The sequence below is a fragment of the Cydia strobilella genome, chromosome 15, assembly GCF_947568885.1.
Source record: "Cydia strobilella chromosome 15, ilCydStro3.1, whole genome shotgun sequence".
NCBI classification, from domain to species: domain Eukaryota; kingdom Metazoa; phylum Arthropoda; class Insecta; order Lepidoptera; family Tortricidae; genus Cydia; species Cydia strobilella.
In genome coordinates, this window is record NC_086055.1 from 434,608 (window position 1) to 487,215 (window position 52,608).

Genomic DNA, 52,608 nt, shown 5'->3' on the forward strand with positions numbered 1-52,608 from the left:
AAGTGTGTCGACAGATGGCAGTGAATTTACTGGGGTTACAAAATTTACTATGACAGTACCGCTCTAGTATAAGTTACTCTATGGCTAAGGCTAAGCTTTATTCGCTAACCGTATGTTACAAGACTTAGAGGATCTACTTCATAGTTTCTGGTAACACTTTTTGTTTAAAGTTACATGCACATTTATAAACAATAAGCTCTCAGTTTCAAATTCTCAGTAGAAGCTATTGTGGCGTCCCCACTAGCTGCCACTGTCGACGTCATCTAACAGATGGCGTTAGGGAGCTAGAACGCAATTAGCTAGAAGCCTACATCGCGGTTACGAAGTTTCAAATGTCACTTACTATATATACTCCTTCTGACTAACTCTCAGTGGACTTCGGTCCCCAGGCATAACACCCGCCTGGAGAGAGTACTCTCTATTGGCCCTCTCTCTACACCTACCACACTATTATTGCGTTACTTCATACGTACCGGATGGCGAGGTAATGCCCCTCAGAAGCTTCTAGGTCAAAAACATTTTAGAAAACAATCACTTCTGTGTAAAATATATTTAAAAGTTAACGAGACGGGTACATACAATACATCACTCATGAGTCATGGACAAATTTAGAGGAACGCAGAAAAAAAGTTTAATTACTAATTTTGAAATTACTTTAGGTGCTGTAAGTAATTAAACCTTGTTAAATTCTAGCGTTCCTCTTAATTTGTACATGAGTATTTAATAATATCACGTATTTCTTATTTGAGTCTTAAGTACTGAAAAACTGTATCACGCTTGTACAGTCGAAGGCAAAAATATCGATAAAGATAAATGGCTCAAAAATATGTGAACACGACTTTATTGTCTAAGGTGTAAGAGCGTAAGTACAGATCATTTTGAAACTTTGGGAATGTATATATATTTATGCCCTTGACTGTAAGTAAGGGTGCAAGGGTGTAACATAAAAAAATAGCTTATTATTTTATGTTACACCCTAATCTTAGTTAGCTTAATCTCTTAACTTTGCGATGTAAAAGACGCAAACGACGAGTTATTAATTAAGCATACTATAGGTATTTATAAAATGTAATGTGATGTGTGTGGCGATAAGACCGCCCGTTGTTTATATCTGTAGGCCGAGCACATGATTGACGCGACAGTATCTCGCCGCGAGATAGACTACCCGTCTTTTACTAACTGTATGAATTAAAGGGGGACGGGTAGTCTATGTCGCGGCGAGATACTCTCGCGCCAATCAATGTGCTAGCCCAGCTGCTCGTGTTTCTGTTTTCTTTTGTATTGTTTAGGCGTGCAATAATAATTATTTGTGCAACAAGAGAGGAAAGTTGGTTTTTCTTGCGAGTGTTGAATTTGATTGTTAGAATCTTGAGCGTAGCGAGGGACTTAAAAATACGAGATGCAAAATAACTTTGCTCTCGTGTGACATATATAATTTTTCACCTCAGTAGTGAGAACATAATTAAAGGTTAAAATGTATTTCGAATTTGTAATAGACCCCGAACTATGAAGTGGCAGTTCATGGCCTTCACTAAATTAAAAATCTACTTTGTTTTACTCCGTGGAGTGACGAAAGTAGGCTTGTTCGAACTGCTGAGGTGAAAAGAGTATTTGTATACGTAGGTAGTGTAGGTACATACTATTAAATTGTTTTAAAGATGTAGAGGTAAGTGACCTACGACACCTAAGTGTTTGAAAGAAGCGTCGGCAACCCTATTAGCGTTGTGTCGGCGCGCGCGGTGCGGGGAGCGGCGCGTTGAAGGTCACTCCATTGTATTTTTGTGTAGGTATCAAAACGGTAGGTATTTGCGTTTTCTTTGAGACATAAGTATCTGTTCGTGAGAACTATTATATAATCTGTAATAGTACGATTAGTACGGTTTATCGACTTATACGCGCCAACATAATTTCAACTTTAGCATTGCGATTTAAGGTTCAAATTAGATTGCACTTTCGAGAAATGTGACTTTTCTTCAAATTAATCATCAGAGCTGGATTATATGGAATATATTTGGATTTTTTGGGAAAACCTTGTAGATTGGTGCGGCCTGGAAAAGGGTTAACTGTACATAGCCAATATGGCGTTGTGGAAAGTTATCGGAGCGGCCGAGTTGCTCAAAAATATCTGAACACGCACTTTAGCGCCTTGACAATAGAGGGGTGTTCAGATATTTGTGAGCACCCTTTTTTTGTTTTCAGAGTGGGAAATGCATTTACGGACCGTCCCCCCGGCCGCGGGAAGGCCAATGGATGGGGGGGTGTGTGGGACTCGCCGCTCCTGTCCCCTCTCATCTGGCGAGAGGGGAGGGGAACTTTGGCCCTTCCCACTAAACCCACTCCGGCGTTTCACCCTCTTTGCCGTTTGCGAGAGCGCCATGGACACCCTGCCTGCTCCGATATAACTGATGGCGACTATACCTACAGTGACTAGGAATTATTTTACGACGATTATAAATAAAACCAGAATATACTTCATTGTATCATGTATTTTCCTTTTGCGACTGGACATAAAGAAATATCACTTAAACGTTAGGTACACTCTTTAAAACTCATACATTTGTTTCACACTGTTTTTCTGCTACAGACAGATTTATAATGTCAACATTTGCATTGTACGTGTAAAAATATTCTTAATAGCAATCGATTTCATAGGATAGGTCTTTCTATTAGCGTCGTCCTAATAATTGGCATTATTCATATGAAATCTGGGTGCCAATGAATGGCATTTTCGATGACGATCAATGGGTATTTACCCTACTATTACATCACTAAATACGTCGCAGATTACATAATACCACAATAGAAGATACGCCACACTCAACTCCCCTTCGACCCCAGAGTTGAGCATACACAACCTCAACACAACAGTCAACCATCTTTTCTCTTAGATACGTCCTTATAAATGTGACGTTTTCAACCAAAAGGTACCACATTGTCGCTTGTTGATAAAGTTGGTTTCTATTTGAAGCTATATGGAAATAGCGCCTTACTGACAAGCGACAATAAGTACCCTTTTGGTTGAAAATGGCACAAATAATATCTGAATATGACGATGTACAATTATCTACTACAAATAAAATATATTCTAATCTATTCTATTTTTACTTCGCATGTTAAATCCAGCTCTCCGGATATGTAAATAATGTTAATTTTTGTTTGCGAGGAACGTTGGAGTACTAATAAATGACGAATAACATCGGTTTACGTTTTAAAATCGGGGTATTTACGAAGTTACCATACAAGCACAATATCGTGAACTCACGAGATTCATTTTACATGCAAAATGTCACGTTATTATCTATTGCTATACATAATATACAAACGGTTACACACATGATAATAAGATTGTCGCAAATGAGCCAAAATAAATCTTACATGAACAGAAAAACAATAACGTCCATAACACAAGCTTTTTTCATGACTACTACCCGTTTACTTCGAGTTGGCCGTTGCATAATGACGTCACAGTCATGTCACAGTGCTAAGGGTCGCCGCGAGGTGCGGGGGGAGGTAACGGCCAAAATTAAGCAAACAGCTAGTATTTGCGACGATTTTAGATATTCTTGGCGTTTAATGGTTAATCGCAGTCACCATTTAAATGATCATGGTCAATTGATATTCCCTTATGGTTGCCCGTTCGAATGAGAGTGGCGTATCTGTTCTTTTATTATGTAATCTGGTATCGCACATAATGGTACCTTTATTCGACGCACAAAAAAGGGATAGTAATCAAGGAACTGACTGTACAGTTCTTTTTAATTATGGAAGTTTTAATTAAAACTTATGCACAGTCGCCATTAGATATATCGGAGCGGCCGAGGTGTTCACAATATCTGAACACAAGAGGCGTGTTCAGATATTTGTGAGCGCTTTGGCCGCTCCGATATATCTTATGGCGACTGTACAACCGATACCTAGGTGTAAATAACATTTTTGTGCCAAGAAAGAGTGTAATATATAATTAAAAGAATAGCCAGGATTAAGATATCTAAATAGTTCATAATAGTTGTTTTAATTCGTGAAATTCATTACCACGATTGATTTCAAGTGTCTTGTATCACTGGTATGTCTTACATGTCTAAATTGCTGTTCAATAAAGGTAGCCAAATGTATAAAATTACGTGTAGTCCCCATGAGATACATCGGGGCGGCTGTGGTGCACAAAAATATCTAAACACGCACTCTAACGCCTTGACAATAGGGGTTTTTTTTTATATAAACTGATCGGCGATTGGCCCTAGTCACACCTGATGAAAAGTGAAGACAGGGCCTAAGATGGAGCTCACCGGTTCAGTAACAGCCTATTCACTCTTGTTCTTGTTGAGAGTTCTTGTTGTGTTGTTGGAGTGTTCAGATATTTGTGAGCACCACGGCCGCTCCGATATATCTGAAGGGACTATACCAGTTGAGACAATGCCAACGTAAATTCTATTTAGTTGGACAATTACTAATTGTATTATAAAATAAAATAAACAATAAAAGGTTTATATAAGATTGGCGATCGGGGTTTAACTTTTATTGAACAACATTTTACAAAATAACACGAAATTTTTAAAGTTTTTCAGATTTCATTAATAATAAATAGAACATACGCAATGCACAAATATTTTTGAATATAACTTTTTATTTTTGAAACTTGGTGATAAAATGGTAGTGAGATTTGATAAGTGACAGATGTGATTTTTTTTATGTAATAGGAAGCAAACGAGCAGGCGAGCCGCCTGATGGGAAGCAGTCATCGCCGCCCATGGACATAAGCAACACCAGAGGAGCCACTTATGCGTTGCCCACCTTTGAGAACCCTAAATACCTGCTTCTTGTAGAACCCCATGTCATAGCGCAAGGGAAACACCTCAGAAGGTAGCTAATTCCACAACTTGCACGTCCTGGGCAAAAACGAGCGAGATGCCCGCTTGTTTTTGGTTTTGATTTGATTTGGAAACAGTTCAAATTTTTTACGTTTTGTAACCTTCCCATAGTCAAAAAAATACACCAGATATCTCACTTTTTACCGTAAAATACATATTTCAACTGTTTCGTATGATGTACTATTACCACAAATTAAAAAAATGTTTGTATATTGAAAAATATCTGTGCAACTGTATTTAAAAACAATTTTAGTTTTGACGAATTTAAATATAACAAAAAGGTAATGGACAATAGAAATGAGGAACTAACGAATAATGGAATTTGGGTGAAGTTAGTCCAAATAATTAAATGCAAACCCTGTCTATTGCAGGAAAACTACTTCTATAGCCATTTATATTATATCACATAAATTACATTTATTATAAATATAATAATAATAACATCCTCTGGTCGTACGCTCGGGGTCGCCGCTTAAATATATGATAGACAAGACAGAGGAGCCGCGCTCAATAAAAAAATAAAAAGTTTTTTTTTTTAATAACCAAAGACAACAATAAATAAAGGATATTTTTGAAGAAACAAAGGCGGCTAAATATAGTTTTGAGATTTATTTAAAATAATTGAGCTCGCTTTTCGCATTAAATCTTGAAACACGCAAAAATAAAACTGGTGTAATCATGTTTTTTTTATACTACGTCGGTGGCAAACAAGCATACGGCCCGCCTGATGTTAAGCAGTCTCCGTAGCCTATGTACGCCTGCAACTCCAGAGGAGTTACATGCGCGTTGCCGACCCTAACACTCCTCTCCCTCGTTGAGCTCTGGCTGTTGGTTTTGGATCGCACAGTAAATACTAAGTGGTATAATAATGCCTCATTAAGAAGGTGCAAGAACTAGCAAGCAAGGCCGTATTGAAATAAGATAAGAAAATTATAATGATAATAACGATACAAATGTTTTAAATCGATCGATACTGCAAGGAAATGAAACTACTCTAAGAACAAATTAAATTATTTTCTATGAAAATATTTTAATTTGTGTTTTTTAAAGTAGACACACTACTATTTATACTATAAACTGAAATAAATGTCATATAAAACTATACGTAAACTACAAACTACATGTAATGAAACTAATAAAATACGCATGCTCTCATACCTTCTAAATGGGAGTTTTCAGAAGAACGTGTACCATTGAAATGTTTTCGAAAAACTAACAACTTTAGTAACTAAAAACATGATAGTTTTACGAACTTTTTTCTGAAAATGCCTTGGGCATACGGGTCTCAATTTTAGGTCGATTTCTTCCTCAATATCAGCCCATCCCACTTACCTTACGTAACCGAATGTGATGGATTGAAATCGCAAATATTGTAGTTAAAGGTGTAATACGAAAAGCGAACAAGTCGCATGGACTTTTGGAAGGTAAAAAATAAATAAGCCTAAATTAAAACCTCACTATTATAACTCGGAATGTTCGTCTTTGCCATCACCTAACTGCGGCGTTTCCGTCGCTTCTACCTCTTCTTTAATCTCCTCTTCTTGATTCTCCTCTACCACTGGCTTTTCAACACTTTCCTCTACTTTCCCTTCTTTTATTTCGTCTGTAACTTCTATGGTTTCCTCAGTTTTGTTCTCCTTCTTAATTGGCTTCTTAGGCCTCCAAATCTTCATTTTATTTACTAGATACTTAACTTCTCTGTCCAAACCGCCCATCTTCTCTCTTACGCTATCAATAGTCAGCTTTATCTCTTCATTCTTTTTCAATGCGTTCTGTTCTTTGATAGACTTGTCCAGCCACGCTTGAGTTTCTTCGATTTTCTTTTCTAAAACTGTGATTTCGACCTGAGTGAACATGTCTTTCTCGGGGTTGACTTCTTGAGTGAAATTCTTTGCAGATTTCAAGAATTCATTGGAAGTGTTGAGCATGCTGCGCAGAGCGGCAATAGCGTCGGGTCTTTCTCTGTGCTCCCAATGCTTATAGAAGATAGTATTAGTTTTCTCCTTGATCAAAGCTAGTTTCTCCTCATAGAGTTCTGTCGGAGCTTCGTAACCGTCTTCATAAAGCCATTCAGAAGTTTCAGAACATAACTTCTTGACTTCCTCGATCTGTTCAGGGGTACCACATTCTGAAAACTCTTTCATGTCCATTTTCATCTGGGCGTCAACTACAAACGCCTCTAAACTGTTCAGTGCGGATTCCCTTTCAGCTCGTTTCCTGTCTATAGCGTCTAGCTCAGATATTTTAGTTTTCGAAGCTTTGAACTGTTCTTGAGTCAGTGGTTGAAGTACTAACACTTGTTCATCAGTTTTGATAGGTTCTTTAAGAACAACGATCTTCGGTTTAGGTTTAGCTTCAGGTTCCGTAGCATTCAGCTTATCTCCAGCCTCATTAGCGTTGGCAGTTTCATTTTTTTCCGCTTCCGGTGCCTTTTCTTCCTTCTCTTCCGTCTTTTCAGCCTCATCAGAGCCGAAGAGCTTGCTGATGGTGCTGCCTAGCTTAGAGAGAGTGCTGTCTTTATCGTCTTCCGTAACGGTTTTTTCTGCTACGAATTCCACATTAACTAGATTGAGGATCCCGGAGTCGTCCATGTTGAAGTGTGCCTTGATGCCCTTGTGTTCGACGTTGTCGCCCGTGTGTTTGTGCAGGGCCGCACCTACTCCGCTGAGAACTACTTGTGTGAGGTTGAGAGAGCCGATGTTGGGGAGCTCCGAGGGTGGGATATGGTCAAGTTCGGCGTAGTTGACGTTAAAGGAGAAATCGTCGGTGTGCTTGTTGAAGGTGATGACCTTCTTCTGTGGGTAGGGGTTCATTGGGCTGAAGAGGGTTCTCTTGATCTGTAACAAACAAGATTAGTATAAGATTTATCTGAGCCCTCGGTGAGGTTAAAATTAAATGTGGCAGTTGGAGGGCGACCACAGGTGGCAACTGCATTGTTTAAAGCCGGTAAACAAAGGACGGCCTGTCAGTGGTCGGGCGTCTATAGCTCGGTTCCCATCGGCTTGTCTGATTTTTAGATTGACACGCACTTTTCTTACAGCTATAATATTTTAGACGCGCCGCCATTGCCACAGTTGTCTGCTGCAGTTAGATTCAAAATAGCATTTTATTTGATTAAAGAAAATAATAAAAAAACAACTTTGTACCTAATACCATATGCCGAGTTGCCGACAACCAATAACCCGTATTTAATGAAGTGAGAAGTAATATATTCCCACATTTACCAAACCAACATTTACCAAGATTAAAAATCGGGTTTTAAAATACTCTGACACCAAACCAAGAAGTTTTCCTTTAATTAAAATGTACATTATAATTTATAAATTGTAATTTACAATATAACAGATTAAACAACGATTTCATAAAATGAGATGAAGTATGGTGGTTAGTATAGGAAAATTCACACTGTTAATGTAACAAATAGCCCCTTAGTCCCTTAAATCATTCTTACCCATTCCTGAAATCAGTAAACGAAGATTTAATTACTCATATTAATAGAGAATACATGATGGTACAGTCGCCATCAGATACATCGGAGCAGCCAAAATGCTTAAAAATATCTGAACATGCACTTGCGTCTTGACTATAGATGAGTGTTTAGATATTTGTGAGCACCTTGACCGCTCCGATATATTTGATGGCGACTGTACAAGTAAAAAGAAAGATTTTTTTTTATTAAGATACACTACCGTTCATAACTATTTAGGCACTCGTAATTTTTTCCATACAATCGTATACAATCGACTTTCAGAATAATACCGCTAAGTCGCAGTCGGGTAACAGTTTTTTGTGCAGTTTACTTTTTTAATTTAACAGACATATCGAGCTTCAAAGCAACCTATTTAAATTCAATAGGAAGTATAAAAAATCTCAATCATCTAGACTATGTTTCTTAATCCTCGTTTCGTATAATTAGGACATAGAATCCCACAAGTCTATACTCTACAGTCACCATAAAGTTGTATTAATTCAAGACATTGTTTTTTATCCATGACGCTAATAGGCAACGAACAAGCGAGGCCGAACAAAACGTCGGGCCGCGGCACGTTCGGGCGAGGCACGTCCTGACTGATTTGCCTCGTAAGGCTGCCTCGTTCAGTCAGTAGGGTAGGACGGGGACAATTGAAACACGTTATGATTGAGACAAGTCAAATTTCTTGAAAATTACACGCACATGTGACGCAATACTCGAGCTATATGGTCAGTCATTCAGTCTCAAACGTCCCCGTCCTACCCTACGCGGCAGCATGTTACTGTTGGAAGGGTGGAACTCACCAATTTGTCAGCTCCGTCGACGTGGCGCGTGAACACGACCTGCACGGGCAGCAGCACCGCGTCCTTCACGTTCAGCGGCGCCACCTTGTAGCCCGTGGCCAGGGACGCGGCCCTGCGAAATACGAAATCAACACGATAGGAAGAAATCTTCATTATCGACAACTAGGGTTGCCGGACGTCAGGATTGCCCATTTGCCGGTTTTTTGTCAGGAAAGCGGGGGACTCGGCGAACGTTAGGGTTTTTTAGAAACCTCAACTAATAACTGGAAGCGACCGATCCTCTCTAATATATGGCACTATCCCTTTTAGCTATTTAGAGTTGTCAAAATTCAAGACATTATTTTATCTGTGGTAGGGCACGCAAAGGGACGTCAAGTTGTGCCAACCCTAATAATTGCTCGGAGCAATGCCGATTGCCCGAAGCGAGGAGACTGACACCCCTGCTTACACGACGTACGACTGCCAGCACTAGTCTAGCGGCGCTGGTGGCGCCCCCCGCCCCCGTGCGGGTCGCACCCCTGCCTACACGACGTACCTGTAGACGGCCCCCATGGCGACGGCCTCGTCGGCGTTGATGGACCGGCTCGGCTCGTAGCCCTGCTCCTTCAGCAGCCCGAGCACGGCCGGCACGCGAGCGGCGCCGCCCGCCAGCACTAGTCTAGCGGCGCTGGTGGCGCCCCCCGCCCCCGTGCGGGTCGCACCCCTGCCTACACGACGTACCTGTAGACGGCCCCCATGGCGACGGCCTCGTCGGCGTTGATGGACCGGCTCGGCTCGTAGCCCTGCTCCTTCAGCAGCCCGAGCACGGCCGGCACGCGAGCGGCGCCGCCCGCCAGCACTAGTCTAGCGGCGCTGGTGGCGCCCCCCGCCCCCGTGCGGGTCGCACCCCTGCCTACACGACGTACCTGTAGACGGCCCCCATGGCGACGGCCTCGTCGGCGTTGATGGACCGGCTCGGCTCGTAGCCCTGCTCCTTCAGCAGCCCGAGCACGGCCGGCACGCGAGCGGCGCCGCCCGCCAGCACTAGTCTAGCGGCGCTGGTGGCGCCCCCCGCCCCCGTGCGGGTCGCACCCCTGCCTACACGACGTACCTGTAGACGGCCCCCATGGCGACGGCCTCGTCGGCGTTGATGGACCGGCTCGGCTCGTAGCCCTGCTCCTTCAGCAGCCCGAGCACGGCCGGCACGCGAGCGGCGCCGCCCGCCAGCACTAGTCTAGCGGCGCTGGTGGCGCCCCCCGCCCCCGTGCGGGTCGCACCCCTGCCTACACGACGTACCTGTAGACGGCCCCCATGGCGACGGCCTCGTCGGCGTTGATGGACCGGCTCGGCTCGTAGCCCTGCTCCTTCAGCAGCCCGAGCACGGCCGGCACGCGAGCGGCGCCGCCCGCCAGCACTAGTCTAGCGGCGCTGGTGGCGCCCCCCGCCCCCGTGCGGGTCGCACCCCTGCCTACACGACGTACCTGTAGACGGCCCCCATGGCGACGGCCTCGTCGGCGTTGATGGACCGGCTCGGCTCGTAGCCCTGCTCCTTCAGCAGCCCGAGCACGGCCGGCACGCGAGCGGCGCCGCCCGCCAGCACTAGTCTAGCGGCGCTGGTGGCGCCCCCCGCCCCCGTGCGGGTCGCACCCCTGCCTACACGACGTACCTGTAGACGGCCCCCATGGCGACGGCCTCGTCGGCGTTGATGGACCGGCTCGGCTCGTAGCCCTGCTCCTTCAGCAGCCCGAGCACGGCCGGCACGCGAGCGGCGCCGCCCGCCAGCACTAGTCTAGCGGCGCTGGTGGCGCCCCCCGCCCCCGTGCGGGTCGCACCCCTGCCTACACGACGTACCTGTAGACGGCCCCCATGGCGACGGCCTCGTCGGCGTTGATGGACCGGCTCGGCTCGTAGCCCTGCTCCTTCAGCAGCCCGAGCACGGCCGGCACGCGAGCGGCGCCGCCCGCCAGCACTAGTCTAGCGGCGCTGGTGGCGCCCCCCGCCCCCGTGCGGGTCGCACCCCTGCCTACACGACGTACCTGTAGACGGCCCCCATGGCGACGGCCTCGTCGGCGTTGATGGACCGGCTCGGCTCGTAGCCCTGCTCCTTCAGCAGCCCGAGCACGGCCGGCACGCGAGCGGCGCCGCCCGCCAGCACTAGTCTAGCGGCGCTGGTGGCGCCCCCCGCCCCCGTGCGGGTCGCACCCCTGCCTACACGACGTACCTGTAGACGGCCCCCATGGCGACGGCCTCGTCGGCGTTGATGGACCGGCTCGGCTCGTAGCCCTGCTCCTTCAGCAGCCCGAGCACGGCCGGCACGCGAGCGGCGCCGCCCGCCAGCACTAGTCTAGCGGCGCTGGTGGCGCCCCCCGCCCCCGTGCGGGTCGCACCCCTGCCTACACGACGTACCTGTAGACGGCCCCCATGGCGACGGCCTCGTCGGCGTTGATGGACCGGCTCGGCTCGTAGCCCTGCTCCTTCAGCAGCCCGAGCACGGCCGGCACGCGAGCGGCGCCGCCCGCCAGCACTAGTCTAGCGGCGCTGGTGGCGCCCCCCGCCCCCGTGCGGGTCGCACCCCTGCCTACACGACGTACCTGTAGACGGCCCCCATGGCGACGGCCTCGTCGGCGTTGATGGACCGGCTCGGCTCGTAGCCCTGCTCCTTCAGCAGCCCGAGCACGGCCGGCACGCGAGCGGCGCCGCCCGCCAGCACTAGTCTAGCGGCGCTGGTGGCGCCTCCAGCGGCGGCCGCGCGAGTGAGGACCGACGACACGCGAGGCCACAGGTCCGCGCACAACGAGTCCAGCTCGGCTCGGGATACCTGACAACACAATACCACAACCAAAGATAGATATAACTCCGTAATAGATGGATACAGTCTAAGAAAAAAACGTGCCTCGAAAATCACGAAAATTTGATTCTCGATCAGATGGCGCCACTAGTTTTGGCCTACACTCGTATAGAGGGCGTTGACTGTTTCGTTTGTTATTTATAATTTTAACGCATACCAGTGAAAGAACATGGGTCAAAATCATATAAAAATAGTTAATGCAAATAAAAAAATCATTTATCCATATTTAAATACATTTTCTCGTATTTTTATAAATATTTATTTTTAGTTTTAAAGTGTGTCGACTGTGTAGTGAATTTACTGGGGTTACAAAATTTACTATGACAGTACCGCTCTAGTATAAGTTACTCTATGCCACAACATAACTAATAGATTATCATACAGAACGGCCCCGCCCCGCCACGCCCCGCCCCGACTCGAATAGCCGGGTCCACACATAGCGATTAGCCTCGCGAGGAAATTTCCTCGCGCACAAAACGGCCAGTGTAGACGTGCCTCGGCCGAGGCGGCGCGCGCATTTTCCTCGCCCGAGCGGCGGCGGTTTTTCGGCATGATCAAAGGCGCCTCGGACGTTTGCCGCGCGCCAGTGTAGACGTATTTGTTTATGTTATGGTGCGTGTGATTATTTTGTTCGTACTGACTACTAAAGTCAAAAGTTGTTAAATGTCAAAACACGGAAGAACCCCCAAAATCTCCTATGATTCCTTCTTTTCTTCCTCCCTTTCTTTTGAATTGCTTTAAAAAGCAAAATAACAGAAACAAGCCCCAGCAGTCAATACGTGCGGCGCCATTTTGAACAGCTGACTGAATGACGCCATCTTGCCGAGCAAATTGGCTCGGGTGAGGCAAACGTGCCGAGGCAAATGTTACACGAGCACGCGGCCGCGCGAGGCCGGGCGTTTGCCGCTGCTCGCTACGTGTGGACCCGGCTATTCGCATACAGCCGTGCGCCGTAGTGGACTCGTGATTAGCAGGGTCCTTAAGGAGTTTATCAGGGGAGGCCTAAATGCTTTAATGAAATTTATTAATTACTCACAAAGTGTTTAAAGTCCTTGTCATCCAGCAAGCTCTCTATCTGCGCGTAATGCTCGGTATTGGCGGACAGCACTATCTTGAGCCTCTCGGCCTCGAGCAGGAGTTTCTCCATGGCCCGCGGCGAGGCGCGCACGTCGCCGCCGCCCTGCGCCTCCCACGCCTTGATGAGGTGCTCGCGGAGGCGGAGGGTGATCTCGAAGCCGCCGAGGGTTCTGAAAAACACTCATCGTGAACACTCTAATCGGGACGGTTGCGTCATAAATGGAGGACGGAGCAGGTTCGAATACTAGTTCGTACCACAAGAGTTTTGCCACCACAGTTGCCTCGTAAAATATGGGTTACAGTGTCCTATAATCTACTATCTTTCACCTGATGATCAGCGAAAGTCGCCAACGTCATGCTGAGAAGGGAATTTATATTTGGGGACAGTCTTACCGACCTAGCCCCGAACTAAGCAAAGCTTGTACTATGGGTTCTAAGCGACAATATGTGTCGTTCTCAAGTAAAAGGTACCACATTGTCGCTTACCATAAGGGTGAAATTTGCTTGCATCTCTATACAAATAACAGGTCAGGGCGTACTTTCTCGTTTCTTTTTATTTTTTTAAGAATTTTCTCGCATGTGTTTGCGTATACGAATAAAATTTATCTTATGTACCTGTCGTAAGCAACGCCCAAAACTTGCATTTGCGGCACAGTCTCCACGTAGCCGCGGTCCTTGACCTTCACGTTCTTGTATTCGACGAGAGCCGCCTTGGTGGAGCCCGCACCCATGTCGAAGAACAGCGCCTGCCATGGAGTGTCGTTGATCTCCTAAAGAAAACGATATCATGAAATAAGACTATGAAAACACTACCGTCAAAATCTCAAATTATTAAATTAAATCGTATATACGATTTAATTTGGCGTGCAATCTTTACTTAAAAATAATGTAGAAGTGTAGGTAATATTACATTATTCACGTCAATGAGTGACGAAATCCCAACAGCTGAAAAAAACTGAAAATGTAATACAAGCTGGCTAATTATTATAACAAATAAAGAATCTGTCACTCTCGGACAAAAGTTAATTTTCAATAACGTGCTCCACAAGAACTAGCCGCCTCGCGAGGAAATTGCCGGACGAGGCATGTCTCCACCGACCGAGCTGCTTCGCGCGGCAATTTCCTCGCGAGGCGGCTCGTTCTGTGTATACCTATCTTGACAAACAGTGGTACCCTTTTCTGAGAATGACAAAAATTACAAATAGAAAACAGTCATTCTAGACATCCTTTTATGGTTCATCTATCTCTGTCACTCTAACAAACAAGGGTAATGTAGGCAGAGAAAGAAAATATTACTCCGATCTCACCTTCCTTCTGAAGATTCCATAGTTGATACCAATAGCTGTGTAGTCATTGATCAACTGTAAGACAGTAAGCCCGGCTAAACCGGCTGCCTCTTTCATGGCTCGCCGCTCCGCTTGGTTAAAGTAGCCAGGTACCGTTATGACACACTCACTGATTTGTTGGCCTGAGAACAAATAAGTTTGTTATTCAATCATTTCATTTGTGATACAAGCTTTTATCACAGACTGTACTTTTCTTTCAACAGTCATTTACTTACTCATCAATATGATATTAACAAATCCAAATTTGATAAAGGAAAGGACTAAAATGAGGTAGGCTTGTCCACACTGGCCGTTTTATGCGCGAGGAAAGTGCCTCGCGCGTATGCTCGTTCTGTGTGGACCCGGCTTGTTACATTCAAAACCTATTTATCCAGAAACTCAACAAGTCTTCAAGCGCTTAAACAAACTTAAGTTAAAAGGATGAACTCAAACTCACAGCGGGCCCGAACTGGAGAAGAGTGGCCCACGACAGACCTCAATTGAAAGAGCTTTAAGAGCTAGAGGAGGCCTTTGCCAAGCGGCACACTTAGCTACGAGACATACTCTAACTCAGAATAAAAGGGCTAGATAGATAGATAGAGGTTAAACTCACCATGGTTAATCTCAGCAAAGTCCTTAGCCTTCGCCAAGAACTGAGCAACCAGCTCCTCCGGTGTGAACCTTGTGTTCTCATCATGGACAAACTCAGGAGTCCCTCTCGCTGACTCCACAATCTCATAATAGGGGAAGCGCTCTCTGTAATAGATGAAAATTTCTTTGAGTTGCAGTTTACAGGATGGATCTACTAGCGAGTGATTTAAAAGTCAAAATTTTTCTGTTTCTATTGAAATTGTGTATGTTAACAGCCTTATATGGATAAGTTGCTGATACATGTTAAACCTAGGGTTAGGTACATTTTAGTATTCATTATTATAGCGGAAACAGAAATACATCTGTGAAAATTTCAACTGTCTAGCTATCACGGTTCATGGGATAAAGCCTGGTGACATACAGACAGACAGACAGAGGAGTCTTAGTAACAAGGTCCCGTTTTTACCCTTTGGGTATGGAACCCTAAAAAGAAACATATTCTAGGTAAATGGACAACTTTGGCTCTTAACTTTTGATGCTTTTATGCATATTAGATTAGGATGACACCATTATATAAATATAGCCAATACGAAAATTGGTAATAACTCATTTGCTGACAGAACATCAACCAGGTGGGGTACTTGTAACAACTCTTAGTTATGTTATTAGTTATTATCAGGGAATGAAAACTAAAAAATAAGTGCACAAGTCTGCTAGGCATTATAAACATTTAAGGTTTAGGTACTTAGTAACAAAGTGATATGTGCCATTTTCAACCAAAAGGGTACTTATTGTCGCTTGTCAGTAAGGCGCTATTTCCATATAGCTTCAATTACATATCAACCTTATCGACAAGCGACCTTTTGGTTGAAAACGTCACATATGTTCATCAACATGTCTTTAATACATCTTCATGAAATATGAAATAGAAATGTCTTCCGTAACATTAACAAAAGTATTGGGTAAAGAAATAATAACAAAGAAAGAAGAAATAAGAAAGAAAGTAACAATCCAGTTAGCAATTAAGTATGCAAGTCATGTAAGGTCACTGAACTCTGACCCAAAGTAGGTACTTTGGGTCAGAGTTGGATAGGTATCCAAACTAGTTGTCTAGCCAATGACACTTGAAAAACTAACCTTACAAATAAAAAATGTACGAAATATCACTCACTTGTAAGCTTGCACGAGCGGGTGATCATACGTTTTCCCAAGAAGATCCAGAAGGTACTTATAAGAATTCTTCGGGAACCTGACGCCGACGGTCACGGCGTCCTCTCCGAACGTCCGCACGCCGTCTCTGAACGCCACGACCGCTGGCGTTTTCCTCTTCGACTCCTTGTTCAACACTATCTCCATCGGCACCCCCGGTGACACGATCCCGATTTTCAACCATTCCGAACCCAAATCGATAGATATCACCGCAGCACCGTCCGCAGGCGGACTCCACAGCGCTGCCAGCATCACCAAACACCACACACCATACATTTTCTGTAAAACACCAAGCTGCAATTGACGAGAAGGGCAAACACCAAAAACATCAGCGATTACACGCATTAGGTCGTCTTGAATTTTTGATTGTGCTGAGTGAAGTATGCACTTACGTGTTTTAAGGCCATGTTATTTTACAAATTAACATCAGCCCCCTAAATTTCACCAAGATTAATCACTTATTATATAGTAGAACTAAATCTTTTACACATTGTGCCGCTGAACTTCTTTCTAAAATAGGCCAGCTGCTTTTGTCCACGTCAAGTTTAACGTGTTTTCTTCTTTTTGGTCGAATGAAAGTTGCCAGCCTATTCAGCCACATTGTCAAAATGTAATTCAAAGATGTAAGTTTTTGGCATAAAATAACTTGATAAATATCAGCCAAGATATTTTCTGTTTATTGATTTATATTGGTAAGTAATTATGAATGCGGTATTGATAAATTCTTATTTTTTTAGCGTAATGTTAAGCATTCTGGAATATTCCCTTGCCTCCATTGGATTTGTTATTAAAAAGATAACTGCAGTAATGTTGCCATTACTATTTTACAATTTTCCCAATAATGTAACGTTATTACTATATTTTATTTTAATTGGTGGAAACTTCTTAACCGATGCTCAGCTAATAAAAATCAAATTATGTGAAATAATATATCTTAAATCCCTTAAAAATATATTTTTGATTGATTTACAAAATGTTGTCATGGACACCAAGTTCGGATACTTACTGTAATGTTATATAAATGGCGCAGTTACCCAAGCCGCCGTTGCCTTGCCTATAAGTATATAAAGCCTGACCAGGAATATATGATCACGCGCCATGTTGCGGAATTTCATTGGAACTAATTTTTTCATACTATACTGAACTGTTACCACTATACATGAGAATAAACAGCGCCCTCTTGACAATGATCATATATTACTGGTCAGGCTTTACTTTAGAATAGAATAGAATAGAATATTTATTGCTCTCATGTTGGTGTACAGGTCTTACTCTAAGTACAATAGTTCCGTTACAACATGTTACCCTAAAAGGGTATTGCAATTACACGTACATTAATTTAGTATTTATTACCGCATAATTTATAGGTAAAGGTGACTTGGCATGATCAATGAAAATTTTGTTAGTCTGTATTTTAACCAGTCGTACTTTTTTTGGTTTTCAATAAGGCGTTTCTGTTAGGGTTGGTTTTTAAATCTATCCTATTTGAGGATACTTTCTGCTGAGAGGGATAGATAAATGTAGTATGTTGTTTCCCTGGCCTTTTTAGCAGCAAGTTTGCAAATAGTGATCAACGAAATGTTACAAGATATCATAATTATTTATTAAAGTCTATCAGACTAAGTTATAAGTCAGTAGATGAAGGTATGACAACCTATGTTTGGGAGATCGAGCCTTCATGCCTACATTTTTTAATTTGACGCGTTTACCTATCTGACAAAATTGGTTTTCCAGACTTGTTTATATAAGTGAATTAAGTAAATTGTGAAATCCCTCTATCCCTTGCTGTCAATCGATTACGCAACGCAAGAGAAAAGCAAAAATATTCCCTCGTCATTTAAAAAAAATCTGTGACAAAAATATAGCAAAAAACCGTGGACAAGTGCGAGTCGGACTCGCCCACCGAGGGTTCCGTACTTTTTTAGTATTTGTTGTTATAGCGACAACAGAAATACATCATCTGTGAAAATTTCAACTGTCTAGCTATCACGGTTCATGAGATACAGCCTAGTGACAGACAGACAGACAGACAGACGGACACCACTTAGACAAGACTTAGACTTACAGTCTTAGTAATAGGGTCCCGTTTTTACCCTTTGGGTACGGAACCCTAAAAATAACGTCAAAATGTCAAAGAAACTGTCACGCAACGCAACGCAATGTCAAATTTGACGTTACATGACAGTGGTTTTATCACGTATATCCGAACATAAAAATACAAATCATATGTTTATATGTAGGTTACTCTTTAGTTTATGGTTTGATTGGGTGTTGATTACGAGCTCGGAGGACGCGGAATGCTGCTTCATAGTTTATGTTGTTAGTTCTAATTTGTGTGTGTTCAAAATATTCATCTGAAAGGTGAGTGCATTTCGCCCATAGTACTCTCTAATAACGCGCTTCCTTGGATTTACCAATGGTCGCGCGCCGATGACAATTGACATCGTTTCCTTAAGGAATTTATTATTACGCATTTTGTATTTTGTTCCCTGAATCACAAGAAAATATCTAGGTATCACGTTGCACCGGGCAGATTCGCGACGGTCTCGTGTTGAGCGCGCAGTATCGTTTACATGCGGTTCTAAAAATGTGTTGGGCCGCATGGGGAGCGTCGGGATAGTTCGGGAGTCGGTCGTGGGCTCCTGCTATAAATGGAACGCGTGTCGGTGGATTGTTGTCCTCGGAACGGGTGGTCCGCGAGCTCGCGTCCCTGCGTTATGTAACGGCCCTTAGCGTCGCGTCGCAGCCTGCACGTGCAATGCACGCGGCGCTTCCACGTCGGACACGACGCAGCGAGCACGCGGTCGCGCAGCGCGCAACCCCTGTCTCCTAGCAACGCTGTTGACGCTGCTGCCCCAATAAACAGAATATCAACCAGCTTGTTATATCACCAGTATCACCACCCCCAACAGTTTCGTGTAAAACGCGCGTTGCTAAGGAGTGGTAATCACAAAATTGGCTGCCCTATGGTCAGATTTATTTTTAGTGGACTTTGATTTGTGCCATTCAGCGGTGAGTATTGTTTGCGTAAATTTACCTGTTGTTTATCTGGATGTGCCCTTGATGTGCTATGGTGGAATAATTCTGTTGTTATAGGTTGGTATGTACATTTTCCTGCAGTAATAGTAAATAGATAAATCATTCATTTGACATGACAATGGTTCACTATCCTGTGACAAATGCAGTCTAATTATAACACTAGACCTTTGTGTGACCTAGTTTAGAGTTAACACTTCCTTGATGTGTTCTAAATATAATAGTCACTGTGAGGCAATGCTCTAGTGTCCTCTACATTGTCTTCAAAGGTAATTGCTATCATCTCATGAAGATTTCTCAGTTCAAACTTAAAAAGTTTAATTTCTAAATAAAATAAAAATATTATTTCTACTACCTGAAGGTTGTCTGGAAGAGATTGCTTTTAAGCAATAAGACCGCCTGTTGCTGCTTAGTTTTTTATGTTAATTTGCTGTATTTAATCATGTTTCATTGTGCACAATAAAGAATATTATTATTATTTTCAGGGGTTTTTTATATCTCAGCATAAGCTGGTAGTTAATGCCAGCTACGGGCCTAAGCCAAGTTGATGACATAAAGTCAAAGATATACATTTTGAAAAATAGGTTATTCAGCTTATTCGGTTCTAGCTTCATCTTGTTGCAAAAACTTTCTAACGATTATGATTATTATTATATTTAAACTTAGTGGGTATCACATGTATGTGTATTGTACAAAATATATCTTTATTATTTCTATTTTATCCTTCATACCAAGGCCACATAATCTTATAAGAAAGATAACTTGAATATCTGGTTAGTGAAGCTATATAACCAGAAAGATATGCCGTTTACTTAAAATATTTATGTAATTAGTCAAGATAATATGTCTAATATTAATGCAAGAATAGTAGTTTAAAAATTAAAATTAAGGACAGAATCAGAAACGAAGTCATAAGAGAGAAAACTGGAGTAAAAGATACAATATACACAATAAAAAAGAACAAATGGGCCTAGGCTGGCCATATATGTCGAACAACGGATAACCGGTGGACTAAACATGTCACAGAATGGTCACCAATAGGAATAACGAGAAAACAAAAAAGACCAAATAAAAGATGGAGAGACGAGCTAGTGAACTTCGACAGATACTGGTGGAGAACAGCACAGGATAGGAAGGAATGGGAAAAACTGGGGGAGGCCTTTTCCGCTCAAGCGACATGCAAATAATAAACCAATAATAATTGAAATTTATGTAATTGTAAAAAAAAAGAAGCATGAAATAAAGGCTATATTACTATTACTATTACTAGTAGTTTATACACTACTTTATCTACAAACATATCTAACTCTAAGATGTGTTCAGAAGGCGTAGGGAAATGACCTGTATTGCTACTAGTGCTACCTGTAAAATATCTATGGACTATAGATATTAAAATAATGCAATAAAAAATAAATTTTAACAAATACATAAACAAACTACTCATATTTTATACTAAAATGTAAATTAGAAACATTTTTTCACAATTCTACTTTCGTAACAGCAAAAAACCAACAAACAAATTACAATAGTAATGGCGGCAATTCCATCCTGTGTCAAGACGATTTTTTTTTATTATAGACAAAAAAATGAAGTCCCTATTCTCATGTCACTTGAGATCAAATGTCCTGCGGTTAATATTAAAAAAAAAACCAGACAATGGCGAGTCTGACTCGCCCACTGAGGGTTCTGTACTTTTTAGTATTTGTTGTTATAGCGGCAACAGAAATACATCATCTGTGAAAATTTCAATTGTCTAGCTATCACGGTTGATGAGATACAGCCTGGTGACAGACATACAGACGGACAGTGGAGTCTTAGTAATAGGGTCCCGTTTTTACCCTTTGGGTACGGAACCCTAAAAACACACTGAATTGACGTTTCGTATCGATAACTGTTTTAATATCTATGGATACTAGAATAGAGACCCACTTGAGTTCCGACAGCTGTTCCAAATTTAAACTCATAACCTTACAAAATATTTATACCTTAATAACATTAAAGTACAGATTTTACCTACTACCACAGATATTATTGTTGGGGTGTTGTGGGCCTGTGAGTGTCACGTCGACCAAGCGGTGATCTGCTACTACCACAGATAAGAAAGTTCTACCACAGATAAGAAAGTTCTCATAGTAAAATTGGTTGTAAAAATGCTGGTCATTTCCTACGGTTTCTGAACGCATTTTAAAGCACTAACGATATGTGCGTGTAATATCTCTGGTGTTGCAGGCGTTCATAGGCTACGGTAACTGCTTACCATCAGGCGGGCCGTATGCTTGATTGCCACCGACGTGGTATAAAAAAAAAAAGAAAAAAAAAGAAAATAGTTTTTCATGTGAAAATACATAAATAGTATTTTTTACAAATATTTCAGTATTTAATTCCAACCTCGCTTATCAGCTGCTTAATAAATGCTTAGGTGACATGGCCTAAATAAAATTTATAATATTGACATTTAAATAAACCAAATTATATTCCCTAATAGGCAATACTTAAGTATTAGAATATACAAAAAAATCATAATTGGATCTAAAAAGCATGCTAAGCTTGTCAGCGTAAACCGCTCATGTGTGCTCATCAAGTGGTCATTCAACTTTTCCATACTTTTTTTAGTTATGTCATTTTACTCTAAACCATTATACGTAATTAGTCAAAAAATTTTTTTGCCAACAACTATCAAGTACGTATTATTATATTAGATAGATAGTATTTAACCTTTCGTGTGCGCATGTCAAAAAATGTGACAACTTCATGTTTAAGTTGAATATTCAACTGGACATATTTATGGAGTAGATCTGCTCCTAAGCATACGAAAGGTTAAAACCTATGTTAAAAAACCGGCCAAGTGCGAATCGGACTCGCGCACGAAGGGTTCCGTACCACGCAAAAAACGGCAAAAAAATCACGTTTGTTGTATGGGAGCCCCTTTTAAATATTTATTTTATTCTGTTTTTAGTATTTTGTTGTTATAGCGGCAACAGAAATACATCATCTTTGGAAATTTCAACTGCCCAGCTATCACGGTTCATGAGATACAGCCTGGTGACAGACTGAATGATAATTTGCTACATACAATACAATAAAAAATATAATAATATTTTTTTTTTCCACATACAATTATCATTACGGGATGAACCCAATGCGATAATTTAGCAAAAAATTAAATGTATAAACATACAAAATACAAGTACCTATATCTAACAAATCATTTTTTTCCCTACATAACTACCTATTCAATATAACAAAGAGTTAATAATACTACTATGTTATGAGTAGTACTAATATGTTATGAGTAAGCTATTGATATGCTGTGCCCTTACAGGGTCCATGTGAGACATATTATAATTTACATCTATACTGTACCATGGTTGCAATAAAGAATTATGAATTAAACCTAGGTTTGTAAAAGTCACCTTATTGTTTGAGAATAAGGTATAAAGTTAAATGGCGTTTTCGTGAAAACAGATATTACAAAAGGGAATTCCCTAAGCTGATTACTAGGAGATTAACTGAAAATGTAAGATTTAGAAGTTTGTCAGCTTGCCATTGCTAAGGTTTCCTACTATTGCTAAAGACATGTACCTATGTATGACTTAGTCAATTCAATAGGTATAGTATACCAGGCCCCAATTTCACCACGGTGACAGGTGCGACAATCGTCGAAATCACTATTACTGACGTCACATGCCTCCATAGGCTACGGTAACCGCTTACCATCGAACGGGCTGTGTGCTTGTTTGACACCAACATTTTAATAAATAAAAAAACTCCATTATATCGCCAATAAATAAGTACTAATTTTACGATGCTGATGACAATTGTCACAAGAAACACGACAATTGTCCCAAAATTCCGACACAGAACTTATTTCCTGTCAAGAATTACCGAAAATTCTTATAAATCTTGTGACAATTGTCATCATCATCGTCATAAACGTACCTGTTTTTTGCCGATATAATAAAGTTTTTTTAAATATTACAATCATGGTGGCAAACAGGAATACAGCCCGCCCGATGGTAAGCGGCAACCGTAGCCCATGGATGTCTGTGACGTCAGCAACATTGATGTTTTACAATTGTCGCACCTGTCACCGTGGTGAAATTGGGGCCTGGAAGGGGTCTATATTGGGTCGCATAATAATTGATTGTTCTAATGTAATGTTACGCATAAAACTCATTTCGCATAATTGTTAAAAATAAAATAAAATAAAAAATCCGTTTATTCACACTTAAGTTTAGGTTACATTTGTAGGTTGAATCTATTTTAATTTGCTTAGTGGTGAACCCCTCTTTGGGTGAAGGCCTCCTCCAACTCAATCCATTTGCTTCTGTTTGAAGCTACTGCCATCCATTGCTTTCCCACAGCCTGGGATAGGTCATCAGCCCAACGGCCGCATAATTGTTATTGTGCTAAAACTATTCACATTTCTGAAATAGTTATTTGTGCAACAAGAGAGGAAAGTTGGTTGTTCTTTCGTGTTTATTTTGAGTCCCGAGAAAGCGAAAGAATTTTGAGCGTAGCGAGGGACTCAAAAACACGAGATGTAAAATAACTTTGCTCTCGTGTTGCACATATATTTTTTCAACTCAGTAGTGAGAAGGTTAAAATGTATTTCGAATTACACAGAATAATACAGAGAAACAAAAAAAAAAACGAATTTGTAATAGAAGTATGAAGTGGCAGTTCATGGCCTTCACTAAATTAAAAAGCTACTTTGTTTCACTCCCTGGAGTGAGGAAAGTCGCACGTACTTAAGTACTTACCTAATAGGTACTTCTAATATTGATTCAATTGATTGTGCTATGCTATAACTGACCTATTAATTGTAGTTTATTTATACTTGCATATTCCCACAAACATTTGGAGCTGGGCATGGCCCAAGCGTGATGTAACTAATAGGCATTGAAGCTAATAACCAACACAATCAATGTTTGTTTTGATTTGATACGCGTTTGTTTATATTGTTTGTCCTCCGTGGAAGTCCGGAGCCGGTTTTTCGTGTTTTTTTTTTTCAAATATAATAACGTGTTGAATTGTTGATCATACTGTTTAAGTTTGTATGAGGTTTTTAGAGTTCCGTACCCAAAGGGTAAAAACGGGACTAAGAGTTTTCTGTCCGTCTGTACGTCTTCTGTCCGTCGATCTGTCACCAGGCTGTATCGCATCAACCGTGATAGCTAAACAGTTGAAATTTTCACAGATGATGTATTTCTGTTGCCGCTATAACAAAAAATATTAAAAAGTACGGAACCCTCGGTGCGCGAGTCCGACCCGCACTTGGCCGGTTCTTTTTCAAATATAAAAACGTGTTGATCATACCAAAGATAGATATAACTCCGTAATAGATGGATACAGTCTAAGGAAAAAACGTGCCTCGAAAATCACGAAAATTTGATTCTCGATCAGATGGCGCCACTAGTTTTGGCCTACACTCGTATAGAGGGCGTTGACTGTTTCGTTTGTTATTTATAATTTTAACGCATACCAGTGAAAGAACATGGGTCAAAATCATATAAAAATAATTATTTCAAATAAAAAAATCATTTATCCATATTTAAATACATTTTATCGTATTTTTATGAATATTTATTTTTAGTTTTAAAGTGTGTCGACAGATGGCAGTGAATTTACTGGGGTTACAAAATTTTACTATGACAGTACCGCTCTAGTATAAGTTACTCTATGATCATACTGTTTAAGTTTGTATTAGGTTTTTTTTAAGCGAGGTTTAGACTAGCAAGAACTTAGAGTCAATATAAGTCTAGCAAGAATTTGCATGCAATTTAAGTTACATTGCCAAGTACAAAAGTAAACTGTTCAAAAGTTTGATCAGATACCGCAATGTAACGGAAATTGCATGCAAGTTCTTGCTAGTCTAAAAAACCTCGCTTTATGATTAATAACATGAATTGATTATAAAGATTTGCGTTGATCTAGATAATTTATAAATTTTTGTCAAAAATTTCATTTTTGGTACATTGATTTTATCCCTGACTGTACTTTTCTTTTCACAGGCAACTAATACTCATCGAGAAAATTCTAACAAATTTAAACACAACTATGTTTTATCACAGAGCTCCCATGGCCACCTCCTGTCTCCATCATCAGATCAGCTCGATGTCATCATAATATTGCATTGTCATCCGATTTACGTATGCAAAATTTCAGCTCAATAGGAAATCGAGAAGTGGGTCAAATTTAGCTTCCAAGATTTGACCCACACTAACATACTAACAGGGCAAGTTAAATAAAAGCTTGCCCTGTTAGTATGTTAGTGTGGGTGAAATCTTGGAAGCTAAATAAAAGCTTGTAAAATCTTCTGATCCCAAACAATAACTTATATTGACGGCTATATTAGTCATATTCGTTTTTCTTAGTTTTTCTTTTGCTAAATATTTGTCATATTGTAATATTCGCAGTGGACTTGTTACAAAACTTCCACGATGCTATTTCCTCCCGGTATATTTCCAAGGCTGCAATTTGCTAATTATATGCGGGCTCCGGGCTGTACACAACTACACACTCGTCGAGAGACCCCGAGACAGGCAGATAACGAGTGTGTACATGCTGCCATAGAATAAATAATAGTACTACCGTACAGAAAGGAAACCTAAAAAACCGAAGTTTGACAGCGGTTCAGGATCGAATCATGCTGTCACTTTCTAATATATGGCATTATCTCTTTCGGCTATTTAGGGTTGATTAAATAAATTTACAGTCCGACTAAGCTAACTGCATGACAGAAGACACATGAGTGATCCTATAAGGGTTCCGTACCCAAAGGGTAAAAACGGGACCCTATTACTAAGACTCCACTGTCCGTCTGTCTGTCACCAGGCTGTATCTCATGAACCATTATCATGGAGCTATCGCTAGACAGTTGAAATTTTCACAGATGATGTATTTCTGTTGCTATAACAACAAATACTAAAACAGAATAAAATAAATATTTAAGTGGGGCATCTCATACAATAAACGTAATTATTTTGCCATTATTTGCGTAATGGTACGGAACCCTTCGTGCGCGAGTCCGACTCGTACTTGGCCGGTTGTTTTTTCTTTTGAGGTACGGAACCCTAAAAAGTCAAACACAGCTATTTGACCCCTTCATGAGATCACGAAATCAAACAAGTGGATGCGACGCAAGTAAAGCTTTGTTTATTTTCGTGGCCGTTATTGGGTGACGCAAAAACGAGTTTATCTATAAACAAATATATTATAATATACAAATGTTACATTACCAATGATATTATACTATACTATAGATAGTTTATACTCATACCTAACGACACTAAAGGGGCCCACAGACTATCAGTCCGCCGGACGATATCGGCCTGTCAGAACAAAAATGAGACAGTTCCGAACAACTGACAGGCCTATATCGTCCGGCGGACTGTTAGTCAGTGGGCCCCTTTAAGTCGCCGTCAATACGGGGTTACTGCAATGTTTTGCCACCAGAGTGCAGCACTAGCCCGTTTAGTAAACCATAGAATAACTTATACATACTGTGCCTTTAACAGTTTTTTGAGTTTTCTGAGATAAAATATGACATTGATGCATCAAGGCGGTTTGTTTACAGAGGACCAGAGGTCTTACTGGAAAACGCGATTCCGAAATTTCGCTCTCCGTTTCTTTATCGCTCGAATAAGCAAGTGACAGAGATGTTATAACCGAAATTTCGATTTTCTTGTTTCGCGATAGACCCTCAGATTGTGGTAGTGGCGCCCCCTGCGCAGAGTTTCGCGTAATACTCCCTATAGAACAAACCATTTTACCTTCATTACTTCGTAATCTCGCTCTTCAAAAGGACAACCATGACCTTATCAACAGTCTATAATCTATATACTTAAATATTTTATTTATGTAAATTTTTAATTAAATTAAATGTTAATTATTAATATTTCAGGAAAAATAACCTTCGTAAAAATGTTAGGTTATGTGTCGAACGCTAACAAAATCTGTCATATTTCACTAAGACTTATATTGACCGGGATATAGACCGTCGAAATATCGCGAGCTCATAAATAATACAAAAGGTAATCACGGTCTATATCCCGGTCAATATAAGTCTAGTGAAACTAACCGTGAATCATTCAAAACTCTGTCATATTTGTGATTATTATTTGCAAGTTCTATTGACCACTTTACTATTATATTGCACACTAATTGTACCTAATACCTATACATCCTTGGGGTTGAGGATTCCCTTCAGACTGAAGACAAGCCTATAGCCAACGCTACGCAACGCAACGCACGTGATTACGATGTACACGCATCAAAATTGTATGAAACAATATGTGTGTAGTGTCGTGTGCGCGAGGCGCTGATGTAGGTACATATCGCCGCTATACTTACTCAACCTCGTATCTGCAACACTCATTTGATGACAAAAATACCCGTATTCCGAATGAAAGAAAAGCGACATTTCCATCAAATGATTGTTGCATATATGAGGTTGAGTAAGTATAGCAACGATTGAAGTAAAAAAGCCGTACGTAGCATAGCCGGGCGCATCAATACGCTACTGTGTTGATGCCATTGGATATTTCATGAACCAAACGCGCCCAATAAATTCAGTGAAATACCACTTATTCAGCTTTAGTCGTCCACACGTCAGCTCGCAATAACTTTAGTCAAACAATAGCTCGGTCGGTCACTGTGTCAGCGACGCGCGGAGACGCCACCGCGCATTTAGCCGCTATGCCAAGGCCGCGATACAATATTATACGATAATGAGATAAAAACGTAGCGTTTACGTAAGCCGAATTTCGTATTTCGTTCAAAAATGTTATGTTCCGTGACACAACGTTGGAATAGATTAAAAGATGAATACGCGCTAATGGAAGGGGCTAATTACCTATTATGGTGCATGCAACCGAGACCACAGACAACATTCGTTAGGTATATTGCACAGTAGAAGCGAATAATCGCTAAACCATAAACCATAAACATAGGTATAAACCTGTTTAATGGTTTTTTAATTCAAAAAATGAGTGTACAGATTTTTAAAGGGTCGGCAACGCGCATGGTGTTGCAGTGGTGTTGCAGGTTTTTATAGGCTACGGTGACTGCTTACCACCAGGCGGACCGTATGCTTGTTTGCCAAAGACGGGGTATTAAAAAAAGCGAATTGTTTGTTCTTTCACTAAAATATTAGGCCGAATGCTCGCCAGATCTTAGCGGTTATTAACCATTCGCTAGAATAGTCATTAGTCTCATTAGGTAAAAGTCAATGCTTCAAGTACATCCGCACCTTAAAGGTGCTGATAGACTTAAGCATTCACTCGAGCAGAACATCGAGCATTCGCAGTTAAGCAGTTTCGGCGAATTGTTCGACGAACGCTAGCACATTCTTCTGTTCGCGAGAATGCTCAAGTCTATTAGCACTTTTATTAGGCACGTTCCAATACTTCGCCCTTCACCCACAGGCCGGACAAGCGCGGATGTGCTAACTGTCCCTTGGGTAACAAATATTAACATAACTGCGCATTTTCGTTACCTAGAAGAAGTATTTGAATATGATTGTTGTCCTAAATATTTTGAAGACACGCCGAACTACTGGCCTTAGTGTTAAATCTGTATGTATGTATGTATGTAGGTAGGGTCTCTTCTTCCTCGCGTTATCCCGGCATTTTGCCACGACTCATGGGAGCTTGAGGTCCGTTTGACAGCTATGTATTTATCCTTTCATCTGTGTATGTAGGGTAAATGCTAGAAATAGTCTGCTTAGTCAACTATATCAACTTCAGTGACTAGCGAAATATAGGTAGACAATGCCTAAATTGTTTATACGTCAGTCACAGAAGCGTACGCCATTTAAATTATACTCTCGTCGCCACAGTTAAGTGAGTTGACTGGCCACCCAAACCTTATTACGAAACGATAAGGCCTATTTTAATGAACACCGAATTGTGTACGTTTGTACTCGTACTTAAATCGTCTATTGTACTTGAGGTCATGCTTTGCCCTTGCCTCACGTCAGGCCCTTTATAACTACACCGGAAAAGTTAAAATCCTTGATGTACTACCGTAAATTAAAATTGTGATCTATAGAAACCTCTGAAATATTTCGTGACCTTTACCTACCTATACCTTTTGGGTCTAGCAAAGTTGACAATCGTTGATAGAAAATCGTCAATCGAAAATTAAATAATGTACACGAAATGTAATGAAAACATTCACGTGATTTTTCTTAGCATCTGTTATCGTCATCTAAAATCCCAATACATCTTTTTCTCGGGTTTCGTACCCAAAGGGTAAAAACGGGACCCTATTATTAAGACTCCTCTGTCCGTCTGTCTGTAACCAGGCTGTATCTCATGATCCGTGATAGCTAAACAGTTGATATACGCGATATAATCCGTTTTCATAGTTTTATTTCATAAACAGTTGAAATTTTCGCAGATGATGTACTTCTGGTGCCGCTATAACAACAATTACTAAAAATTAAATTTGTACGGAACCCTCGGTGGGGGAGTCCGACTTGCACTTGTCCGGTTTTTTTCTTTTAGATATTCTTGCCTAGAATGCCAACTACCTACAATCTTAGATAAAATACAATTATCTTTTGGAAATGTTACAAAGCAAAGGTATTTAAAAATCCGCATTGAATAACTTTCTGAAGTGCTTATCTTATCAGAGGCGTTTTGCGTAGAGGCGTTGTAAAGTTTTAAAAAAGCGGACAAGTGCGAGTCGGACTCGCCCACCGAGGGTTCCATACTTTTTAGTATTTGTTGTTATAGCGGCAACAGAAATACATCATCTGTGAAAATTTCAACTGTCTAGCTATCACGGTTCATGTGAGACAGCCTGGTGACAGACAGACGGACAGAGGAATCTTAGTAATATGTAATAGGGTCCCGTTTTTACCCTTTGGGTACAGAACCCTAATGACGCAGCAGACTTTTAATTAAGAGGGGGCTAATGAAAAATGTTAGTTCTTATATTTAATTTTTACACGTTTAAATTAAGGGCAACTGCTTAACCATGGACAAGTTATCGATTAGTCTGAGAAGACAAACTAAAGTTGAATGATTTTTGTCAACAGATGGCGCCAATGCGTGGCGAGCGCGGAGGCTCACCTGCGCGCGCGGCCCGCGCCTCCCTGCCCCTCCCGCGCCGCCTCATCCGCCAGATCGCGCGGCATGTTGCGTCTAGCGGGCGCAGTCTGCGCCGGCTCGAGGTCTCCGGGAGAGTTATAGACAATTTCGACGATATAGAGGACGCCAGTGACAGCGATCATGAAGTTTCACAGCCGGCGTGAGTGTTGTGCGTGTAGTTTTATCACTAGATGGCGTCTAGTGGGCGCAGTCTGCGGCGGCTCGAGGGCTCCGGGAGAGTTTTAGATAACTTCGGCGATATAGAGGACGCCAGCGACAGCTATCATAAAGTGTCACAGCCGGCGTGTGTGTTGTGTGTGTAGTTTTATCACCAGATGGCGTCTAGCGGGCGCAGTCTGCGGCGGCTCGAGGGCTCCGGGAGAATTGGACCCGGGTATGTCCTTAAACTACGTCCAAAAGAGAGGTATGGGCACTGTGAATGACATCTCGCTGTGTGGTAGGGCACAGGACAGCGGATGTCATTCCAGATCTAGAGCAGAGCCCAACTAGGGAGGTACCTCCACCTTACAGAAAACCGCAGCCAAATAACACTAGACCCTACTAATAGTGATGTGTTCCTGCTGGTGAGTAAGGTTTCCAGAGCTCGAGGGAGAGGAGTGTTAGGGTCGGCAACGCGCATGTAACTCCTCTGGAGTTGCAGGCGTACATAGGCTACGGAGACTGCTTAACATCAGGCGAGCCGTATGCTTGTTTGCCACCGACGTAGTATAAAAAAAATTATAGACAACTTAGACGATATAGGGCCTCTTGAGTTATAAGGGCAAATTAATGATAGAAGACACAAGCAGTTTTCAGTTCATGAAGTCTATAACATTTAACGCAAAATTGTCTTCAGAAAATTTCAACGATAGGTATAACTGACGCTTATAGGTAACGCCAGGAGAGTTAAAATGAATGATTATAGTATAAATCTTCTCAAATAATTTTTACGTCTAAGACCCTCATTTGTTAAACAAAAGCCATTGTTTCTTTTCTGCGAGCGTTCGGCCAATCCTTTAATCAGGAGATCTAATTCTGCCTAAGATCCTCAAAGGCCTTTGTCCATCAGTGGATTTGTCGCGGCTGAAATGACAATGATATATATCTATTATTTAATTCTTGTAAAACTACTGTGATTCGCGTCTTACTATCAGAAGATAGCCGCGCGGCGCCCGCGCGATAACATATCTCATGACCAAATTATAAGTGACAAATAAATGTCACGATAAGAACACACAGAAGACTAGTATATAATATACCTAGACTACGACTTCTGCTTATCCGATTCACTCCGCCCTCCATATTGTCTTGTACAGCCCTGGCCAAGATGCATGACAATCCTCGTCGACAGCGGATGTCATTCCAGATCTAGAGCAGAGCCCAACTGGGGAAGTACCTCCCTTACAGAAAACCGCAGCCAAATAACACTAGACCCTACTCATAGTGTTGTGTTCCTGCCGGTGAGTAAGATTGCCAGAGCTCAACGAGCTCATGTAGCTCCTCTGGAGTTGCAGGCTACGGAGACTGCTTAACATCAGGCGGGGGGCCGTATGCTTGTTTGCCACCGACGTAGTATAAAAAAAAAAACCGGGCAAGTGCGAGTCGGACTCGCGCACCGAGGGTTCCGTACTTTTTAGTATTTGTTGTTATAGCGGCAACAGAAATATATCATGTGTGAAAATTTCAACTGTCTAGCTATCACGGTTCATGAGATACAGCCTGGTGACAGACGGGCAGCGGAGTCTTAGTAATAGGGTCCCGTTTTTACGGGTACGGAACCCTAAAAAGGGCCAATCGAAACTTAGATCATGTATGATAATAGTGTGACTTTTCGGAACTGTCATCCCGATAAATTATTTTTTTCGTTTGTCGATGTACAATTGTCATGTCTGTCTTGTCTGAAACGTCAGTTAGCTGTAAAACGTCACATATTTTTGCAACTACATATACAGAAACGCAATATTACATCGACAAAAACGTAATTTTCTTGTTTTGTCCATACTTCAAGATGGGGTTTCAGTTACCTTGACGTCACGTTCACTTATCGTTTTATTAGGAGCGTTTCGCGAGTGAAGTACGACTGTCGGACTTTGACTATCATTTCTAACTTGTATTGCTTTAATGCAATGGGTGTCATATAGACATTTGATCCCAAAAACAAACCCGATCGAATGATATTACACTCGTCTGTATTTCACTGTATGTTCAAATAGTACATTGTGTCACAAGGGAGCAAAATGACATATTTACGGCGAGAGCGTACATTGAATCCTGAACAAAGCGAAGGATTCTATAATTGAATCCTGAGCGTAGCGAGGGATTCTAAAATAGAATCATGAGCATAGTGAGGGATTCAAGTGTTAACGCCCAAGGTGGAAATAATTTTGCTACCATGTGACACATACTGCTTTTCACATCACCTATGAGGAAATTACATACTAACATTAGGTTTCAAAACATTATTATTTTAAGCAAAGATCGATACGGACAAAGTGCCAAAAATATGTGTACACGACCTTAGTATAGGTACATACTTCTGGCACTTTGTCCGTATCGATATTTTCAGACGTGACTGTAGTGACAAATTAAAAGTACCTACAGCTCATAATTATGTACCTAATATCTTTTCAAAAACAGCAGCAAACAACTAAAATGATACAATGAAAATCAAGTACATTATTTTTGTAGATTTTTCTGATAACAAATTAGCTCTTACCCCTTTGAACCAAATCTTCGGAAGAACACTATGAAGACTGATATCACTTATATTTATTATTATTAGTGTCGTTACCGGGATGCTGCTTAAAACATCTGACACAGATGAAAAGGCCTATTATTATTGATTTAAACTAAGTATTTACAAATTTATACAGAATACAGAACCGCATAATGCTTTGTGAAATATTTGTACAATTTTTTTTAAATATAAACTTTTTAAATTGCATAGACAAGTATGGCTGCGTTTAAGGAGACCTAAAATGTCAAAATGAAAATTAAATTATTAAACTAAAGTTTTTTTACGTTTCTTTGTAAATATTACGCTAATTAATTAATTTACTTAATTTAAATATGATATTAATTAATTTAAAATACGTTAATTACATAATTACATTTTTTGTTTGCAATTACAACAAAATATTATTTGTTAGAAAAATTGTATGCACGTAATCGATTATAAAGAAATTGTAATCGATTATCTGCATACTAATTTCATATGTCTTTGTGTCAATATTTCATACAGGCAACAAAATGTCCTTGAACAGAAAAGTGCCACTTTGATCCCTCCTAGCAGGGAAGAAAAGTTCCCTTTTCGAATAGGTGATGTGAAAAGATTTTTTTTTTTTCCATCCTTCACTAAATAAATCCTGCCAATCTTTCGTCATTTCGCATCTGACAAGCATCTCATACAGATTGACGTTATCAGTGTAATTTGGGCTGGCCCTATGATCAATCACTTCTCGTTGCAAGAATGTTATCTATTCGGTGGGTTAGTAGGTAACATTGCTCAAGATAACACATTGAGGTTATGTTGAGACGCAAACACTATCTGAACTTTATTGTACAATGAAAGTCATCTGTAATTGTTTATATTTATGTGATTGTATGTATGTATGTAAACTCTTTATTGTACATAAGTCAGGTTAAGATACAATTAAACAAAAAGTATGCAAAGTACAAAGGCGAACTTATTGTGTAGTTTATTTGTCACAATCAGAAGCTAGACCCCCAGATATCTCCCATGTCGTTCTTCTGCTTGCCCATAATACTACATAATTTGTTTTTGTTGTTTAATTTTCTCATACCATTCCTATTTGTTACACTCGCTGTTGAACATGTCTCTTTCTCTATATCGGTGTGCGGGAGCGGGAGATCGTTGGCACGTGCACATTTCTCCCTTGCATAGGCGCGTCAAAAGATCAACTATACAATTTGCACAATTAAAGCGCTTTATTTTTGGAACGCCTATAACCTATACCTATCTAGAGTTATAATATATATTTTTTCATACCACATCGGTGGCAAACAAGCACACGGCCCGCCTGATGGTAAGCAGTCACCGTAGTCTATCGAGCTGATGTGATGAAGGGCACAGGAGGTGGCCATAGGAACTCTGATAAAACAATGCAACCTATTAGGGTTAGATGATTATTAGTTGCCTGTTGAAAGAAAAATACAGTCAGCGATAAAAGCTTGTATTAAAAACGAAATTTTTGACAAAAAACTTATTGAAAGAAAGAAAGAAAATACATTATTTCAACGCCACAGGAGACATACAAACATATAAAACATTGGACGCGAAAATAGGACCTCCACTCAGCATAATGCCGCGGCAATCCGTGGCGCTGGTTTTCAGTGGGGACCTAACTTAAAGCTATGAGTTATATAACTAATGATTATGGTACGTTTGCAGAGTGGCGTGCGGCGGGAACGCCGGCAACCTGCCCCCCGCGGACCACGACGACGACCTCACCAGCCTGAGCTGGCTGCAGGACAGGAACCTGCTGAGGGGTAAGTTTAGCAGATGTCTCGCAGGTTGTTCATACTGCCTGTGCTGTATCGTAAGGCAGAAAACATATCCCGCTAAAATCTTTAAAAAATTCACGACGCATAACTTGAAAACTAAAGTCCTAGGCACATACTTCCAAGGCAATTATCTTGTTAACTGAACGTTTTGTTGTACTTTACTGTTACCAATGAAAAACAGAAAAATGGGACTCAAAAGTGGGGGAGGGCGAAAACATTCGCTTCACGAGTTGCTTCCCCTTTTATTTTATTTTCTTATCTATACTACTGCATGCATGCCATGCCAAGTTTCATCCTTTCTTCCGGATGGGATTATACGTATTTTTGATTTTTTCTGTGGAAATGAGCCGGACTAATCTGGACGCATTTCAAACTTGTATAACTACTAAGCTATTAAGGTCCTATTTTTCGTCCAAGAGAGCATTGACAATTTGACCTGCCTACCCATCTTATTATCATTTTTGGAAACAATTTCATTTTAGAGGCAAAAATCCTGAAACTAATAAAAAATATTTTGCTCCAGGTATAAATCTAACAAAAGGCGACGTCGAGGACACAAAAATGATCGGAAGTCAAGTCATAATAAAGGTAAGTCAACTAATATAGGCAAGAATGTGGGATTAAAATTATTTCGAAAATAATTAACTCTTTAAATATGTGAGGATTCGGCCGATCGAAGCGCAAAAAAGTTTTCACTAAAAATAAGTTTCCGCGATTCAACATTTCGGATTCATAAATAGACGTAGAATTTTTAACCTTGTACTAAGGCCAAATATTCATTACAATGTAAACTTCACAAACGAGTAAACCGTAAAATTATTTAATGTTAGTATATCTTACAACAGTTTCAATTCAATGTTAACTCCGTTTCAATTTAATTGGAACCTGAAAGTAACAAATAATAGTTGCATTTTTTCATTGCTTTCTCAAACAATCAAAATTCATCCCAATTTATGCATCTTACTGTAGGCATTGCGAGGTTTTATCTAAAATTGTGTCACTAGGTCGCTTGCTTTCTTGCTAATCACTCCAGTCAACACGAACGATATCGGTTTCATTTAGTTTGTCACATGTGCTCACGCATACTTTAAGGCTGTAAATATACAAGAAAACTATATCTAGTACCTAGTTTTAAATCTACGTTAAAATTCCTGTTTCTCACTATCTTTTGATATTGGTCGTTGATGTTAAACTAAGAATAATAAAAGGCTGTAAATCTATATGAAACTCCTGTGTGTTACTGCCTTCTGGCGTTGGTAGTTGTCGAACAAACATTTATATTTGTACAAGTGGTAGCCGTAACAATTCTATGCCGGCTTGAATAAAAGGATTCGTGCTTTCTGGATTATGAGACAAGGACGGTTCTGACGCGATTGAACGCTACGGTTGGTTAAACTAACTAGCCCCGATGCAATGGAGTTCGTATAGCTTGTGAAAACTAATATTTTATTTATTATGTATAGTTAGTATAAGATTGTTATTTATTTATTTAAGATTTAGAAGCTAAATATTAATATTGACTACATGTAATAGAAATAAGTAATACTTTAAATATTGTTTTTTGATACCTAAGTAATTAAAAATGTATAATTATAATTAAATGTAATATAAATCAGTAATATTGACTACATGTAATAGAAATAAGTAATACTTTAGTTTTTTTTGATACCTAATTAATTAAAAATGTATAATTATAATTAAATGTAATATAAATCAGTAAGTAATTCATATAAAAAAAAATTGACCAAAAATAATAATGTATAATTATTCCTGTGAAATGTGTAAGTAATGTTCTATGTATAAAATAATAATAATGTGTTGACATATAAAATACTTCTATTTTACCAATAAAACTTTGATTGATTGATTGATTAAAAAAAAGCATTTAGATCAATTGACTTAGAAATAAAATAATCAATAACTAGTAATGATGAACACAACTTTGGGAACAAATCAAATTATTTTATTAAACATTTTCGTTTGTGTTTTTTGAGTAGGTAGTCACACTATATAAAATTATAAATTATAAACTGAAATAGATGGCATATATTAAAGAAAAAGTGACGAAGCCCGAAGTTGTGAAGGCCAGATCACTGGAGGGCTTCGTCACTTTTTCTTTAATTATATGACGTCCATTTCAGTTTAGATGAAATTAGTTTATTTTGATCGTATAATAAAATTGACCAGTTACACACTGATTGTACACTTGTTACTACGTAGTTAGTTACCAATTTTACTTAGTTCTGATCTGACCAACTGTACTCGGCAGTGAACTATGAAATTTCCCATACAGTAAAATTTTGCGGACGCTTTAACCCTTTGATCGCCAAATACGCCCGCGGCTACAGCCTAATATCAACCTTCGTACATTCCAACAAGGTTCACGATAACGCGAACGATAGGCGTGGCGTTCAGAGGGTTAACGATGACCAGCGGTTTATTGCAAACGTCCTTATATGTGACGTTTTCAACCAAAAGGTACCACATTGTCGGTTGTCGTTAAGGTTAATTTCTAATTGAAGCTATATGGAAATAGCGCCTTACTGACAAGCGACAATAAGTACCCTTTTAATTGAAAATGGCAAATATATCTAAGACTTACACATAGTATCTTTCTTTCAGACGGAACAAACGACGCCACCCCCAGCCCCCCGCGCATCCCCCCCGCGCACGCCCGTCAAAGCCCCGCCCTCCCCCGCGCCCACACACAGCAAACCCCCCTACTCCTTCTCCTGTCTCATCTTCATGGCGATAGAAGCGGCGCCAGCGCGAGCCCTGCCCGTGAAGGAGATATACGCGTGGATCGTGCGGCACTTCCCGTACTTCAGACACGCGCCGCAGGGCTGGAAGAACAGCGTGCGGCATAATCTGTCGCTTAACAAGTGCTTCCACAAGGTTTGTACTCTACAGGTGATATTTCTATGATTCACCCCTCATGGGCCACCAAGACTGAGTGGGCAATTATCGATAAACAGTTACTATCATATCTACTCGTGATATCTTCATGGCTATAGCGGCCTCAGCACGAGATTTTTATATTATTAGTATGTTTATAAGTATTTTATATTGTTTTTGTATAATTATCCATATTACAGAAGAATCTAAACTTAAGAAGAAAGGTAGGTAATGAAGGAACTATTCCTATTGTTGCAGGTGGCAGCCGCTCCAGGTCTCGGCAAGGGCTCCCTTTGGACAGTTGACCCTCAGCATCGGTCTACACTATTACAGGTACAGTCCGCTGGAAATATACGCAAACAGGCTTTAAAGTGTCTTGATATTACTTTTTTTTGTTAAAAATAACAATTCAATAACAATGTTATCCGCGATCCCGGGCACGCACGGCCGTCCGCTCAGGGCTCAGTGAGGACTTAAACTCACTGCACATTAACCTTTTGAACGCAAAGCCCATCGTGTGCGGTGCGTAATCGTAGCAACTCGGATATCGAAGTAGCCGCGCGCGTCAGCTGACATCTTTGACGGTAAAAGGGTTAACACAGTACGTGTAAAGATGATTTGTTGTCCGTAGGCGTTCGGGCGGCAGCCCATCCCGGCGCCTTGCGAGGCGGAGCCTCCCGGGGAGGCGGAGTCGCCCCTGGCCAAGAACTCGCCCGACCCGGCGCTGTTCCCGTTCCTGGCGCGCCGCCTCGCGCGGCCGCGCCCCGAGCCCGGCGCCGACGAGTACCTGGCCGCCGCCACCGTGCTCGCCATGAAGTACGGGCCTGCTGTGCTCGACCAGGTACACTACACTACACTACACTCCCGACCCGGCGATATTTTTCCTATGGTTCGTTGCACCCCGTCATGGGCCACCAAAATTAGCTCGCCCAGGTAACATATTTATTGAACATTTGTAACGGCCTCCTAGCCTAGTCGGTAGTCGGTAGGGCCTCGGGTTTAAGGGCATTTATTTGTGTTTATCATAAATGTTTGTTCCCGAGTTATGGGTGTAGCACCCATAGTACAAGCTTTGCATGTTGACCCAAAAATATCTATAATTACTTAGTTATTTTTATTCCAGCTGCCGCCAGCGGCGCACCACCTGGTGATCTCTCGCTGCGCGCGCGACGAGCACTCGTACTCGGGCGGCGGCGAGGAGCGCCGCACCGCCGAGGCGCTGCTCAACCTGGCCGGCGTCTGTCCCGAGCCGGCCAGCTAGCAACGGTGTCCACTCTAGGTACAGTCGGCCCCACTACAGTCACTCGTACTCGGCCGCACCGCCGAGGCGCTGCTCAACCTGGCCGGCGTCTGTCCCGAGCCGGCCAGCTAGCAACGGTGTCCACTCTAGGTACAGTCGGCCCCACTACAGTCACTCGTACTCGGCCGCACCGCCGAGGCGCTGCTCAACCTGGCCGGCGTCTGTCCCGAGCCGGCCAGCTAGCAACGGTGTCCACTCTAGGTACAGTCGGCCCCACTACAGTCACTCGTACTCGGCCGCACCGCCGAGGCGCTGCTCAACCTGGCCGGCGTCTGTCCCGAGCCGGCCAGCTAGCAACGGTGTCCACTCTAGGTACAGTCGGCCCCACTACAGTCACTCGTACTCGGCCGCACCGCCGAGGCGCTGCTCAACCTGGCCGGCGTCTGTCCCGAGCCGGCCAGCTAGCAACGGTGTCCACTCTAGGTACAGTCGGCCCCACTACAGTCACTCGTACTCGGCCGCACCGCCGAGGCGCTGCTCAACCTGGCCGGCGTCTGTCCCGAGCCGGCCAGCTAGCAACGGTGTCCACTCTAGGTACAGTCGGCCCCACTACAGTCACTCGTACTCGGCCGCACCGCCGAGGCGCTGCTCAACCTGGCCGGCGTCTGTCCCGAGCCGGCCAGCTAGCAACGGTGTCCACTCTAGGTACAGTCGGCCCCACTACAGTCACTCGTACTCGGCCGCACCGCCGAGGCGCTGCTCAACCTGGCCGGCGTCTGTCCCGAGCCGGCCAGCTAGCAACGGTGTCCACTCTAGGTACAGTCGGCCCCACTACAGTCACTCGTACTCGGCCGCACCGCCGAGGCGCTGCTCAACCTGGCCGGCGTCTGTCCCGAGCCGGCCAGCTAGCAACGGTGTCCACTCTAGGTACAGTCGGCCCCACTACAGTCACTCGTACTCGGCCGCACCGCCGAGGCGCTGCTCAACCTGGCCGGCGTCTGTCCCGAGCCGGCCAGCTAGCAACGGTGTCCACTCTAGGTACAGTCGGCCCCACTACAGTCACTCGTACTCGGCCGCACCGCCGAGGCGCTGCTCAACCTGGCCGGCGTCTGTCCCGAGCCGGCCAGCTAGCAACGGTGTCCACTCTAGGTACAGTCGGCCCCACTACAGTCACTCGTACTCGGCCGCACCGCCGAGGCGCTGCTCAACCTGGCCGGCGTCTGTCCCGAGCCGGCCAGCTAGCAACGGTGTCCACTCTAGGTACAGTCGGCCCCACTACAGTCACTCGTACTCGGCCGCACCGCCGAGGCGCTGCTCAACCTGGCCGGCGTCTGTCCCGAGCCGGCCAGCTAGCAACGGTGTCCACTCTAGGTACAGTCGGCCCCACTACAGTCACTCGTACTCGGCCGCACCGCCGAGGCGCTGCTCAACCTGGCCGGCGTCTGTCCCGAGCCGGCCAGCTAGCAACGGTGTCCACTCTAGGTACAGTCGGCCCCACTACAGTCACTCGTACTCGGCCGCACCGCCGAGGCGCTGCTCAACCTGGCCGACGTCTGTCCCGAGCCGGCCAGCTAGCAACGGTGTCCACTCTAGGTACAGTCGGCCCCACTACAGTCACTCGTACTCGGCCGCACCGCCGAGGCGCTGCTCAACCTGGCCGGCGTCTGTCCCGAGCCGGCCAGCTAGCAACGGTGTCCACTCTAGGTACAGTCGGCCCCACTACAGTCACTCGTACTCGGCCGCACCGCCGAGGCGCTGCTCAACCTGGCCGGCGTCTGTCCCGAGCCGGCCAGCTAGCAACGGTGTCCACTCTAGGTACAGTCGGCCCCACTACAGTCACTCGTACTCGGCCGCACCGCCGAGGCGCTGCTCAACCTGGCCGGCGTCTGTCCCGAGCCGGCCAGCTAGCAACGGTGTCCACTCTAGGTACAGTCGGCCCCACTACAGTCACTCGTACTCGGCCGCACCGCCGAGGCGCTGCTCAACCTGGCCGGCGTCTGTCCCGAGCCGGCCAGCTAGCAACGGTGTCCACTCTAGGTACAGTCGGCCCCACTACAGTCACTCGTACTCGGCCGCACCGCCGAGGCGCTGCTCAACCTGGCCGGCGTCTGTCCCGAGCCGGCCAGCTAGCAACGGTGTCCACTCTAGGTACAGTCGGCCCCACTACAGTCACTCGTACTCGGCCGCACCGCCGAGGCGCTGCTCAACCTGGCCGGCGTCTGTCCCGAGCCGGCCAGCTAGCAACGGTGTCCACTCTAGGTACAGTCGGCTCCACTACAGTCACTCGTACTCGGACGGGGACGCAATGGCTAATTTAAAAAAAATGTGGATGGATCCACAACTTACCAGCGGAGCGGCAGCTGCCGTCCACGAGGGTTCATTACGCATCGCCCTTAACCACTTTACAAATTATCGCCCGGGATGCAATGACCGACAATTACCGGAACCCGTTTTAATGTATTTTTTTCTCTTATTTCAGACAAGTGAGTTCGAGCGATACGTTGCCACCATCACTGTTTTCATTGCGCGGTTATGTACCGAGCCTTTTCTTTGCGAACATTAATTTTTAAAGTGAAACATTGGACTATTGAGTTATAAAAAGTGGCAGCTCTTATGTTCGATCGATTTGATCAAACGAAATATTATGTGTAAAATTGTATAGATCAAGTGTAACGTTATGAAACACTTCATGAAATCATGATACATGGATTCGTGAAGTTTTATGAACTAAAGCGGTTTTTAAGTATAGTTAATTTATAATTTAATTTGTAAAGTCGGCATGCGTCTGTTACTGTGTTAAAGCAATTTAATTATGTTACTGCTCAATCGCTTCTAGCAATGGGAATCTAATAATAAGTGTTTTGTAAAGTTTCTCAAAGAAATGCGCTAGGGCCTAGCTCAGATCAAGCGGCGACCAATGAATCGTTGGCATAAGTTCGTAGAACTAATATTTAAATAGCGTCTACTGTGACGGTTATAGATAAAAATGTTTACCATTCTCTAGTCCATTAAAGAAAAATCAATTTTAGAGCTCGCCCTGAGTTGTTGATACTTGGATAATATTTAAGGGAAAATAACTCACTCATTAGTTAGAACTTAGAACCTCTTTTCCATGCAAATAGTTCTGTAATTATACATCACATAACACTATTACTATTTATTTTTCATCACAGGCGAGGCGGTCCCTTTCGAACGAAGCCTGTAACGTACTTCCGAAATTAACTTAGTTTTATCTCTTTTCCTCACAAGTGTGATGAAAAACATTGTGTGTGCAACGGGCGGCCAGGAATTACAAACTAGTGTTAATTAAGCCCTCGCCTCCGGCTTCGGGCTTCAATTCACACTCGTTCGTAAATTCTTGTATAACGCCCATAATACACAATGTACTTAATTACGGTATTCAAATGCAGCTCTATAACAACCATAGTAGCAATACCTGGCTGTAAAGAGAATGGGAAATAGTAGGTTCGTTATCAAATTATATGACTGCGGTCAGGCACAACTCCGTCAAACTTTACATACATTTTAGTATGGTTTGACGGAGTTTACACGCAGGCAAATCTGAAAATTGACCCAGTACTAGGATCCATGCATTTAGGTTTTTCTCCTTATACATTTTAATTACTCATTCTTAATCGTAAGAAAATGTTTTTATATAATAATTGAAGGTAATTCTAGTGTTAACACATTTCCGTCTATTTTACAAGTAGGTACCTATTTTGTTGAATGCCAAATGTTGCCAGTATAGTAATGACTGCACCTTTTAAAAAGAAAATATAACGGAAATGTGATAATCTATATACTTAAGTTTTAAAATTGCATTCTATTTATTTAGCTTATCTGCTGTTTTATTGATAATTTATTAGCTGAATTAATTTAAGGATATTTAATATTTATTTAAATATTTAAATAGTATAATATTTTGATATACGTTATCTTTTGTGATTTCTTAATAGTTTTTATCTATTATGTATCCGACTGTAATAACATTAAATATGGCTGTCATTTGTGGGGTATTCACAAACTTTACCTTAGTGTGTATATAAATAGTGAAATATGTACTATGCCTTCAAAACCACTTACTAATAAAATAAAAGTTTTCCAGCTAAAATAAGACGCTAAACTCGAAAAATTTCATACACTGACCCGCCTGTTCCTATCTCTATTGCACGCGAATAAATATATAGCTGTCCCGCACGTACAGTGGCATTGACCGTCGCCATCGTGGGCGAGACAACAATACGAGTATAATTACGCGCGTGCGATAGAGATAGGAATAGGCGGGTGTGCTTCGCTAAGCCTTCCGTAGTTCCGTACAATACAATACTCTTTTAATTTCTCATGCTCTGAAAGAGGGTCATTGTTGTTCTAAAAAGTTTGCAGAAAGTGATACGTTTCTGCACTCAAGCATTTTACTTTTTAAGTACGTTTTTTTTACAATAAACAATTGGGTTTTAAATAGATTTGTTAAACAATTTCCATTATGATATTTAACTCCCCATTCCGTAAATACCGATACTTTTACCGAAATGTTTAATTGAAAGTACCCTCAAGAAATGCTATAAAAAATTATACTTAGTCATGTTTAAAAAAAACATTTAACTTTCCTCGTATTGAAATGAAAAGTAGAGTGTTTAACTCGGGTGAAAGGCATCATTTCAGCCTCGAACTATTGGCGCTCTCACTGCGTTTGCGTGCTAGTGAGTGCCTTTTATCCCTTGGTTAACAATGTACTTATTATTGCACACCTCACACAGTTTAAGTTAGGTTAAAATTCGGATGACTAATTTAAATAGTACTCCGTCCTCGGTATGGAGCTAAACGTGTCGAGCAATTTTCTACTTTTAAAAATGTTAAAATAGGTACTTGAGTGACCAGTTTTAATATATATATTTAATAAGTTTTGTTATGATACTATTTCACTTGGGCTCACACACATCGCCAGTCGGTATGCAAATGTGTCGTTCTCAGAAAAAGGTACTATTTTGTCGATCATCAATTAGGCTGAAATAACATCAAAGATTAGAAAAGAAATAGCTGTTATAGACGATCGACAAAGTGATGCATTTTACTAGAGTAACTGACATCACTTAATTTATAAAATCGTATTTATTTCTGTAATTATAAGCGATTGCGTGTTTTATAAATATTGTACGTATATTTTGTTTTAAATGTGTTTTAAGTTTAAATTATGAAAGAAATTAAGTTACGCATAGAATAATGTTAGACTGAAGCAATGACTGATTTGTGAAGAAGCAATATTATTTATTAGTGAAATGTATTACAATCTTTTGTTTTGAGCCCTGAAGTGGTACTTTTCATGTTACCGGTACCCGTACCCCGAGTCACTGACAGTGTCAACACTGACATGTACGCTAACGTTTACGTAATTTACTTTCTATACATCTCGCTCGCACTAGTATGCGAGTACGAGCGAGATGCATAGAAGTAAGTTTCGTCCACGTTTATGTCAGTGTCAAACTGGTCGTAGCTGTAACTATTTTATTTGTATGAATTTATTTTTAACAAAATCCGACGTGACGTTTGCGTCATGTTCTACAAAACTTTTTTTGAGCAAATTAATCATGCTATTTTCGTCTAAATGCTTTTTTGCCATACCTTTAATACTTGACACGGCAAGAAAGATAAATACAGGGATCGGAAACCGGTATTTGCTCCTTACAAAAATACCGGTATTATTACGTTCTTTTTCGTTCTTTTGTTTATAATTTCATTTTTAATGGGACGTTTTAATAATGCAAAATTGTTTCCTAAACACATGATTCAGTCCTACGTAATGAGCATAAAATAATTCAAAATATTGGGCTATTTCGGGGTTTTAAAAAAATACCGGTTCCGAGCCCTGGATACATATAAAATGACTATGGTAGTCAAACTGCCATGTTCAAACATTTTTATTCAAGGTTGTATTACGCTGGGTGATTTCATTATAGTATTTTTCAAATGCTTGGGTACGGTGACAGCGGTCATCTATACCATTTTTTTTATACTACGTCGGTGGCAAACAAGCATACGGCCCGCCTGATGTAAGCAGTCTCCATAGCCTATGTACGCCTGCAACTCCAGAGGAGTTACATGCGCGTTGCCGACCCTAACACTCCTCTCCCTCGAGCTCTGGCAACCTTACTCACCGGCAGGAACACAACACTATTAGTAGGGTCTAGTGTTATTTGGCTGCGGTTTTCTGTAAGGTGGAGATGCCTCCCCAGTTGGGCTCTGCTCTAGATCTGGAATGACATCCCCTGTCCTGTGCCCTACCACACAAAGCTAAATGTCATTCACAGTGCCCATACCTCTCTTTTGGACGTAGTTTAAGGACATACTCGGAGCGATTTAGAACCTTAAAACACAAAATCTCGCAAAATATTGAAATGAAAGCTGTTTGAAAAATTCTATAATATAAAGTTTCAAGGTGTGTGTCACCTTTATTTAAAATAGCGTTTTACTCAACATAATAATTATAATAAATAATTTATATTGTATTCTCACACTCATTCGTCGCTGTGCCAAAATTATTATAGAACTGTTATCGTCATATTACAAGCGAATTCAATTCATTTGAATGTATTTACATAAATAAATTATATTATGTAACGCATAGATTAGGCTATAAGTGATATAGTAATATGTTTAATGCTAAATATAAATACATACAATTTTGCTGTATTTAGAGGCGTCTTCCATCTTTACTCATTATTTTCTCGTAGATAACTGTGTCGGGGAAGAAACGCATGCGATTTAACCTAAATTAGGCCCTTCCTCACTTCGCTCTAAGGAATCGGTGCTACAAATCAAATCAAAAATCATTTCTTGTCAGGCAACAAAGCCCCATAGATACATACCTTACAGACTAACATAGTGTACATACATTAATTTTAATCTTAAAAACTCATCATTCGCTTGCCCTTGTCCCATTCACTTGGGGTCGGCGTAGCATGTCTTTTTCTTCCATACTCTAGTAGAATCTGCATCTTCTCAAATGATTTTTTTCGCCAAAGAGCCTAATCTGTTAAACAACAGCCTTTGTTCCTTTTCTGTGTGCGCATGCCCATTGTTGGTGAGCGCATGCCACTCGTTAATACACAATGGCTTTTGTTTAACAGATTAGGATTTGGCGAAAAAATCATTTGTGAAGATGCAGACTATAGTAAGAGAGAAACTTCTCTTTTCAGATATGCCCTAAGTAATTCCCATTTTGATTTATTTAAATTTACTGACAGTTTTCATATGTTGAGGGAAAAGTGGGAACAGATGACTACTTTCTGGTGTTTTTAGGGTTCCGTACCCAAAGGGTAAAAACGGGACCCTATTACTAAGACTCCGCTGTACTTCTGTCACCAGGCTGTATCTCATGAACCGTGATACACAAGATGACAGTTGATGACAGTTGAAATTTTCACAGATGATGTATTTCTGTTTCCACTATAACAACAAATACTAAAAAGTGCGGAACCCTCGGTGCGCGAGTCCGACTCGCATTTGGCCGGTTTTTGTTCCTAATATGAAAAGAAAATCAATAAGGTTTATAGTCCCATGTAGTTTGTTCCCCGGCTGTAGGAAACTAGCCTTTCTTTCGGTGGTATAAGGAACGTAGATGAAACTTTACAGCAATAATTAGTACATAATTGTAGTAGTATTTTGCTGGTAGATGCTACTTACATGATATAATATGTGTGATACATTACATTGCGATTTCTTTATAGTGTGCTATATTTTACGTTTCTTATGTATGAACGATTAAATTGTATAGTATGCGGTCTAACTACTGAGCTCGTCCATTTACCTTCACTGACAATGGCATTCTGTTAAACAAAAGCCATTATTTCTTTTGTGCCTGAGCGCGTGGCCTTTGTGCCTGATCGCGTGGCTATTGTGTGGGAGCCTCAGGCACAAAGGCCACGCGCTCAGGCACAAAAGACATAATGGCTTTTGTTTAACATATTGCCATTGTTAGTACGTAAGTGAACGAGCTCAGTAGAGATAGCGTTAACTATATATCAAATCAATTGTTCATATATAAGTAATGCAGTTAAAAAAAAGGTTATATCAATATGATATTAAAATTGTTGCGGCTTTCAAGTAATCGTGAATCAGAATAATTTAATATAATTTATTAATAAGTTATGTGACTCTGTTATTATTTAGGTAGTTGTAGTTGGTATTGGTTTTTTGAAAGAGAACTTTGTTAGAGAATACTTCTCGTAATATTTAATTTTATTTAGAATAATTTTATTGTTTTATGGCTCGTGTTAAGGTGTTGCCATTAAATCATGCGTGCTTGTGAAGCGGTGTCTGCATGGTTGCATTTTTATCACCTGTTACTTTCGCACTTACCTACTTGTTAGAACGTGACAGGCATGGTGACAGGCGATAAAAATGCTACCGTGCTAAACCCGCTGGTTTTAGAAAAATGTATTATTAAAGTGTCAAATAGATTGTCAAGAATCAGTGGAATCAACTCCCGTGACGAATCCAATTGCCAGGACCTCATAATTACGTCGAAAATATTTGACAAAAAAAAATCGGATCACATTCTATAGTAAAATTAATCCTAAGAATTCCTAAGTGACATTTTAAAATATATTTAACGGCCTAGCCTAGTCGCCCACTACCAAGGGTCTGACACTCTTTGATAGAGAAAGATAGTCTTATTGTGATTCCTATAAGAGGAAAGAGAAAATAGTGCCATGCTTTGTCCTTATCACCGACCGGTTGGCAACATAGGTAGGAGGCGATGGCGAAATACCGAAATTTATAAGAGTGAAAGAGAAAAAAGGCGTGCGCGGAGCCGAAGCCAACACGTAGATGCCCTGTTGACACTTTAATGAAATGTAAGGGGTACACCGAGCGGTTGCTGCCCTTGCCTGTGTCATGGGACGCACGCAGAGGCAGCACCCGCCAGGGTGTAAGGACTATTGAGAGTTAATGGAATCTAAAATGAAGTAGGTTATTGGGTGAAAGCGATGGACTAAGTACTGAGCTAAGGGATATTATTTTTTTGAAATAAATAAAAAACCTGTTTGTATAGTGGCAACACCGCTGCATGCTTGTATATTTAAGTAAATAAATTGTTGTTGTTGATATTTTCCGGCTTGTGAAACACCACTTTATTAATATTATTGCTATTGTTGAGTTATTGTCAAATTTTTATTTGTCCTAAAATCTTTTGTCTTTGTACATATTCATTAAATAAATTATGTACCGAGGTCACGTTTAGCATTTTATTTTTTAGTTACTTACCTCCTTACCTCTCATTCGTAAATCTTAGCAACCTCTTAGTTAAACCAGGGGTGCGAAACTCCTCGCTTCGGGCAAACACGGCTCCGTTCGGCTCAGCATTGCTCCGAGCAATTATTAGGCTTGGCACAACTTGACGTCCCTTTGCGTTCACGACCACAGGTAATGACTTGAATTTTGACAACCCTAAATAGCCGAGAGGGATACTGCCATATGCTGGAAAGGGATAGCATGTTCGACCCTGAACCGCTGTCAAACTTCGGTTTTGTAGGAAGTTTCCTTTCTGTATGGTAGGACTCCTTATCGTGTGAAGGGACTGAAGGGATCATGACTAAATAATATTTTGCCAATATCTTGCCACCTCTAACCCCCGGGGGGTAGCTCTTATGAGGTCTTCTGTAATAGTGCACGTAGTTGGACACAGGGAACACTGCATCATATGTTGCGTTGTTTGTAGGTCGCCACATTCGCACAGTACCACAGGGCGGACCGGACACGCTATACATCAAAAATCACTTGCATTTCTATGTGTGAACGGCACGTCTGTACACGCCTCATGCGTCATAGTGTGAGTAAGTTGCTTAAAAATAGTACTGAGCGGCCGGCAAACGGCCGTCAATCTACTGTCGCGGGGCGAGGTAATTCGAGTCGGGGCGGGGCGGTGCGTGGCCGTATATATTATACTACTCTTTGGTGGCCGTTCTGTATGATAATACTATTTGTTGATTGATGAATAAATAACGATGAATTAAAAAATGTATCAAAATAATACTATTACCTATTCTGTGACAGTACATCACTTTGTCCCGGGTTGATTCCCCATTTCAGAAGGTTGTCTTTGGATCGGCCCACTCCTGATCTTAATTTATTTAAGGACTTCCAGGCAGCGATCATCCAGGTTACCCATTTTTCTCTTGCGCCGGGGGGTAAGTGTTCTAGGTGTTATGTTTAGTCTTCAATGAGCTGCGATTTCTATGCTACAAGACGGCCCTCTTGTAGAGTTTGGTACTCGAGTAAAAAAAGGCGGTTCGTTTTGTCTACCGCGAATCCGAAATTTCGCTATCTGCCTCTTTATCGCTCGAATATGCAAGAGTGACAGAGATGTTAGATAATAACGAAATTTCGATTTTCTTGATTCGCGATATACCCTCAGATTGTGGTAGTGGCGCCCCCTACGCAGAGTTTCGCGTAATATTCCAAATTGTTTTTCTTTACACTGTATCTTTTACTGGGGTGTGATACCTCTAAGATACCACTCGCCATTATACTAAAATTACAACTTAAAATAAATAAAAATTTAACATGTTTTGTATTTTTTTTCTATCGAGCCAACTTTAGTCTATAGTCTAGTTTCCTTATGATTTTTTTCATGGCATTTGCTCGTGATAAACTCCATAATTGAACCACGAACGTAGTGAGTGGTTCGAAAAGTGGAATTTTGAGCGTTGCGAGGGTTTCAAGGCACGATGGTCAAGTTAAACACATTTTGCTACCGAGTGAAACACAAATTTTTCACCACGCCAACCCGAGAAAAATAGGTACCTACTAACAGTAAAACATCAAATAAAACCAAATCAAATCCAAAGTAACGTAATATTTACCTTTCAAAAGTCAATTCTACCAGCCTACCTACATACGGAAACAACTAAAAAGCATCAAATTACTTTTCATTTCTCATGCTCTGAAAGGTGTGCAGAAAATGATACGGTGTCTGCACTAGATTTTACGTACGAAGTAAGATTGTTTGAATTTTTTTACGATAAGCAATTGAAATTTGAGTTTAAATGGATTTGTTATACAATTTCCATTCTGACATTTGACTCTCCATTACATAAATAATACTTTTGCCTAAATTGTTAACTGAAAGTATCCTTAAGAAATACTATAATTTATACTTGGTCATGTTTAAAACACATGCATTTTACTTTCCTCGTATTCAAAATGAAAAGTAGTGTTTAACTCGGGTGAAAGGCATCATTTCATCCCTTGGTTAACAATCTATACTATTGCCACTCTTGAGGATAGAATGCAACTTTCTCATTCGTTTTTGAACAATCAAGAGAGCCTTTACGAGCAGCTCCGTTGAAATAGTTATTTGTGCAACAAGAGAGGAAAGTTGGTTTTTCTTGCGAGTGTTTATTTTGAGTCCCGAGAAAGCGAAAGACTCTATAATTTAATCTCGAGCGAAGCGAGTGATTCTAAGGTAGAATCTTGAGCGTAGCGAGGGACTCAAAAACACGAGATGTAAAATAACTTTGCTCTCGTGTTGCACACATAATTTTTCACCTCAGTAGTGAGAACATATTAAAGGATAAAATGTATTTCGAATTACACAGAATAAACAGAAAAAAAAGTATTATTTATTTATTTAATCTTTATTGCACAAAAGTACCTTACAGTACAAAAGGCGGACTTAATGCCATAAAAGGCATTCTTAATTAAAAAGCTACATTGTTATGTTACATTGTTATTTTAAGTTTGTTAAGTTGGCTTGTTCGAGCTGCTGAGGTGAAAAATACGTTTCCAATCAATCAATCAATAATTTATTGCAAGAACATATCCAAACTAAATAACTTCGTATAATTCTCGAGTGAGAATTGACCCACAGAACGGAGCACATATTCGTGTTCGCAAGTTATGTGTTTATTCCACCGGGGGGCACTTTTCCTCATCCATTACCTACGTTTTCGGAGTCTTATAAGTCTTTATTTCCATCGGTTTTAGAGCAAATGCCTCACTCGTGACGACATTGGTTTTGTGAAAAGGAATATGATATTCGCGGTGGGAATATGATAAAGTACCTAATAAAGATTTTGTGGCTATTAGGCCAATCAAATCAGATCCAAAAAAGCGTTTTGAGGAATTAATTCCCAGCAAGGAGGAAATCGTTTTAATACCTTCATTTGGTCCTTCACCTACTGAGATTGCGCAAACTCGAATTACACGCATTTAAGACCAATGCTGGGAATTAATTCTTCGAAAAAAAATACTAATTTGATTGGCCTATAAAAACCTGGTTGCTAAAGGAATTAAAGGAGCCCACGCAGGTACCGGTTTGTCGCCATTGACTTCGTAAAGATGGGCCTTACAGGCACCAAGAATAATTTTGGGTGTCACACGCGAATTCGAGCCAATCATGCAGTCTAACGCAACTAGTTGCGACCAATCACGCGCGTGATGCGAACTCATCAACCAATCGCATTGTAGCATTCCACACAGACACACCAAACCAGAATGTTCGATCGAAATTATATGATCGGGCCTATCTTTACTTTTGAAATCATTGTTTGTCGCACGATGCTCTGAATGGTTTTCAAATCATAACAGAACCAAGCAATAGGACTAAAGAGTCCGCCACGCAGCGTACTACGTAGAACGTAGGCGAACAACACGCGGACGCGAAGCGAAGCGATGCGGTGCAGGGTGAATCAATCATTTGATACCTACGCGTAACTGGCCTGAATTAGCTATGAATCGTGAGTCCTTTATCTGTCATTAAGACATGTATTTGTAAGAAAGGGATAAAACATAATTTAACTAAATCAGGCCCGCAAAGTTTTATGGATAAGGGGGTTAATTTAAAAGGTTAGCTAAGTTTTGTGAATACGGGTTAGGCTTTCACTGAGTGTCGGAAATATACGTAAGGTACGTCTCGAATTGACAAATGGGATAGTCAATTTACGTACTTGTTACGAAGGGTTTGAAAGAAATGACAAAGATCATTAGGCATAGGCAAGCAAGATAAGAGTTTAGGTATACAATTAATTGGACAAAATAGGGTAAATCCGGGGTCATCATCATCATCCCAGCCGAAAGACGTCCACTGCTGGACAAAGGCCTCCCCCAAAGGATCTCCACAACGAACGGTCATTCGCTGGCCTCAACCAACGGTTTCCCGCGACTTAAACCAGATCGTCGGTCCATTTAGGGTCGGTTGCACCAACTGTTTGTGATCGTTAAAGAGTTGGCTAAATTTCATTGTATGGAAAGTTTCATAGTAAACCGCCGCGGCGCGCCGGTTGACGTTGATCAGTCTGTCAAGTGCGGATGGCCTTCCCACGCTGCGTCTTCCGGACGTGGTTGCCACTCGAGAACCTTTCTGCCCCACCGAAATCCGGGGCAGTTGGCCTTAGTGTTTTTGAAACGTCATAAAAAATAAGATTATGCGTCCATAGGCTACGGTAACTGATTACCATCAGCCGGGCCGTATGCTTGCCAAAAAAAAAAAAGATTATATGTATGACATAAAACTATGAAAACGGATTATATCGCGTATATTGAATTTATAATACAATAAAATAAAATGTCAATGTAAACGGCTGGTCGATTCCACAGGGGACCGTAGCGTAGGGCCGGTGCGTACCTCTCTCAGCGTGCCCTCTAG

The 52,608-nt window shown here is 41.5% G+C and overlaps 2 protein-coding genes across 2 annotated transcripts; one reads left to right on the forward strand and one right to left on the reverse strand.

The window, feature by feature from the left end:
• Positions 1-2,468: 2,468 nt before the first annotated feature.
• On the reverse strand, positions 2,469-16,752 carry LOC134747785 (hypoxia up-regulated protein 1). Its single transcript, XM_063682427.1, has 9 exons — positions 16,565-16,752; positions 16,135-16,451; positions 14,986-15,128; positions 14,355-14,515; positions 13,663-13,817; positions 13,007-13,217; positions 11,714-11,940; positions 9,144-9,255; positions 2,469-7,705 (listed from the first exon to the last, which is right to left on the reverse strand). Exons 1-9 carry the CDS (start codon positions 16,577-16,579, stop codon positions 6,329-6,331), a joined length of 2,718 nt encoding a protein of 905 aa, XP_063538497.1. The 5' UTR covers positions 16,580-16,752; the 3' UTR covers positions 2,469-6,328.
• A 1,613-nt stretch (positions 16,753-18,365) lies between these two features.
• LOC134747778 (forkhead box protein N3-like) lies at positions 18,366-48,194 on the forward strand. The gene is made up of 9 exons (XM_063682420.1): positions 18,366-18,533; positions 30,256-30,467; positions 34,719-34,816; positions 35,355-35,419; positions 37,454-37,726; positions 37,985-38,059; positions 38,358-38,567; positions 38,850-39,005; positions 41,446-48,194. The coding sequence occupies exons 2-8, from the start codon at positions 30,256-30,258 to the stop codon at positions 38,985-38,987; spliced, it is 1,071 nt and encodes a 356-aa protein (XP_063538490.1). The 5' UTR covers positions 18,366-18,533; the 3' UTR covers positions 38,988-39,005; positions 41,446-48,194.
• Positions 48,195-52,608: the final 4,414 nt, after the last annotated feature.

Excerpts from the sequence above, each read along its gene's own strand:
- LOC134747785 (XM_063682427.1), bottom strand. Across the intron at positions 13,818-14,354 it reads ATGGAATCTTCAGAAGGAAG|GAGATCAACGACACTCCATG; the intron begins GTGAGATCGGAG and ends CGTTTTCTTTAG. Across the intron at positions 7,706-9,143 it reads TCGACGGAGCTGACAAATTG|ATCAAGAGAACCCTCTTCAG; the intron begins GTGAGTTCCACC and ends TGTTTGTTACAG.
- LOC134747778 (XM_063682420.1), top strand. The coding sequence starts at position 30,256 with ATGGCGCCAATGCGTGGCGAGCGCGGAGGCTCACCTGCGCGCGCGGCC. Across the intron at positions 34,817-35,354 it reads GGACAGGAACCTGCTGAGGG|GTATAAATCTAACAAAAGGC; the intron begins GTAAGTTTAGCA and ends ATTTTGCTCCAG. Across the intron at positions 35,420-37,453 it reads GAAGTCAAGTCATAATAAAG|ACGGAACAAACGACGCCACC; the intron begins GTAAGTCAACTA and ends TCTTTCTTTCAG.